Source organism: Manacus vitellinus, unplaced genomic scaffold (assembly GCF_001715985.3).
Source record: "Manacus vitellinus isolate BGI_N305 unplaced genomic scaffold, ASM171598v3 scaffold_2_pilon, whole genome shotgun sequence".
NCBI lineage: Eukaryota > Metazoa > Chordata > Aves > Passeriformes > Pipridae > Manacus > Manacus vitellinus.
This window is the reverse complement of record NW_021940208.1, coordinates 49583495-49654950: the sequence shown is the minus strand read 5'-3', so window position 1 is coordinate 49654950 and position 71456 is coordinate 49583495. Positions and strand designations below refer to the sequence as shown.

The following is a 71456-nucleotide window of genomic DNA, read 5'->3' as shown; positions in this document are numbered from 1 at the left end:
ACACTTAGAGAGAGAAGCAACCAGACCAAAAGCCAGAATTTGCAAAACTGTAATCTTTGGCCACCACTAAATTCTTCTCTCTCAATTTTTTTTGTCTGATGAACATCCCACTTGTCCTTTTTGTGTTTGCTTTTTGATACAGCTAAATATTTTCCTATATCATAAAAAAAATTCTTCAGATTTACCATTACTTATAGAACTAAGACATTCATATGAAACAATTCATTTTATGGTAACACACTAGGCTTTTAAAAGGAGATATGAGAGGTTTTCCATCTTATGAGGACCAGTGTTGTTGTACAACCAAGAGAAATTTCAGTCCCTTTTTCAAACCGTCTGAAGTCCCATGTATTGAAGAAAAATCATTCAGCACGTAGAGTTTCAATTCAAGTAGTAATTTATGATTCTATATGACTGCAATGATATTTATAATACTGGCGACCAAAGATTGCCAATGAGACTTTGCCAAGCAAAATGCAGCGGCCACCCATGTAATTGTTCAGGATAGGACAGGTTCTCTGTATGATTGAAAACTGTTCACTAGCTTTACAGTCAGTAGATAATGACGTAGAGTTGAACATTTTTAACCACTGAATAATTTCAAAGCATACAGTTAACAGCCCTATCCTGCTACAACATTACTCAGCTTACAGATTCTAAGGTGGTTTTCTGAGCTTGAAATCTAGGTTGTCTGCACAGACAAGCAGCATCTGACTTTTCCCTGGACTGACTATGCAGATTATAATTTGAGTGCCTATAGCAAATACCTCGAGTCAGGTCCTGAAATAATCCCTACTTTGTGTAATTCTGAGTCCAAGCAAGAGGTGGATAGAATGTTAATACTGACATATGTGTAGGAAATGGATGTAGGGCTACAACCAAGCAACAATAACAATAATTTAAAAATATATAGTATGTCAGTTAAGGATGTCAGATTATAAAAACCCAAGATGCAGAGATCTCTGCCAATATCCATCAAACCCTTTATCAAGACCAACCAAGACTGACACAGAAATAAGATGGACTGCAAAGATTTTCATTCATTTGCTTTTATGGAAAAGTGTTAGTCTTTTGGTCCTATATGTTTAGGAATACCAAAGCACCACTCGGGTATTATATTTAAAACAACTTCATTATTCACAAATGCTCCAGTGTGTTCGACTTGTTAGGACCCCTCTGTGTCTGATGAAGTTGAATGTGCTTTGATGACGAGGCGCATGGAAGATCATTTGTGCATGACATTGAACAAGTGAAAGGAAGATTGTTTGTGAATGACATCCACCAGGCACAATCTGTGGAACTGGCCAAAGAACAATGACTTATAGAGGTCTGGCCATTTCAACCTTTGTCTTAGGATAAGAGAAACAGCTGCATGCAAAATTGGTCTTAAACAACAGAGATGCTGCTGGTAGAACTAAGAGAGAGTGTCACCTTTGATAAGAATGAAGGACAGAGACACTGCTGAGAAGCTGAAGAAAGAGTAGCACTGTTGGAGGCCAAAGAAGAGGACATGATGAAAATCCTTGAAGGTGTCAGACTGTATAATGCGAAAAAAATGAAAGGTTTTGCAGGTATTCTTTGTATGGGCACTCACAAATCATTCAAACACGTTGGACACAAGCCCAGCTCCATGCCCCAGGACCTTGGCTGGCCTCCAAGAAGCACCACGGGCAACTGGATTAGGTTAACTGCAGAGGCTAAGAGAAAGCATAAGTATGAATGAATGTATAAGTATCTGCTTGAAATGAAGTTTCGGCCAACAAGAACATCGATACTCTTCCCCTTGCAACAGCCACACTTAAGATAAATCAAATATTTAATGTTACCTGCTGAAATGTATATATTTAAAATATAACTATGTAACATACTTTAGTTTTTTGCTGGAGCATTTGTGCCCCATGACATGAGACAACCTGAGTAGATTTAGCTTTGTCTTTGTAAATGCTTACGAAATTTTTCTAAAACTTGTTCCTCAGACAAACAAAAACTGAAGGGAAAAAAAGCAAGGTCAACCCAAAGCTAACATGAACACAGCAAAAAATCCTTTGAACAGACCTTGAAGCTGAATGATATGCCAGAGCTACTTACCAGAGAGATAGGCAGTGCATGCACTTGATGGCAATAATAATGTTGTTATCCACATGGAAACGCTGGGTTTAAACTTAATCTTTTCCCTGATAAACTCTCCCTTCATCCAGTCCAAGGATTTAAAGCCTAGACTGTTAAAAGTATTTCAGATTCAAATGCAGAACAAACTCTGTATCTGTCCCATTTCTGTAAGGAGTGGAAGACAGTGCATGTTAAATGCGAATGCTTAAAGTCCAGATGCCAGAAGCTGAGAAGTACCTGAGGAGGTCCCTGGGGAACCATATACTGAATATAAAGCTGTGCAGCCAACAGTGCTGAGAGCTGGCCCAGGGCTCAGCAGCACTCCACGCTTACAAAGCAAGAGCTCTGAAGTAGGGGGTGGCAGTATCCACCGGGCTGCAGCAAAACAGGCAAAACAAAAGCAATAAACAGATACTTAGTGGTCACACAGTGTCTAGAGTCTTGTAAAGAAAATAAAAGTCTTGTAGTAAAAAGGCCAAAAAGGATCCTTTAACTTTTTTTTCAGCAATATATGAAAAACCTTTTTGCTCTTCCCTAAGACATATATTTATTTTGAAAATCATAGATAATAAATATATTTATGTTTCGAATTTTTTCAGCATTGCAAAATTTTCTGTTAAAGTATCACTAATTATTGTAAACGGTCATGGAAATGTCATTTCATTTTTGCTGATAGAAGACACATTCAAAACAGCTGAAATCAGATCTGTTTCTTGTACATATACTTTTCAGTAGCTTATCCCTCATTTCACATTTTTCACCAACTTGCTGACATGACAGACTCCTGTGACCAAAGCTGGTGATTACCACAGTGTGACAAAAGTCTAAGTAAAAGGTGAGCCACAGCTACAGCTGTGGAAATGGAGGAGAAATGGAGGAACAGAGACAACTCTGCTTCCCACAAGCAGAGAGAGTCAGTCACAGAGGGATCAGTCAACGTCACACAATGGCCATTAACACCTGAATATATGCTTTGCACTGAAGTGCATAGGTACGTAGAGGTTTCTCGAATGTCCAGGAAAAGAAATGGCAGTGCCTTTCTGTTCTGCTACTTTTGACTAGCATGTGTTGAGGAGGAAAATTAGTACATAACAGTTAAAGAGTAAAATTCCTTTTCTGATTTGAAGAAGAGAATGTGCAAATCATCATGTGGGTTTTGATGTTGATTTGCCAGTAGTGACATTCAGGGTGTGACATGAAGCTTTATAATACAGTTTATTTCATATAAAATATTTTATTAAAAACTACCTCCCAAGCTGCTTTGCTAAACATTGGACCACTTAATCAATAAATATAGTTTCAAGAGAGGAGAGTTCTCAGAGTTGTAAGAAAGAAAAACAGTGTTTCTAGGTGGTTTGAGCACCAGGGATCACATCATCCTTCAGATGTTATAAGCAAGGTCTCCTTTCAGTACGTTCATGTCCACTAAGAAGCAATTAGGATGTGTTCATTGGAATGAAAAGAGTTTGATAAAGAAAATTCTGGTCTCTGTGACACTTAATCTGCTCTGCTTCAAAACAGAAGCTGTGTTGTCACCATCAACGTACTTGGCGCAGGACAGTCCTTGGGCACCAAGGAGGAGTTCAGACACCACAGCTGAGGAGAGCAAACCCTAGACTTCACATGTTGGCTGTCCAGAGTCCAACACTAACAGTGCAAGGGGCAAAAAAGCAGTGTATCACTGCATTTTGTATCACTGCCTGGCAGTTTGATCACTTCCCCTAGATGTGGGATATTTGGTCTCCAGGCCAAAGGGTTCAGGGACGTATCTTCCCTGCTCTTCTAGTTGGGTGTGGACAAAGCGAGACTTGTCCCATGTTAGTGCTTATGGAGAGAACTTCCTCCAAAATAGAGACAGCAGGAGTAATATCATATCTTTTTAAAAAGCAACCCAAAGTATACAGTATAAATCAATGCAAACATAAAAAAAAATCTCATGAAGCAGTTATGGAGTGGTCAACGGATGTAACAAGCCTTGTATAAATCAGAGACTTTCACTGTTAATCTCAAATTTGTCGTTATACAATACCTGCAGTCACGTGTAAAATTTTCAATATGCTTTTTCAAATTAAGGCAGAATTCCTGCTACATCCAGTGCCAGTCATCACAGTATTAATTACTGTTATACTGAAACAGAAAGTATCACATGCCTCTCTTCTTATTCACATAAAAGACCCACAACTACACAAGAAGAGATTCATTTGCACCAAAAGCTTACCATCAAGGTAGTGAAAGATAAATGAAGGCAGCAAGCAGGTGGGACCAAGAAGCGTAACAAAAGAAAGAAGTCCTCTTTTGATAAGTGTCGTGTTCTGCAACCAGAGCTTTAGACACAATTTTTGTTACAAAACCTTACTACGTGTATTTTTGCCCCTCTTTCTCCCTGGGTGAGGGACACCTTCTTCCCCATCTGCCTGGACTTCCTTCTGACCACATTTTGCCACTCAGCTATGCACATGTTTACAGAGTGTTTCAAAAGAGATTTGGCATCAAAAACTAACTTTTAAAAGTTACTCTTTGCAGACAAAACAGGCAGCATGAGAGAAAAAAAAAGTTGCTATATGTCGTGTCTTTCACGGAATAATACATTTTCAAATATCGGCAACAAGTATCAGCAACATCTTCATGCAAGTCTGTTCATTTTTAGGAGGTCATAACCCTCTGGGGTTTTTGGTTCTTTTTTTTTCTTTTCCAGGGGTCAGAGCAAAGACAAAATTTACTAGAGCATACTTAATTTTTATTTCAAGTGCATAGTTCTAACGAAAGTCCATAATAAGCACTGTTCATTCCAATTTCCCTTATAGTGATACCCTTGACACTCCCCATAGCAATGGATTAAAACCAAACTAGACCAACCCTGTACGTGATCAAGAGAGTGCTGTTTTTACATTGTAAAGGATCAAGGGATTCTTTACAACCAAGCTTGATATTTGAAACCATTTATAAGGGTTCCTCATTTTCCCCTTTTTATTAAAAAATAATATACCCTGATGCATACATTCAGACTACTAATAAGAATAAAATTAAGTATTTGTACAAACAGTCACAAAAGCAAGACCTCAGAGTGTGAATTCTTTGGACACATGCTCCTGCTGTCCCTGCTAAGGCCAGACTTTTTGTCTTGGCATGTTCTGATGCCAACCACAGCAGAACACGGAATAAGTGGCAAACACTGAAGGATGGATTAATAGCTCTGTAGCACTTTGAAGTTTACATCCAGGAGTGAAAATGAAGTACAGTTAAATGCTGAGTGTCATGGAAGTCAGTAAACATAATTTTTTCCCAGTTCACTTCAAAAGTGAATTTAAAAGTTGAAGTGGGGAATTAACTTCAGACAGGAGGTCTGTATTTAGACCTAGCAAGAAATCTTTGAAAAGAAAGAATGGCAACCCTGAGACACAAATGAAATGAGCTGCCAAGCAGATTTTTCACAGTCATGATAATTATTTTTGAAATCTCACAGCTTGCTTTTCTCCAAGTAGAAAGCAATTCTCCTCACTATTCTCTTTTATGATAACTTGGGTATCAGCTCTCTCAAAACTGATTTTCACTTGCAGTGGTATTGTTAATTATTGTAATGAGATATACAAGTATTTAAGGTTTAAAAAAATAATCCAGATATGGTACCTCATTGTCTATTTAATTAGAACACAATAAAGTGTAGAATTCATCCTTTTCAATGTTTTGCAGGCAATTTTCACACATGCGGTAAGTCTGTTAGAAATTTCATGCAAAGCCAGGTTTAAAGCTTCCCTGATGTTTGTCAGATACAGCTGAAGCAGTGATTTTGTGTTGTAGATATAATTAGGTGGCATATTGCCGTGAGTTTCCCTTTTTCCCCCCTTTTTTTTTTTAGCTCAGATGTCAAAGCAAATTATCAATCAGCTATGAGATGTAAGGAGGTTGGATATAGGGAAAAAAATTGAGCCTGAATTTTTATTAGTTTTTGAATTTTTAAGTTCCTGAAGCATATTCTCTTGCAAACAGACTGTGTTCCCCACTCTGTTCCTGTTGCTCTCTTATCCTGAGGGAACCTGTCATTGAAACATTCTCACCTGGGAAATAATTGCTTATTTCAGTCGGGGTCTTGGTGATTGTGTGTCCTTCTCACAAGAACTATCACCCTCTATGGCTTTTTTGATTCTTCCAACAACAGAAAAGCCAAGAATTGAAGGAAAGAGAAATATTCTGTTCAGTGTTTGAGAACTGGCCCACAGCCAGTTCTTGAGAACTTGCCACAGCAGGAGCTGAAGTCTGCATGGGCAGGAGAGGCCAGTGCTGCCCAGGTACAAGTGAAGGGCATCCCATGAGGAGAGCAGACCATGAGATTGACCCCCTCCACCCCAATGAGCTGCCTGCAAAGCTTTTGGGCACCAGTGGTCACCTCGTGCTGGCAGATGCTCTCACAGCTGTTTCTCAGAGATCACGTAGAGACCTAGTTAGAGACATTGACTCTCCTCCCTTTCAGCACAGCTTTTCTAAATCAAGGGCAGGAGATAGTGGTAGGATACTTGGAAAATGTTCTTCTGACATTTCCAACCATGTCTGCTCTCCAAGTACTCAGACAAGGGATGTGGTGGGCTTATCTGAACCTGCTGTGTCAGTTCCCTTCACCACCAGAAGCAAGGAACACATCTCATCCTTACGGAGACATTTAAAGTAGGAGAGGTGAACCGTATATTTTCAAGCAGCTATTTTAAGGCACTTGGGAAGTCTGCTATTCAGCAGAAAGTGTACAAAAGGACAATGTAAGTGTCTGAAACCATGCAAAATAAGTCTCAGTTCAGAGTCGAGAAATAGTGATCTAATCCTTTCCTGCACACACTGTGCAAATGTTTTGGGAAATATACATGTATCAGTATCGTTGATAATGACAGACACAAAGTAGAAGTGAAAAATAACTTTGCTTTCATTTTAAATCCCTTTGCCATGTTATTTGAAGCTTTGGTTCTTTCATGCAGAAGTTGAATTCTGGTGGTATATAACCAGTGTAATTCTTTACACTGCTCATTCAACAACAGAATTTTTAATTTCTTTTAATATGTAAGCATCAAAATCAAAATGGTTTTTAATAACAAAATTGCATTGTTCCTTTATTAAGGTAATTACATTGATAATGTCAAATAATAACAAGTGCTTTAGTAGTTTAGCAGTGCTAAATCAAACTCTCACAATCTCGAGATTTGTCTAAAACCCAAAAGTTGTTGCCTTTGTTCTTTTCTGCTTTTGAGCATATTGACTCCAATTTGAACTCTTTTAAGTTGCACTGGGTCAAATTAATGGCTTTCTGTCTCCTTTCTTTGCAGTACCCATTCCTCTGGTGTGACTCTGCTGACCAAATATCATCCCCATTTTGCAAGGTGAAGGGTAGTGGCAAAAAAATCCCGAGAAAAAAATCTTACCACAAAGTTATGTGATGTTTAAGCAGCTACAGTATGACAACACCACCTCCCTGAGCCGCAGCTGTTATTTCCTACTCCAAACATGAGCAGACTAATGATTTTCCTCCTTACCTATTTCTTCACACCTCTGCAGCTTGTCAGTGAATCCCATAGTATTTCTAACATTACAGTCGTCTTACTTTCAGTCTCCTGCTGAACAGCATGTCAGTAGGTGGCAGCCCATGGCTCATTAAGGCAGTTCTGTGGTGCTAAATTCATAGCATGGTCTGGATTTACAGCTTTTTCAGTGGACAATTTATTATTTTAATGCCTTTTTTCTCTGTCTGTTATACCGAGAATGATGGAGACTAGCAGTAATGTGTCTAAATCCAAATTTTACTGCAAATTACCCAATTTTATGTTCTCTAAACTGTGGCCCACAGTCAGACATTATTATTCACCGTGCACAATGTGTAGTGAAAGATAGGCTGGATATGTATGACCATGAGTTGCTGTAGTATCTCCCCTGGGGAACTGAGAAGAGCAGTTCAGGATACAACCCTCAGCAATCTTTTAACAAACATGGAAAGATCTCTGTTTGGTTTTGAGAAGGAATAAAAAATAAGAGGTGAAATTCCTTTGTGATCTTTTCATTCCAAGAGAGGACCTTTCAGAAGCATGTCCAAAATTGTGCATGTAGCAACCAAAATCCCAACAGCTAAAACAAGCCCTGCTAATTGCACACCCTCTGTGACTCAAGAACACAGCATTACAAGCAATCAGGGAAAATGCCTCCACTGCCCAAATAAGGTAAGTAAAGCAGGGATGTGCGCTTTCTCTGAAGCAATAGTACACGCAACATAAGCACATGAGTGCTTGCATGTATGTGTCCATGTGCACCCTCTTTCCAGATCTTTGTCACACCCCCTGCTACATGGTCAAACCTGGTCAAGCTGGGTTGGGAGGATGATGCATCTGAACTGGTGGATAACTCAGACACAATAAACTGTTCATTTATAGTGTTAAAAATAGGAATGTGCAAGTTGCTGCATAGGATAGCCACATCTTTGACCTCCCAGCAGAAACAAATTCCAGCAGGGCACTGTCTAAGCGTAATAAAGCGTTTGATGCCTGGGAAAAAGCCCAGACCCTCAGGGCAGCCCCAGAAGGAAGGGAGAAGGGGGAGAATGGGAAGGCTGGCAGTCTGTTGCAGCAGAAAGGGAACCCAAGCTTGGAGAGCAGAGGCAGTTTCCCCTTCCCTTGTGTCATGCAGAGCTGCTGTGATAGACAGTGAGGGTAATCCTTCCACCTCTGCGTGAGCATGAAGCACAGAAACAGGTTCATTTTTACCATGGAGATGCCCTGGCAAATACATTACAGCATTCCTGACTTTGTTGGCAAGATTTTGAGCATTGCAGCAGCCAGTAGATAAGGCTCACCTGTTCCAATAAGCAGAGGATTTCATGCAGCCCGTGTGACTGATATGTCCTGAAACTGAGCAGGCCTCTGACCATGACTTCTCCTGGATTAACAGTAACACCTGCACAACCCGCCTGCACATCAAAATCATCCCAGCAGAGAAAGCGTATCCGCAGAAAGTTTGGAGGAATAAAAGGGAAACAACACAAGAGGTTACCAAGACTGAGCCTAGTAAGGGAGAAGAGAAAGCGAGAGACTGAATTGTTCCTCCAAAGGCAACCTGTTATGAAGGAGCCAAGAAAGGACTTGGCGAAACTGTTGGCATGGATTGACACATGTAGTTATCACTACCACCCCCCTCTCTTATGTTTCATGACCCGTAATAGCACAAGCTTAGCACTGAACGAGGCTCACAAGCGTACACAAAGACTTGCTTTAATTTGCTCATCCCCACTAGCTAGAGACTGTGTAGATGATACAGTTATCATTTCATTAGGATTGGTATTGATAGAAAGAGCAGGAAGACCATGCACAGGTTGAAACCACAGACGCAGCAGGCTTTGGTTATTTTTCTCAGATATGCCTCTGTGGTGAACACGGATCCACATGAGATGGGAGGTGTCACACAGCCTTATAGGCTCCTTAGGGAGATCTAGGAGGTGAGGGCAGCTTATCCCATGGCTATTCGATATCCCTGTCAAATGTACAGTAACAGGTCAAGCAGCAGTCCTGGAAAAACAGGGAGGAACTGGTAAACAGACTGGAAACACTGGAGTGCCTGAGAGAAGGCAGGCTTCATAGCACTCAGCAGGAAAACCATATTTGACTGACAAGAAAACAGAGGCAGGAGCACAGAGGCTTGCCTAAAATCACTCAGGCAGTTATAGATAATTAGCAAAGTTGAGTTTCAAGTACATCACCCTGTGTTTGGTCTCGCTTCTCCCAAAGATGCCGCTGTATTAAGGAGAGACTGATAGATAATGTCTTTCAGATGCCAGGTCTCCTGTTTAAAGCTTGGCTGGTTTTTACAGAGTTGTCAGCCACACTTTCTAATCAGGAGCTAAAGAGTTGATTTTTCAAATTAGATAGGAGGTTAGGATCAAATGTAAACTTTTCTAAAATATTTCCTTTTGAGTACTCCTACGGTGAAATTCTTGCTGCAAATCCCTTGGAAACTGCCTTCTCCTCCTCTGAAATTTTTCTTCCTGTCTGATATTCAAATTGAATGGTAGAAAAAGGTTGTAAACACAAAATATTTTGAAAGCAGTAGAGTTGGTTGGTGAGGTATTAAATGCATGATCTGTTTTCTCTATGAAAGGAGGTTTCTCAATAGTGAACAGGAGCACCAGTGCCCACCTGCCCTTGAGACTTTCCCTTCTGTGCATGCCTCCAGACCCATGTACACACATGCTCCCCTCCTCCAGGGATAACTGCTGCACCTGGAGACTTCCTTGCCCCTTCTTCTCCAGATACAGTAACCATACTCAGCCCACACTATGCTTTCAGCCCCTTCTTCTGGCTGCCTTCATCAGGTCCATCAGAGCAAACCTGGTGCAACTGCTCTCTGCTTGTCTCTGATGTGATTCAAACATCGACTCACATACTGGAAGGAAAAATGTAGACTTCAAGTAAGGCCTCTTCCCACACTTAGCTTTCAAAGAAACAAACCCAGAAGGCTAGTAAATCAGATGAAAATTCAAAGTCAGCATTGTAAGCGTCTCAAATTTCTGCCAGCTGGAAGCAGCAGAGCATATACCTTGACCCTCACCTCATGTCCTTTGTACCAGCCTCTCCCTTCCATCTATAATCCTGTGGAGGCAAAGTTTGTGACAGGAAAGGATTTAAGTAACACCTTGGTGTCAGAGAAGCTGTACATCTTACAGTACCAATGTCCAGTAACAAGATCAGCCATGAACCTATTCCCCTCTTTTCTCATCTTCTCCAAATGTCTTCTTTGGCATTTTTACCCTAGACATCTTTTGTGCATGAGACACATGCAATGAGCTGTCCTGGTGTAGCATTTCTCTATACTCCTTCAAACTCTAGCTCAGGACTCAATTCTAATGATATATTGAACGTATTTATGCACATAGTGAAGTCAAATATATTGATATTAACATCCTAACAGCTCCTCACACAAGTGAGAGATGCTGTACAAGTCCATAAAGACATCGAACAACTAACAGATAACATCAGTCTTAAAAATATGTGACCTAAGTGGCAATACTCCTAAAGGAAGGGTTAATGGACACTCACAAAGGTCCTGTTCATAATCATTTTAAGCATTTCTAACAAAGAGGAAATAAAGAGGTTTTCTGGACTTTCTGTCACCAGAGAAAATGAGGCAACAGTGGTCTGAAATGGAAACATCAAAATCTCAAGCCCTTTCCAAATTTATTCCCCTTTTATTGAGATACAAACATAAAGCCAGCAGCTACAGCGCTACATACCACATACCTACCCCACACATCTTGCAAGGCTGCATGAGCCCATTGGAGACATGACATGCAGACTGCATGCAGTATAAGTATATATGCAGAAAAACGAAGCCAGAGGATTCCACTATATGATTTAGTCATCTTTTATCTCAATCCACTATGCACTTGTCTTGTAAGCCTATTAACCACACCTCCCATCACCAGTGTCCAGACGTGCATGAAGGTTGTTTGCACCAACTATCAGATGTCAATACATATAATAAACAACACTTAAGATATCAACACTTAACATACCAACACTTAAGCATGCATGAATTTTTTATTAAACTGGCTCATTACCATCTCCCTCAAAGAGAGAGATGGAAGTGACCACTTGTCTCTGAAATGCACCACATTTGTGGCCTTTTCTGCTATTCAGTTGCCAACTTGCCTCACAACAAACCTCTTCCTGCTGAAACAGGCAGATTGCTCCACGCCAGGTCTCTTGTGTTGCTGATAGCACAGCTTGTCTTACCACTGGGCATGACTGTCATCTAAGGGCAAGTACTTTCATACTGGGAAGGTGCCAACCCTCACTCACTCATGCTTTCTTCTGCACAGTGGAAAGGGTGCAGAGAGGGGGAATTCCCTCAGAACTAAATTATTAAAGGAGACCGAGACTTGTAATTTGCATAAGACGAACCTTAGCTTCAGTACTTTTAGTAGATGTCAATCTACTGGAGCAGATCCTTAGTCCCTCTATATTTTCCCTCACTTGTATTTTTCATATTAACTGCTGACTGATTGTCTTTAGCTGAAGGCTTTTTTGAGGCCAGATCCATGTCTTCCACTGAGAGATCTCCAGGGTGCAGCACAAGAGACAGGAAACTTTGTAACCATTCTGGTACAGGAACTTAACCAATTCTGAGTCTTCTAAAAAGTTTTTACACTCTTCAACTGTATTCTTATCCACCATTTGAAGTCAGGAACATAGCTGTGACTGAGCATATGCTAAAGAGTTCTGCTGCAGGAAACCATTTTGTGTATTACTGCCAAAATTTCATCCTTCCCAAGTTGGCTTTAAGCTGGCTGGCTTGACAGCTGATGGCAGGACTGCTGCAGCAGCATGGAGGTTGGGGCAGGATAAAAACCATAATGTCTAACCACCTTTTCACATTGATTTTGCAGCCTTTTTTGGTGTCACTGCTATACATGCAGCAGGTAACAAGTTTCAGTGAAGGCAGCTCAGTGCGTATTAAAGTGTTTGCTTATGCATCGGTAACCAGTAGTAATGAGAGCTGGTTTGGGGTCCTGGTGCATCAGGGCTTGCTGTGGCTGAGCGTGTCATCTGCCTGCTGGAAGGCAGATGTTGCACTTTTACTGTCTGGAGGGAACAGAGAAGGACAAAGGTGAAATTTCTAGAAATCACAAAAGAACAGTAATTATGTTTGCTGTATCTTCATGGTATAGATCTCCTAAAGAGGTGGCCAGCTAAGAGAAGCAAATGCATCAGATAACAGTCACATGAGGCTGAAAATACTTCTTTGTAGAGAAATTCCTTCCTATGTAAAGATGAGAGGACAGGCATTATCCTAGTGCCTTTTCTCTCACACTGAGCACTAGAAATCATCACAGCATGTAGAGAAGGAGCATGTGGGAAGTGGACTCCTACACTATTTGCTCAAAATACATCCTAAACATGTACCATTTGAATAAAAAAAACTGTGCAAAAATATGTCACATTTTGCATTAGAGTTTTATTGTTTTTATCCCAGAGTTTTCACACTGTAAACACAGAAAAGAAAGTCCCAGAATACTCAATCTTTAAATCTTTCCTGTTCAGTTGTTAATTAATGGGTCCTTTTTTTTTTTTTTTTTTTTTTTTTTTTTTTGGTGTGTGTGCTTGTGTGTAGAGCTGCAGTGACCTCCAGTGGCCAACAGCAGCCTTTCACGCTTTTAGACTTATTTTGGGAAAGGTAAAACTATCCCTGATTATTATCCATGTGTGACAGGTGGGTCTGGAAATGGAGACAGAAATTGGATCCCTGTACTTCTGGATCAAAGCTGAAGACTAACTAACACTGTTATCTCGAATTAAATAACAAGAGAGAAGCTTAAAGTATTCATTATCTAACCATTTCTTCAGCTGGTACATCTTTAATTAAACAGAACTTGTTTATCTATCTGTAAATCCTTCTAGCAGCATTTCTGGGTTTTGAGTTTAGTGGGATAAATTTCATTCCTCCTTATCAAATGTGAACACATCACAAGTGGTAAAAAAAATAAATATTGTAAAATACGGAAAAGCAACATCCAAGTTAAAAGAATAAATAGCTCATGTGTGACAGAAGAGTGCAGAAATGCATACACTAAACATTAATATTTTTTGATACTACAGTTCAACAACTTTATCTCTTTAATCTTCTGAAGTGTGCAACAGCTTTTTTCAGTCCCATGATGGAATGATGAACATTCATGGGAGAACAGATGTTATGGTGTCCCTTATATAGCCCACAGTATGCTAAATCTTATTCTGTCAGCAGCTCCTACTATTTACATGCAGACACTTTGCCAAACCAGCAAGCTCAGCCTCCTCAGACTTGGTTTGAGATGGGAGATACCGTCTCACCTAACACCCATTTTTGTAGGTGACACTCTTCATTATGGTTTCCAGGCTACTAAAATACTATCAGGGTAATGATTTCCAAGGATATATACTGATACAGTCAGTAGTCTGATTTTTGATAGGCATAAATGAAAGAAGTGGGGGTTTAAGATGTGATCAAGTAATGGAAAAGAAACTCTAACTGGTCCTTTTCAAAGTGGTGTTATGGAGCTCACATACATAGTCACCAGCAGTCCTAGCACAAATCTTTTTTTTCTTCTGTATCAGATTTCCAGGAAAGCCTTCTAGGCCATGTCAGGACAAGTGTCAAAGTACCTACAGAGATTACATCTTTAAAAGGCATAGATATTCCTTCTTTTTGTGTCAAGAAAACACCCGTTTTGTGGCTACGGGTTCGCTCACTGTGCAGGTGACTCACAACAACACACACCCGTGAATGATGGAGGGGGTTCTTGGATGAGAAAAAAGACTGAAGGACAATGCAACAGAGGAGAAATCAAACGGAGACATTCCATTAATATCATAAAACTTCAAGCAGCAGGCCATAAATTCCCAAATAGAGGCAGTAAAGTTCCTCAAACAGTGACAGAATCCACTTCTAAATCTCACAGTACCTTGACCCATCTTTGCCTCAAAAAGGCAAGTCCTCTAGATCTTTCATCTCTAGACAGGTACAGCCAGGGTCTTCCTGAACAGTCTTATTCTCCAGTTATTAAAAGTCCGCCTTTATATCCAATGCTTTCAAGATATTACCACAATCTTTCCATTGCTCACTCAGCTCAGTTACAACTATGCTCTTGGCTTTGGGAGAATACACTGGCAACACACTGCTCAATGTATTGGTCTCCTGTATGGACAGATCCCTGATTACCTGGAGGGAAGGCTCAGCCCATGGTGGTGCTTGCATCTCTATAGGCACAAAGTGGCCTTAAACATGCAAAAAGGTGGAAGGTTCTTACTTCCCAGAACTTCAGCACACTTGTTTGGTGATTGTATTTCACAGGAGAGAACAGGCTGTTAGCCCTTTGGAAAGAACTTTCTGGCCGAAGGAGGAGACAGACACCTGCCACTGTCAGCCTGGATGGCAAGGAACAGCAGAAGGGTGGTATAAACTCCAAATACTGAGACAAGATCAAGTGAAACTTCTTGCATACTAAGAGATGTATTGCCCTCCTGTTGCAATGAGCCCTCATTAACAAGAATCCCTGTAAAAAGAGACTGGAGAATAGGGTTTGGGTTTCAGCAGGGACACAAATAGCATTGTGCAGCCTTAGCATACTACACTAAGTGTAGCATTTCTCTGTGCTAATTCCCAGGTATAGGAAAACCTAGATGTTTGTGTTCTGAAAAAGTGTGTCACACAAGATTACAGTGCCAGAAAGGGGGAGGAGAGGAGAGGAGGGGAGAAGGAGAGAGAGAGGGAGAGGGAGAGGGAGAGGGAGAGGGAGAGGGAGAGGGAGAGGAGAGAAAATAGGTAATGAAAGGTGTTGACTGCATCCAACAGGACTTGAAGCACTGCATAGGATAGTAGTTAATCAGCAGTTGCCATATAGTCACAGCCTGTATGTAATGCAGTGGAAGTCTCACAAACATCCCTAGACAATAAGCAGACAGTAATGCCTCCAGAGATCTGCCTAGTCTTCAAATGCGCTTACCATCAGTGCCTCCATCTCTACATTTACATTACACAGAATTTAAACACCTTGGTAATGAGCCAGTTTGTTTAAATTATATAACTCCTTCTCCCACTGAGAGAAACAGCAGGTGTCTCTTGACCCAGACTGGGAAGTGGTGGTGCACAACAAATGGCCTTCAGTTAGGAAGACCCAGCAAGGAGGCTTCCAATCACTGTCTAAAATATATTTGATATCAAACTTCTATGAAAAAGAAAAAAATTAACAAGGCCACATGCATGAAAAAGAATCCCAGATCTATTCTTTCATCGTCTTGCTATACTCTGACATTCTTTTTTTTCCCCAACTATTAAAACTTGTAATAGTGTTGAGATTACCAGTGAGCATCCCTATGTACTAACCAAAAAGCAGATTCCTCTTCACAGGCTGTGTCAGACAATTTTTCTTATACAAATGTTTTCCTGCCTCTATTATTTAGCTACTTATGGCTACTACACAGACTATCTGCTAGGAGTTTACTGAAATATGGGCACTAGACTGCAAACAAGCATTGAATAAAGCTGGGCTATTTTACATAGCTCAGCAATAATTTCCATATGATTTCTTATCTCTGCAACCTTCTGCACAGCTTGTTTAATAGCTTTTTTTCCCCTGTTGTATTTGCCTAATTAGAAATTGTTAGGACTCTCCTGACAAAGTCAGTTTACAGTATAAAACACTGGTTTTACAGAATATATCAGTTCCAACAAACCCATTTTGACTGAAATTATTTGTTTGCCTACCGTGTTGCTAGGAAAACCAGATTTTAAATGTTGAAGAGTCTCTATCTGCCATGTAGGCAACACCAGAGTCTTTCAGGCACCTGTGTTAGAGCACTGGGTTTCTGGAGATGGGGTACTAGCAGAGGTCATCAGACATTCAGTGCCACTGCCCAGATGAGTCTGTGAAACTGTCAGGCTTGTCATCTTATTCAGACTAAAATACTCTCCAAAAGCTTCCTTCTTTGATGAAGGAGTGGAAAGAGGCAGACTGTGCTTATGGAGTGCACTTTAAGATATTTTAACAGTCACCTCTGCTTGAGCAGGGATGTTGGACCAGATGACCCACTGTGGTCCCTTCCAACCTTACCCATGCTGTGATTCTGTGATCTGAAATGGGCAAGAAAACGTTCTTTCCACTTGTAGTCTCTGAACCTCTAAATCAGACTCTAGTCTGACTCCATCTATCCTCCAGTCTATCTCCATCTGTGTATTCCCTTTGTAAAGCAAAGCAACACTGTTTGATTTAATAAATTGAAATGGAGCCAGATGTCTTTCTTACTGTTCACAGCAGCATGACAGCAGAATGTTCTAGGGTTTCACTGTTAGGTCACCTGGACCATGTGTTTTGGTTGTTCAGGCCACTTGGGGAACATTGCTAACAATTTTATTTTGAGAGAATAGCAGAAAAAATAATGAGAAATCATATGTTCTGAACAAAGATGGTCTCTGCTATCAAAAAATCTGTACAGTTACCCAGAGTGTTCATACATTTCTACCAATTAATTCAGAAGTGCTAATGCTACTATAAGCTGATTGACTTCTGATAGGAATACAGTCAATATCTAATGACCCTTCTACTCTGCTGCCAAGGCTGAGCACCTTGGAGTGCCAGTTATTGCTGCACACAGGAGTATAATAATCACAGGCATCATGAGAGCAACAACATTCCTATTTACATGAACTGTTTTCAAGCTCGAAAGAAAGTGAGTAGGGTCAATAACATAACATGGAGGACAGTATTTTGTAATAAGTTGTAATAATAATAGAATTTGTAATAATAATCATCTGATAATGCATAATGTGGGTAATCCAATAATACAGTAATCTCATACTAGACGTTAATAATCTCTAACAATCAATGAACTTCTATAGAACACTCATCTAATTATGGACTTCCTAGAACATAAGCACTCAGGATTTCAGTACATTTAGACTTTATGCCTGTATAACTCCTAAGAGTCAGTATCTTTTAAGTAATCCCGATTTACTTGTCTCTTGATTTCCAATTATCACTCTTTCTCAGAGATAGTAATAGTTACATGTATATTTTAGAGCCTTGTATTTCAGATAAATGGCACAACTGCAATGCTGTGATCCACAGGTCTTTAAGAAGAACAAGAAGAGAGGATAAAGACGGGAGTGGATTTGCATTCTGTGAGAAGAGGTTTAAATGCATGGCACCCTGCACATATTCCTGCAGATAATGCAAGTTAACTTCATTGTCAAGAGTGTAGCCAGCAGATCATTCAAAGTGATAATTATCCCAGTATGTGGCATAATGACACCCCATCTGCAGTCCACTTGTGGAACCATTAATGGTAGAAATCTTAACAAACTAAAGAGAATCCACAGAAGGACTAAAAGGGTTCAGAGGCTGAAGGAAGCAAATGTTGAGCGTACCGGGTTTGTTGAGAGGAAGATTAGAGGTGGATTTCATAGCTGTCTTCTGCTACATAACAAGAGAGTTATAGAGAAGATGAAGCCAAAGGTGCACTGCAAAATGACAAAAGACAGATGCCCAGTTGCAGCAAGAAAAATTCCATTTGGTTATGTGAGAGGGAAAAAAAAGAAATTAACAGGCTGCTCAGATATATTGTGACATGTCCTTTCTTCAAGATTTTCATGTACCAACTAGAGAAACTGAGTAACCTCTTCACACTTTGAATCTGGCTCAGATTTGGCCAGGAGGTAGGACTAGATAACCTTCAGAGGTGCCTTCCAACCTGAATGATTCTGAAATTCCAGAGTATCCAATACTGTTTGGATGGCATAACTATGCAAAAGGAAAAATTGATATTTTACTCTTGCTTATTGCTGCGTGCTTATACTTTTAGGGTGTTTATAATTTATTTAGAGTGGCATGGAAGTATTTGTTTTTATTCAATATGAAAATTAATTTTTTTCTTAATGTGAACAAATTCAAAGCACAGGAAATGTTATTTTTACTGTGAAAGAACTTTGGTACTGGCCTTACCACTAACTGACGTTAAGTCACTTGATAGTTAGCTTAGTCTCCCCTTTGTTTTACACCTGAGTAAAAATATTTCCCTTATGTCACAGAGTTATTATAAGAATGAACATGTCAATTTCTTAATTACATCCATGGAATAGTAATATTTTGATAGCATCTATATCTCTTTCTCATTCAACTGGTTACCAGTGCAGTAAGAGTGGTTATGAGTAGGGATAAGTCCTGCACCTTTCAGGTCTTCAGAATTCAAAGGCTGTTAGATGAATTGGAGTCTTCTAAATCCATTTAGGTTTCAGGACTTGGTCATCTGAAGAAATACTACATTTATCAAACACCCCAAGTTTCCTGTGCTGACATACTCAATGGTAATTGGCATTAAAGATCAATTAAGGAGGACACGTGTGGTATCCTTTTAATATTGTCTGCTCACCTAGTGCTTGTAGAATGGTTAATTTCATCATTCAACTGCCATTTGTGCCATGGGTAGTTATTTGGGTATTTTTGGTAATCGCATTTCTTAGGCTGGGGCTCCATTGCTGCTTCTAAACAAAAATGAGGTTTTGCACAATAGATCTGTACTGTCACTTGAATGCTTTTTTCTAATTTTTCAGCAGCTACAGCTTTTTCTTACAGTTTTTATAGGAGGCAAGAGGCCACATGGGTGGGTGTAATAATGCAAATGAAACCAAATCACTCAGAGTTGCAACACGGCAATTCAGCAAGACAGAGACAAAAGCACAATATTACCATATGGAAACTGTACAATGTTGAAAGTGTTTATTACTTTAATTCTAAGAAAGAAACAACAATGAATTGTAGAATACCTTGATGAAATTATTGTATAATAAGCAGCAAAGTAAATCACTGTAATGATTTTATATATATTTTATGCAGAAAGAACCCTTCCTGAAAACATTAGGGTTAGGGTTAGCACTTGAAAAACATTGTTTAGGGGAAATTTAGCAAATACCATCAAGTTACTTATTTATAGCGTTGCTCAATAAGTTATTCTTATATTGGAATACAGAAAATCAGAGGAATGGATTTAACTTATACCATACATCCCAATTTATCTTTTCAATTAGTATGATTACCATAACACTCTATAAGAGACTGCAAAAACCTACCAGCATAGGTAGATTCTCTGGCATTCCTCAAAGGTGAAGCTCTTTCACCCACAAATTTAATTGACCTTCTTTTCCTTCTGCCTTTCACAAACTACAGATACAAATGCCAGTGTATTAGCAACATAATGCACTGAATAACAATTTGATCCTTTATCTGAAATGTTAAAACAAAGAATAGGTGGCTAGTAAAATTATTACTGAATTTAGGGGTCAGTAATACTTGACATTCGTGTGAGACTTGTTCTCAAAGAGTAGAAATAAACTCCATAGGCAAATGTGATATACAACCTCACCCTCCACTGGTCATGGTTAATAACCTGCCCATCGCACCAGAGGACAGAAGTTGGCTGTACAATAGAGCAGCCAGTCACCAGAGATTTCCCAGGAAGTTTCACACAGCGGTGCTAGGTAGACTTGTGAGAAAGAGAACTGACGTTACATTCCAGTTGAACCTAAAGTGGGCAATCTCAAATCCATTCGACAAACACATCTCTTGTTGACTTCAGCAGGAGCTCAGCAGGGGTCAGTCTGTGGTCCAAACAGGAGGGCTAGTTAGCTGTTTAAAAGTGATCACACTTAACCACTTTACTGTAGTGTTCCTCTTTAGCTTCACAACTTTGGAATTCACCCAATAATTTCACTGTTATTGAGTACTTATAGTCCCAATCCATTTATCCGTGAAGCATTTGTAGACAGAGATGCCCTTTGGATACATGGATTACAGTGTCAATTGCAGTAGATTTGATGGTTGCAAACAAGTTATAAGGAAGCAGGGAAAGGAAATCAAGCAAAGGTAGAGATCCATCTTTGTTTCTTTATTCACTTACACTGAACTATTTCTATTAAACAGTCTGGAAAAATATTTCCATTTTGTAGTCATGTTTTTCTACATTTGTAATGATCTCAGGCCATGTGCATAATAACATCTGTAAGGAGGGGTAATACTTCCTGCCAGATGGCATAGAGTCTAATTTTCTAGCTATACTGATTGATCCAATAAAAGATGCTACCTGTATCTACAAACCTTGTCACAGGAAACTAACTCATGAGGATTAGAAGCTTTTTCTCCAATAACCTCCAAACCAAAATCTCACATGCGATCTCTCATCAGGAAAGCTAGAAAATAGACTTGACTCCCTTTCTTCTCATTTGTTGTCCTGGACTAAGACATACTACTGATTGCTTTAGTTTTATCCATGTCTCACCAAGAATGCCCTCACTACAGTCAGTAGCAAGAAAGGTAGTGCTATGGTTCTAAAAACTTTTTGAAGTCAGTCTCACTATTCTCTTTCTTTTTCTCTATCTGACCTTCTCCCTACAGCTACCTTTCCTCTGCAACCCTCCCTCCAAAAACAAATCCCTCCTGCCACATCCTCATCTGCTCTCCCCCAAAATTCTCTTCAGTACCTCCTTTCACACATAGGATACCCAGCTCCCACTGGAAAAGCTTGGCAGCTCAGCCTCTCCTCTCTGCAACACTTCATCTCTAACACCAAGCAACTTAGTCCCAAGAAAACCCAATGTTCAGCTGGAAGAAAAAGTACATCCCAGTTGTACCAGCTATTTACCATAATTCTGCCTTGTACTTGTGCCAGGCAGCAGAGTACATAAGTAGCATGCATCTGTCCCAATCAGAGGTATAAACACTAGTATGCTCTGGAAGTCAACAATAAAAAAATGCTCAAATCTACAATAGATAAAATACACTTTGAGGAAGTACAGATAGTGGCTAAAAAGTTAAAGACTGGCAGTCCCCAGAGTCTTCATATTGCTAGGGCAATTGCCTGCTATAGTAGAGGTGATAAAGCTCTCTTCTCTAGCCCGCAAGGGACTTGAAGGTCTCAAAATCAAGCAGAATCAGAAAATATGGTATGTGGAAAGAATAATTTTATTAATCTCCCCATAAGAAAACTATTGGATAGGTCACTGTAAACAGAAGCACACAGTCCTGAGGACTAGGAGGAAAGTATTTTGTTTGTCCATATCACAAAACAAATATCTAAGCCTGTCCATGCCTCAGGCACACTATGACAGGCTGGTTTAGTTTTCTACCTCCAGCCACCAGCAGCCGGCAGTGCAAGGCTCCTCTCTTCATGGTCACCGTCATTTTTCCATTGTTGTTCCCTGATGTCCAGATAACTGTCTATTTTTGGAGGAGCAGACATCCAAGAATCTAAGGTCTTTGCAAAGGGCAGCTGGTGATATGCTGTACTCTTCTTATACAACTTACATATTGAGCACTTGTTCAAGCAACAAAACATTTAACTCCCTCTTGCCTCATGTGTGCAGCTGATGAAGAATCTCCAAATCTAAATAAAAAGTGAAAGCATAATTATTAAATCAAAGGGTAACTAATATATTCTATCCCTGTATTATGACAATATAGGTAGCAAGGGTTTTTTTCGGCTAATTTAACATCCTATTAAGGGTGTTCTAAGGAAGGATTAACATGATAGTGAGAATGGGAAAAGATCATATTTAACACCTCAACTTTTAAATGCAAAGATTCATGACAGTCTTGAGTTTTAAATGATTGGTTGATCATATAAGACACCACTCAAAGCTGTAACTGAAAGCTTTTGGAAATATTCATTACATGACCCATAACAATAGTGTTAAGACCAGTGAAACTTATTAGAGTTGTCATCTTAGCACATAAAAGTCAAGAAAATGTCAAAAGTACATCTCTTCTGTGTATAAAACTATCAGCAAATTGAATTTAGCAATTTATTAGGGAGGCACTAGGAATCAGATGCTTTGTTTTAGCTACTTCTAAAACTGTGATTCACATAGATGTTAGCAGCTACTAATATGGAAATTATTAAAAAGAGAGCAAGCTACAGAACAGCTGAAACTGTCACCTTCCTATATCTCACTTTCAGACCATCAGTTTGGAAGGCTGGCTTTCATGCTGCCTTTCCTCATTGCTTTATACAAGGCTATGTTCAAACTGGGGAAATAAGAAATCATCTCTAAGTCAAACAGGGTCTGAAATCTGTCCACAAATTTGTTCTCTTTCTCCAACCTAAATTTCATAGCCCACAGAATAACAGTATCATTCTTGCACAAGTGATCAAAAGTTAGGAGGAGTTCATCCAGGAACGGATGGTGGTAAACTACATCAGCAGCCATAATGTAGTCAAAATGACAGGAAGACCTAGGAAAGTTCTTTTCCAGATCAATTCCCCAAGACAATTCCTTAACACAAGGCTGGTGTTTGCTTTTCAGCTTTGTATTACGGAGAACGTTGTGCTGAAGGTTTCCCAGTAATTCTGGCAAATCTGTGGCAGTCACAAGGGCACCTGTGACATGGAGAAAACAAATGTAACATTTTAATATACTTCAAGACTTGAGTAAAAGTCCATTCACAAAAGTCACTGCACAAGGAACTCGTTTTATCAAATAGCTCTCACTGAGGCTAACAGAACAATGTAAATGCTCCCAATAACTCTTAGACATTGTGCTTGAAATAAATACTTGGTTTCTGATAGTTCTATTCTACAGATTGCCATCTAAATGCAGCTGGTGGGGAGAAATTAGATACTTACCATGTCTTAATATCACACTGGTTAAAAGTACAGTGACCAGCTAAGGATAGAGGAATACCAGTTACTGACTCCAAGAAGTCAGCATGAGATTTAAGCATTGCCTCAGGTTTCTTCCTTTTCACAGAGAAAGAAGCTTTCTCAGACTACAGAAAGCTAAAGTTCTGTTAAAATGCAGACACCACTGACTTGGAATACTCTTGAGGAAGAATAGGTTACCATGAGAGAAAACACAACAGTGCCTGTAGCAGAAAAATCAAGTTGCTGAAGGAAAATACTGAAACACAAATGGATAGAAAGTGACCTGGCATCTAAGAGCTTCTTTGGTAAATGGAAGGGGGTGCATTAGTCATACTTACATCTGGCTCCAACTGACATCCTGTGAAGCCACTAATTTCTTATTTTGGTCCTCTGTTTAACACAGTTAATGACAATATATTTATTCCTTTCTTGCATCAATACACTCAGAGAAAAAAAAAAGTGACAAAGCATGTTTCCAATTAGAATTTACTGTTTCTCAGTCTGGGAAGCTCTCAAACAACAGCTTTTTAGAAGAACTAAGACACTTCCTTTGTCCTCCACTATTCAACTGAGAGCTATTTCTAAGACCATAACAGCAATGGCACATACTCACCCAGTAAGCTGGCTACTATGGAGACCAACCCAGTTCCAGCTCCAATTTCAATCACATTTTTGTCAACCAAATTGTATTGTTTAGAATTAGTTTCCAAAAAATAACACAGAACAAGAGCCTGTAGTGGAGGAAATCCGTGAACATACTGAATAAATTAATTAAATAAACCCCTTCACTAAATATGCATTGTCATTCAAAAGCATGCAAAAAACCTGTTGTCTGTTCAAATGAGCAATATCCATTTAAACACTATCCCTAAAGGATCACAGCTCACTATGATCTTTGAGCTCTATAGGTCACAAAATAAATGCCACAACATGCCTCCATGTAGGTTAATAAATTATTACAGCCAGAAGGAACAACTACAATTAGATAATCTGTCATTATGCATAACATGAGCTGTAAAATTACAGTCAGCAATTCCTGCTTATAACTGGAATTTCTGATGGATTTAAAAGGTGTCCTTTACAAAGACATCTTGACATAAGGACTGCTTGTGAGAGAAAATCCACAATGACCCTTGTTAAGTTTTCCAATGGTAAATTATTTCTACAAATAAGTAATTATCATAATGATTCAAAAGGGACAAATAGATTTACACCCTTTTCTTCCAGTTCAGTTTGTTTTCAGTTTCTGTGTGCTTACCTCGTTAAGTTTAGCAAACTTTCATAGCAAATATAGCCACAAAGAGCCCTCTACAACAGACTCCTTACACAAGTATTTATAAACTGTGATTAAGAAGCCCCTTCAGCCTATCTGCCCTGTCTCACACTAATCAATGAATTTTAGTTCACTGTTGAAATAGAAATTGTTAACTTTATTTCTCTGGCAAAGATAGTTTCGAGCTTGTCTCCCATATTTTTCCCCAGATGATGACAATTACATAGTCTCCACTGACAAATATATATGATGGTTGCCACATCCTCTTGCCACTTGGAAAGGTAATTATTTGTGGCTTGGTCTGGCACAATAAAATTACACTCTTAGTTTTGCTTTTAACTAATTAAGAAGTAGAAGGAAAGGAACAGGAGTGTTGACCCAGTGTTAACATTCTAGAAATTCGAACAAAGTTTTTGTTTTCTACCTCTTAATTCAGACCATGAAAGAGTAGGTAATGTGAACTTTGGTAAAGAAATAAGTCTGTGAGAACTAGGACTAATTAAAGTCAGGTTCCTATAGATTGGGTCTGATATTCGACTAATATTTGGCACATTATATTAGGATTTCCTGTTATTCCATAAATTCCTATAATTCCTTCCCTCAGAGTTCACCCTATTCTGCTGTAGAAACCAGCTAGCAAAATCAAAGTTCCTGAGAGTTCTGCCTTCCCATGAAACATACAGAAACTTTATTTTCATTAAAGTTTCTCCCCTCTTGACAAATTTGGCTGACATTTTTCATGAGTTCAAGCAAAGCTAGATCAAGAGGAAGGGAGAACATCAAGAAACATAGATTGAAAGGTTGTCTTCCTTACGCAGCAAAACTGGCTAAGCCCTTCTAGGAAAAAAAAAAAAAAGGTGCTTTTCAATGAAGCCCATGATTCTGTGAGAATAATCAGCAGTCAGCCAAACTTTCCATGAGGACATGCACTGACATCACTAAAACATATAGTATAGATTATTTGTCCAGATCTCCTAAAACAAGGAATATCGCAGCTGAACTATGGCCATACTTCTTAAAAACAGTATGAACCTGGGACGCTGATACAGCTGGGACAGAAATGGAGCCTCCTGGGTCTCTCCTACAGGGACTGTTCCCTGAAAGCCACAAGTGTCAATGGTTTATCGTGGCACCTCTTGGTGGATTCTTTCAGTCTTAATTATTTCCAAACAGTCAGTCAGCTACATTGTGCAGATTCAAAACCTCGAAGAAAGCTTCTTGTATGGTGGATGTGCTCACGGTTCTTATATCAAGAGCCAAGGACAACTGTTCTCTCCCACTAGATTTCTGGCTGCTTAAGAAACTGAAAGCTCCTTTTCCCTTGTCTACATATTTATAAGGTAAATTTGTTTCTTACATGAGTAGCCTGTGTAGCTTCTGTGAGTGCTAATATCTTGTGAGCTTGTAGCATAGTGGTTTCCACAACCTGGATCTGCCTGATACACAGCCATCTGTATTTACAAAACGTACAGAAATGCAATAATCATAAAACTGCCATATTTCCTTCAAAATATGCATGTAATTGCCTAATAGAATCAAAAGTTACTGGTAAATGAGGAGGCAACACAAGATCATACACCTTGTATGACTGGGGCACAAAGAAGAAATACCATCTAAGCTTTCAGAACCACAAATTCAAACAAAACCAGGCTAAATTCAGGTTTGGGATTTTCAGAACAGAGACAGAGAAGCACAGAATTATTTCCTTGGGTTTACAACATATAATAAAACATATTTGTCCTACCAAACAAATTAAAAAGTGCTAGAAGACTCCAAAAATAAAAAATAACAATACTGCAAAAATATTGTACCGATGGCCAGACGACTGCCCCATAACAATCAGTGGCTTCTGTAATTCTTATCTCATGGCCAGCAAAGTGAAAGCCTTCCCAGGTCTCATGAGTTATAAGAGCAGGAAAAAACCGCCTCCTCATGATTTCTGCAACTATCTGTTCATCCTCTTTTTCCCCTGGAAGAAAAAGTATAAAAAGTCAAACAGGCTGAGTGGACTGATAATGAAACTACCAATTCATGTTGAAAAGTTTATTTGGAAGCAAGAACATGAATTACATCTGTAAATAAAAATACATTTCACCATTAGCAGTTTGCATGATATATGACAATTCTCCTGAATTCTAATTGAAGTTTTAAGTTTTATGACTAAATAATTTCTTTCCTATTTTGCTGAAGCAGCTAAGTTCATAAAAAGTAAAGAAGGGGAATGTCACCATACGTTGTTTTTCCTTTCAGCAATCCAAAGGAAATTTTTAAACTTCTTTTTCCCTTCAAGAACAGCTGCCCTAGTATAGGTACTCATGGTCTTATGTGCCCAGATTTTTCATTATTTTCCATATCCTTTTGCTAATCACTTTCCCCACATTATGGTTCTTTTTGACAGTAAACAAAAGGAGGCAGAGTATCATTTATAAGTCTGTCACAAAACTTGTGAAACAGATCCTAGCAACACAAATTATAACAGACAGGAGTGAAAGCACTAGTGTTATCAGGAAAGCTTATCCACCCACACCAACAGAGCCCTGTCAGAGGTATTTTTTCCAGTTGGCTTGATATCCTGAATGCCATTCCTGTTGCTAAGCAAAGGATATTTATGATAGCTAACATAATCTTGGATAACTCTTCTAACAGGAGAGGATTCATTCTTTTTTAGTTGCATACCAAGCTAGTTTCAGTTTTGCCATCATCACACAAAGCAGCACCACAATGTTAGGAAAAGAAATATGTAAGTGAAGTTGTCTAGAGCATTTTCTTAGCAAAGTCTAGATTGATTCCAAGTTTTCACAAGAATTTTGCTTTCAGTGCCAACTACGATCTGTTGGCAAATCAGCTAAAACAAAACATGTTTACAAGCTACACCTTCTAGAAAGCATGCTAGAGATTTAGATAACTGGGTTACCACCTTGTCCAAAGCAGAGTTTCTGTATCAAGCCTGCAGCCTCCAACAAAATCACAGATATCAATATCAGGATCTGCATGGAAATTGCAGGCCCAAATGCTGTTAAAAATGGAAACATTTATGCTTTCGACAGCATAAAACACATTGGTCTACCAAAGATTCTTCATATTTTCTTCTCCCTCAAATCATTGCAGTCACAGGACATGACAGCCACAAGTGTCATCACTTGTTTTGCCATATGCCTCAGTAATTTTATTGCTAACATATTGACAAAGTCTCTCTCCCTTCCTTGTGATACAAGGCCCAAGGAACAAAAGCAGGAGTGAACTAAGAAAAAGATGATACCAAACAAAATTACATGAGGAAGATGTTCAGGCTCATTAGCCAGTGCTTTAAGCTTGTAACTCAACTTTAAGTATCAGAGGAGACTAGAGAACAGCAACAAATGAAGAAGAAAAAGCAAAAATATTCAATCATAGTATGTTGACCCTAAGACACAAAAACCCAACAAAAACCAACTAACCAACCACAGTACTCCATGAATTTACTGTGAGGGGAGAACCCTAATCATGGGATACAGCAAAATTAAAAATAATGCAGTGTATATACTACTGGAAAAAAATGCAAACAGGTTTTTATAAATTTTATAAAGATAACTAAAATAAAATGCTCAACACTGAAACTTTGGTATTCTAAGATGTTAGGAAACAAGTAGTATGTGTCAGCCCATTATATCTTCTTCAAGCCTCTAATGTTAAGCTGAGAGAAAACACATGAGTCATTGTGCCTGTAATCAGGGAGCTCTTGGCAAACATGAATTAAATGTCAGAGAAATGCTGCTTCAGGGCAAAATTAATCTTTTTTTTAATTAAAAAAATAATATAAAGCTGTCTTATTACTCATATCATAAGTGTATTTAATATATCGTCCTGTTTCCAAGCATACCAGATACAGACTGCTTTTAATCTTCTCCTATTGCTTAGAGCAGTCTGATCTTGTTCTGTGATCATTACTAGCTGGGAAGTAAAAGCTATTCTTTCTATTACTTCTCAATTACAGTCATTTTTCTTGATTCTTTCTCCCCTGACATCAGTTTTGGATCCAATTTTGTTGAGAAGCTGGTAACTTATTAAGTCTTAACTTACAAAGCTTCTGCCAGAAGATCTATAAAACTTTAGCAGTATTACAGCTGCCCCTCTAGCGCTTAATAAACATTTCCCATCTATTCCCTACGTGATCAGCAAACTTTCTATTTCAGCCTTGTGCAGCACCTACACTAACAGAGTTTGTAGGCCACTGCTTCCTTCCTGAGCTAAACCGTCGGCACTCCTAAAAGAAGAATGCCCAATCTGCTGATTAATAACACCATTTAAATTTTTGCCCATCTTATCCCTTTGGTAATCCTCCAGGTGAGTTCCCTGGAGAAGCTTACAAAATTTTTTATTTTTTTTTATTTCCCCTTAAAATGCTACTAGTATAGTGAAGAATCAAGAAGAGTATCTGTTTCATCAGAGTTACCATATGGTAGGCAGGCTTTAAAACCTGAGAAACTTTATCAGGACTGGGATTCTAATGATACTGATGAAGAGTGCTGACAAAATAAGGAGTGTAGACTTTTAGTCAGATTCACTTTCCTTCATACAAGTTTACATACTGCAAAAGACACTCCTCTGTTTGCTGCTTTATATCTTTCAAACTAACTTCTTATGGGATTATGCAAAGGGAAAGAAGTTAATTTTTCTGTAACTGCCTTCAGAGTAGTCAGAACAGAAAAATAAAGAACTAGTGGAAAATCTGTCAAGTGACACAAAAATTACTATAAGAGTAAGTAAAATCCAAATGAGATGAAGTCTTCTAATACCTGAAAACACTAAGAAAATTCTGCTGGTACTTTGATCAAGCTAGTTTCTTGATAACAGATGTAAAAAGCCAAAAGGAAGTTATGCTCCTGGAAGTGTTTATCTCTATGTTCATATTCTCTTGTTAAAAAAAAAAACAAACTGAAATTATGACTCAATGAATGATTTTAACGACGTTTTAAGACAAAAAGAAATGACTCATCAGTAGAACAGGATCAGACAAGAGAGGAGGTGGCTTGAATGACTTGGTTGTCAATTCTTCTAAGTATGGAAGTGCATAATGAGCATTTCCAGCAATACTACTCGAGCACCCATACTGAACTGTCAGAACTTAAAGGTCTGCTAGGACTGGATCCTCCCCTCTTCATTTGCCTGTGCTTGACCAGGTAGGTTTGCCCTCACTCCTCTTCTGTGATGTGGAGAGGCATGAAAGTGGTATGTATGTATATATATAGAATGATTTTCTTCAGCCTATTTATCTATTTGCATGAGCATGTATACAAAGAAACCACTGGAGTTTCAAGTCTAAAACCTTATTTATAGTAAAATGAGGCAATCTGATCCTGTTCAGGTAACACAGAAATTGAGATAGTTTTTCTTAGTGAAACAGATAGCACTCCTTTGGTCTTGAACTTGTGTTCACAAAGAAGTTCCCATCTATAGCTGCTGAAATTCTTTAAGAAATAGAATTTTAATGTCTTTAAGTTGCTTAAGACTTTATGCCTAATAGGCTAATTTCTTAAGTGTTCTTTGGAATACTTCAGATAAAGTATTGTTTATTATAGAAGTCTAACCTTGGAGTCAAAAATCTTTGGAGTGTGTTGTTTGAACTCCCTGCATTTTATGTCAATATCAGGGCTGAGGGAAAAAAACTCAGGTACTGCTGACACATCTGGCACTGTATCAACCACATCAAAAGAACGAAAGCATCATTCTCAAAGGCAAAGCAATCATCATTATTACAACTGAAATGCAAACACAGTTTTCCAAAGAGACATACTAAATCAGGTGGAAGACCGGAGTTGTGAAGTTAGTGGCAGGTTAGTTAGAGAAACTTGTGTCAAGCTGCAAAATCTTGTGTAGGGAGCCAGAGGATTTTGCTGACACATTCACAAGTCAAATGTTAAAATGTGACTTTAGTTGTCTTGTTACAGCAAAACTTAAAGAAAGAAAAGGATGTGAGTTCTGCTGAGACAGACCTGGAGAAGTCCTTCAAGTGGGAAGGAAAGGCAGAAAAAAATAACAGGAGATAGACCAGGTTAGAATGAAAAAAGTTGCAAACTGCAGCATTTTTTTCTTTAACAATGCAGAAAGCTGTCTTTATATTCACACTTTTTGATTAGAATGAGTAGAAATAGTACTTGTTTAGAAACCAGCTACATTATCAGCTGTTCCCTTTACACGACTTGTCACATAAAAACATGCCTGGAAGTATATAGCTCCACTAGGAAATGGTAACCTTAAAATTCAGTTAAGTATCCATCAATTAATAGCATATGTTAAATCTCTCTTTGCATAACTAATGATATTGCTTACATTATTGCATTCTCCACAGAATGAAAAGCAAGCAGAGATAGGCACCATAAAACAGCACTTAAAATGCAGGGAAAACAGCAAAGACAAGGGGGGTAAATCAAAATTACATTAAAAAAAAAAAGTTACCATTGTCTAAATACCTGAATTAAAATGTGGCTAAAAAAGTAAAATGACCCTCATACACGAAAGCTATTAAGAAGATACTAGCAGTTAACATCCATTTTCAGACTCACTCACAAATAGCACACAGAGTAACAAAACATATTCCGAATACTTTGTCAGTGGATTAGAACAGCATTAATTCAGAAACCATAGTTTCAACCACTGATTCATCAAAACAGCCTACAGAAAAAAAATACATGTTAGCCTCTTTCAAGTGCTGCTCTGACCCTACTTAAACTCCTGAGGTCAAATGGTGTCACAGCCCAAGGTCACAAGGAAATAAGATCCAATCATTTTCTGCTTCTCTCCTGCTTTGATGGATCTTCTCCAACTGGCAAAAGGAATGAAATTCAAGACTTAAGCATGAACTTGACCTGACAAAGTTCAGCCCTACAACAACATACTCTCCCTTCTTCAGAAGCAGTATAATCTCACCTATGGAGTTTAGATTTAAAATGTACCATATATATTTGTACTTACAAATATTTTAATACCATGTATCAACAGCTGTGAAGACATATGTGGAGAAGTCCTCCATGACTTCTCAGCAATTATGTCAGGGTCTGATGAACATAAGAGGACTACCTGTGCTGATATTACTGATCGAATAATGCAAAAAAGTAATTTGTAATATCCAGGACTCTTTAGATCCCCCCACTCTGGACACATGGGACTGGAGTCATACAAACTAAGTATTTAAGATGTATTTTATATATATCATATGGACATGATATATATAATACACATAGTATATATATATATATATATATACATATATATGTATAAAATAGCTATCTATATATCCCAAAGTCAAGAGGATACCTGCAGAAAGATTGGTGAGGGAACAAATCTGCCACCAGTTCTGTAACTGTAAGAGATGACCGGAGAAGAGTTACATTAGTCCACTGATAGAAATCATCAGAAGGTATTCCTGTGAATCCATATGGGTATTTCCAATGGCTCAGACCAAGTTTACCCCCAAAAAAACCAGAAAGGTCTCAATACTAAGGGACTCTGGCATCTCAGAATTTTTACTGAGCTACTGATATCTCCAGATCAGAGCTCTGCTCCTGCAAGCATTACAGATGGCTCCATGGAAACATACAAAATCCTGAATCACAAAATAGTCCCTAAATTCCAGGTGGTATCCCTTTAGTATCTTTATGTCATTCCACCTATTTCTATTTCATTCTATTCCAGCCTGAGGACCTTTAAAGGAAGGGGATAGGAGGAAAATCTAATCATGCTCTTGACTTCACAGAAGTCAGATGTAACCTATACCTTTCTAAGAATATAAAGCAAAGTACCATGGAAATACTTGTCTAAATGACAGTTAATTTTTCCTTATTTCATCCCTACCTACAAAAAGGGAGATCATCATGTAAGTGTTAGCAGTACATTCATTACAAGTTCAACCTGCTGAAACGATGGCAATGAAGAGGTATATTATATTGATTAATCTGAGATACTATGTCAGGGTAATATAATACTTGATATTTTATACTTTGAAATGCAGAAATACACAACTGCCACCACAGGCAGCCTCTTCTCAGTCAAAAGACAAAATGCACTTAGCTCAGAGCATGAGGACACAAGAACTGAAGAGCGGTACACTCACAGTATCCAGTCTATGTATTTGCCCAGGCTTGAGAGGCACTTGTAAATTTGGAATTTACACCACTGATATCCTAGTCCTATCCAAGTCACAGGTCATTTAAAATCCATTAAAAGGCTGAAAATAGAAGTACCATAGTGTCCATCTCAGGGACACATAATGAATTCTAATTTGTGAAGTACTTCCCCTGTTACTTCATCGTGTTTGTCTGTCATTGGAAACACCTTCAGGTCAAAGCTCTGCAGCTAAAAATAACTAAATTATTTGACTTTGACAACAAAAGACTGCAACTTTAAATTAGATTGTTTAATGTATATTAGAAAAGGCAACCAACTTCCTGATGGATAGAAAGAGACTCAAGAAAATGCCATCAGTTTTCACCTACCAATAATTCTAGGTTTCTAAAATACATCTTTGAATAAAGGACCTGAAATAAACTAAAAACACCAATCCATGCAACCCTACTACCTTTTCCATGTGGCAGTTGAAAAATATTATTTAGTGTCAAACTGCAGCTAGTGAAAAGATTAGAGAAGTGAAAATAGGAAAGACGGGCACATGGTTGAGAGGGTAGAATAAGTTGCAGAGTTCTCTACAGAGTTGATGTATACTTTGGTTATTTGTTGAGTGTTGCCTCCAACTTCTGCTCTATCCATACCCAAGAAGTTTCCACTTGAGCTTAGCAATGTCTTCAATGAAAGTGGGTCTACTTCTTGTGGGGAGAGAAAAGGAACACAGAAGTGTTAAATTAATGAATTTTTACTGATATTTAGTAGAGTACTTGAATGCTGCCACTTTCAAACAAAAGAGCTCAGAGGTAACTTACTGCAAGACATTCAAGAGATAAATAAAGAGAAGAGTTATTTCTAGACTATTCTGTTTTGCTGTGAAGGTGCCATTTATTTTTAGTCACTCCTTAATCGAGTTACGCTGAGGTCTTATTCTAAACTACCTCTTTTAGACTTTTTTTGGTTTAGAGACAGCTTGTTGCCTAAGAGGAGTAGAATTTTAATTCTGCTATTTCTCAATCTTGCAATGAAGAAAAAAATGTAGGTAACTAATGGTGTGACTTCCATGAGTTGGGGTGTGTGTGTGTGTGTAGGCACTAATGCTTTTAGGATGAGCATTAATGCTTTTAGGGTGAGCGTTAATGTAAGAGGTTATATGTTTGTTTGTGGGTTTGGTGTTTGGTTGGTTGGTTTTTAATCTTAATAGAAGCATAATTCAAAGCAAAAAGACAAGAATAAAAATGAAAAAAAAAATGGAAGGTGAAAGAAGGGAAGTCAGGCGGTGTGGGAAGATATTGCAAAAGTGTTATTTCTATATAGTATAAATAAGCTCTTTATTTAACCAGCACTATAAATTGAGAAGTCCACTATATAAAGAATGGTTCAGTGAATGAGGAACTCAAAATGGAGGAACTGAGTGCTGGATCTTCCTCAGAAGAATTCAAATTCAGAACTCACTCACACAAGGGGTGTGTTCCAGCCATCCTACAGAACCAGGTGCTTCCCCTCCATCACCACCAGAGGTGGGCCATCAGAAAACCAGGATTGCAAGAATCATGCTAGAAGGACAATAAGCAAGGAAAAGCCCAACTACAAGTTGGGCACTCAGTTGTGAAAAGGCAAACTTGGACTCCATGCTCAGGTGCCAGGATATTTTTCACAGTTTACAGCTAAGTCTGTGAAGTCAGTGGGAAAGTGTCAGCAGGGAAGGGAATGAGAAAGAGAAGTAGTATCTTTAGAAGTAACCCAGGAAATAGGTCACTCCTCTTCCCAGCTGAATATCTTAATTTCTAAATTACAGGGTTAGACTGATTCTCATTTTGCTCCATTCCAAGTATGTCCTGTTTAAGGCACCTTTCTGGACTTCACAAAAAGGTACTTGACATGATGGCAGGAATTGCCATCAATTAGGACATCTGTCAAGCAGCGTGACACTCCTTCTAAAGTGTCAGGAGTTATTAGAAGGTTACTAGGTCAGCATTTTCTCAGATATTTATGGATTAAAAACTAAGGCCTGGCCAAGTGAACTGCAACGATGGACTGTCAAGGACAAGTATGCCTTGCAAACTTGTCCTCCTCCTTCTGTCTCAGACGTAAAGTTATTCTGGGTTAAATTTACACGATGCAACTGGGGTAAAGTAATCTAGTATCCCAAGAAATTAGGATGGGAGTGGTAGAATCAGATCTTAGAAACATTTAGCCAAGGAAACTTAAAGCTAATGATCGGGAGAAATTATGTGAGGAAAGAAAGGAGACATCTAATAATGCAGATGTGGAGAACTGATTGGATAAAGACACACGAGGAAGGATCAGACTGGGTGAGAACCTACCTGTAAGTTGAGAACCAGTAGTAATGGGAATCGTGAACTAAAATAAGGAGTTTTAAACTGAAGAACTTATGATGAGTTAATTAAGAAGCAAAGGGGAAGGCACCAAAGATAAAGAGCTCAGACTGTGAGAGTGGTGCAACACTGGAACAGGTTGCCCAGAGAAGCTGTGGATGCCCCATCCATGGAAGTGTTCAAGGCCAGGATGGATGGGGCTTTGAGTAATCTGGTCTAGTGGAAGGTGTCTCTGGTAGAGAGGTTGGAACTGCATGGTCTTTAAGGTCTCTTCCAACCCAAAACATTTTGTGATTCTATGATCCCATGACTGGAACTTGCAGAGAAACTGAACTAGAATAAGAACCCTGAGAAACAGATATTGAGACTAGGTAGGTGAAATAATGAAATAGGGATGGTGAAGGGAGTAAAGAAAAAGGATAAGAACAGGGAAGGCACAGGCTCAGTGATTGAGCAGGTAAATCTCCATGCAGCAGGTTCAGCACCCTTTACTTCCAGAACCTGGCATGGAATTTAAGATGCCAAAATATGGTGTCAGATGAAACTTTGAAGATATTCCATTTTCCATTCATGTCTCCTCATTCTCTTAAACTAGTGTTTCTAGACATGGAAGAGAACCACCTGTTATTGCTATCGACACAGTTCCTCTGTTAGCTAAGTGGAATGTATTTCTGCATTTGATCTAAATATTCTACTGACTAATTTGCTTACATTGACCTAATGTCCTAGAATTCAATTTATTTTCATAATTCAAAACCTAAAGAAATTATATGCAGCCTCACTCCTCCCTGCCCTGAATCCTGCATGAAGAGAATATCTGTATTGGACACTCAAGCTTTCAGAAGCATAGAAATGACTGTGGAACTTCATTTCAGCCCTCGTGTACTATGGAACACACAATGACAGTCATCAATATTTCAGTCTTTAGTAGATCTATCTTTAACATTTATTCTTCTAGATAATTCTTCTCCTAATAATCATGCTTCATTGCATAGGATCAACTTGAGCTCTTTGTTCAAATCAGAATTAGACAAAAGGAAAGAGAATTGCATTAAAGAAAATCTCCAAATTAAGACACTTGAACAGTGCTTTGTAGAACAGTAACCTATACCAATTGCTATCAGACATCCTCTTGTGCAACATCAGCTTTCCAGAGAAGGTCATCAGTTTGGGGTACTCCAAAAAAAGTATTTGAAAGTGAAACAACAAACATTAGTTTTAATGAGAAAATAATTCATTTTAAGTATTGCAGTCATGCCCAAAGCTCCATGTTGCCTCACTGAACAGGTAGCAAAGCAAAACTGCATGCTGATCTCTCTTGAGAAAACAGAAACCCAAAAGCTTGGCTGTACATGGACCACAACTCAGCTGAGATTTTAGACAAAAATATTATGAAAAATAAAATAATTTTAAACCCCTCTTCCTTTCACACATGTTATGTAGAACATAACTAGACCCCACTGCAAAACACATGCACTTGGCTTAAAACCTTGTCTACTCCTGGTGACTGCTAAAAAGGGGACTACTTACAATACTTTAGGATCTTGAAAGATGTGCAGCCATGAAAGTGCTGAAGAAGAAAAGCTGTCAGTAGCCCCTGAGGGATTTGAAAGATTAGGTCTGAGGCTGTCTGGACAGAAACCAAGCTTGTAATAAACAATTCTCCCTAACTGACAGCCCGTAAACAAACCTCTCTGAATAGCTTGATCATAGTCACAGCTTCATTTCCTGGAACCAGTCACAGGCAAGTAGCTGGAGGACAGATGCCAGGCACTGGTAGGAAACTGCCAGGACAAGAGTACGCAGGTGTAACATACTTAAGATACCCACTGCATAGCTAGAATACAACAGCGCTATCTGTTGTATTTTCTGCACAAGTGGCATAAGCACAGCTCTTCAGAAAAAATGAATGAGAAGATAGCTCACTGTCAGCCAGACACTTTGTTCCTTATACTTAACAATATTCTTAAGTGCAACAAGGAAAAATAATGAAATAAGAAACATTTTACCTTCTTGTCTTTCCAACTCTCTTACCAGTTCATTTTGTAGATAATTATGTTGTGATGATGTCAAATCCATACTGTCACAAACTCTGGGACAGAGAAACACAAGCCTGCCTGAATAATGTAAGAAATAAGTACCTTATTTCTTTTTCCCCACAAAAAATAATTAAAAAAGAAAATTCTTTTTACATGTACTATGCTATAATTTACTTATATAGATGATAAAAACATGTAGACACATAAGTATCAATATTCAAGGCATAAAAGAACCAGAACCAAATTAGTTCAACTCTTACACTCTCAAAGAGGCAAAAGAGTAGATTTTTTTAAAAATGAGAGAGATAAAGAGCTTTGATAAATGTTTAAAACTATTATATGAAATCTTAAAATTAGAACAAACTAAAATCAGGGTTCGTAGGCTTATAAAGGATTGAAAGGAAAGGTAGCAACAAGTGTCTGAAAGACATGAAAAACTGCACCTTAAGGATCTAATCTTATTTGAATAAATTTGCATATGAGAATAAGTAAGAAGCAGGATCTACAAATAACATGCTAAACAGAAAGCATATGTGCCTATATAAACAGTCACAGAACACACAGACTCCAGAGAAAAAATAATAGGAAAAGTATGACAGAGGACAGTACAATTTTTGCTGTCTGTAGAAAAGTAGACAGAAGCAATCATCTCCAATTCTTGATATTTTACAATTAGGAAGAACACTGAGTTCATAGGAAGAAAAAAAAAAAAATCAGTGCTTTAATAATTTTTGAAGTTTTAATTTAATTTTTAAATTTCCACTGTTATGTGCAGATTTAACTGATTTTTGCTGGAATAGTTACAGGCAGTATACAGTTAATAACCTACACATGTTTAAAGACCCAATAGGAATGCAATTAAATAAGGCAATAGGTGAAGGAATATCTCTATACAGTGAAAAGAAAAAAAAAGGACAATCAAAGTAAAAAAATATGCTGAATACCAAGAATCTTCCTCACAGTGCAAAGTCCTAGGTAGGTTTTTGTCTCAAAACTTCAAGTGAAAAAGGACAGTATGGAATAGCCCTTTCCTTTTAGAGAGGATGCACCATGCCCTTTTGACTTCACCCTACCAAAGACACATGTTTCATGTTTAACTTTACTACTACAATACCAGCAGTCATTAACCTGTTCGAAGGTGAAAAATATCTTTGGAGGTTTCTACATGTTACCGTAACACCTAGAAGAAAATTATTGACATTATTTTTGTGTCTACACATGAACTTAGCTATAGCAACATCATTAGATGAGGAACAAAAAAGAGATTCAATGGGATTTGAAGTCTTTGTATGCATCTGCAGAATAACAAGTAGCATAAGAAACTACTGGGACATTAAGCAGAAAATGCTACACACATCCATCAGCTTGTCATCCACCTCAAAAGAATAAAAAAGACAAATTTTGGTTAATAATGAGTCCTTTTGCATTCTAAAGGATAAGCAACATTGCACTGTAAAATCATCCTACAAGGGAAAGCCTTTTTATTTTGTGATCCTCTACACTTTTTATGTCATTCTAAAAATATCCTTTGAAGTACACTGAACAACACAGCAATCTGTCTGAGTTTAACATACACATTCAAGGGTGCTACAAGCAATTAAACAGTGCAGAACAGCTCAGTTTTGCTGTTTAAAGCAAAGTATACAAAATAATTTAGAGTATAAGACACAGACAAGTGAAATATCACTGGCATCCACCGCATTTCAGTCAATGTTACCTGAATCTCTTGCAGCTTTCCGAAGATGGTGCTCAAACAGCAATGTCCTTATCTGCCTGGTCTCTTCCCTCCAGGGCAGCCACAGGCAGGAGCGTGTCCCGAAGCCTGTGTCAGGAGCGTGTCCCGAAGCCTGTGTCACACATTGCCAACATCCCCACAGTGGGAGCAATAATAAATCCTGACAGCTGCAGGACGAGCACAAAGAGGGCACCGCACACCATGTCCCTTACATAAGGGAGTGGATTTCGTAACAACACCAGTCACCCACTCAAGGGAGCTCCAACCAACAAAGTAACCAACTTGGGAGTATTTTTTTACAAAATAAATAGTGGCAGGATGTAACACTCAGTGTTACTAAAAAGTAACCACAGAGCATAATATCATTCCTCAGTCAAAAGGGTCTCCCAAAGCACAGATTAAAATTTACTAAGGGGCAGGGGGTGCATTTGCAGCAGGGGCGGTCACGTTAGAATGCAAAACTGTGACAACACAGCTCCCAAAATCCTACTCTGCTTTACTCCATGACCCAGCTGTCAATTTGCATAAATATCCACACACTACTAGATTAATTTCAACAAAGATTTTAGCAAGGTGAAAAACACCTTATCTGTAGAAATGTACTCAAAATGAGACATAACAGGGTCAGACCACTTGATATAACCAGATAAAACTACTTAGAAGCCTTGAAGCTGTTCCAAGGAGGACATAGAGGACAAGGAAGATGAAGGTGGAGAGGAAGGGGTTGTCATTTTGAGACCACCAACTCAGATTTGGGAGGTGTGGCAAGGGTGGGATGATGGGAGGGATGGTTTTGGGGATGGGTGTAACCAATGAAGTAATGTCCAGATATTGTAATTAGATGGTATTATAAAATTGTAAAGGTCTATGCCATGGTCGGTACAATATTTTTTGTGCACCTACAACGCCTCAATTAAAGAATAGCTTTTTGCCTTTCTATACTAAAAAGTGTCAGAAAATTATTTCTTTGATTATTTTCTTTGAAATTCTTGACAGAAAGAGTTAAACAGCATTTTAGGAATCTAATACAAAGGTGCTTAGCAAACTAAAAGTACTAGTCAGTTATACTATATATAGTTATACTACGATTTAATATAATATAGATTTTAAGGCATCACACTCCTCTATATTCCAAATGTCTATTCACTCAACAGATTACAAATACTTACTGCCATAAGAACAACTACAGCTATCTAAGATATCTCTGTTTTAGTGTGTAATCAATTCAGGACAAGAACCATCTCTTACTTTACACATTTTTTAGAAAAAATAGACTTCAACCTCAACTGTGGTTTCTAGGTGTTACAGAAAAATGATAAATTATTGTACAAAAATACTAAACAAGCCCTACAGAGAGGTGAGGGTGTGTGTACTTTACCATACTCAGCAGAAGAAATTAACAGGAGCTCTTCTAGACCTATAAACTATTAAACAATTCGCTGAGACCTGATACACACTTTTAAAGTAAAATTCAGTAATAGTAATGAGTGATTTACAAACTAGTGCTGTAAACTGGTTGTACAGGCTGAGAATTTGCTTAAAATGTTATAATCTTTTAGAAAAGAGGTTTAAAGAGGATCATTTTTGACCAATATAAACTGTACATGAAGTATTAGAGTCTCTGCAACTGTGAGGATCAAATCACACCCAGTTCACGTCAGCCCTTCATCCTTTTAGGGGAGGATAATATCTAATACAAAACTTAAATATATGGACTTGGATTTCAAACAATGAAACAATGAGAAACACAGTAGAAATATCAAATGAGAAGACAAAAAAAAGGGCAAGAAGGACTAAAATGTAATGTGAGAATAAAAGTAAGACTGTACTTTTCCTCCTTAATCCACAGGAGGTAGAAATAAATTCTACAATCATTCAAAGAGGTGAGATGTGTGAGAAGTCTGAGCCCAACACATTGTCTCTCAAAAATTAATCTGATGTGAGTTGCTGCACCACTTTTTCAAACAAACACTGTCTTTCGATATGGTCATGGAAATCCAAATCTAGAAACATGACATTTACGTTCAGAACATAAACAACTACTGCTCATCAGATTATGTAAGGACTGATTATACTGTGTGTTTTTCCTTGAGATTTTACGAGAGTTTGCTTCATCTCTCGTCAATAAACGACATTACTTTCAAGACAGGCTTAGTGAAGGGAAAAGAAAAACAAAACTAATTGAACTTATTTTCCTTCTTGCAACACCTAGAAATCACCCAGGTAGTTTTCAAAATTTCATTTAAGTTCTAAGTTAAGAAAGCAACAGATTGCAGGTGATTTTAACAATTAACTCAGAATGTAAATGAATGGACATCACATATTGGCTCAATTTTAAAATCTGAATCCAGAAAACTTATATCAAGTTCAATCTAGATCTTTATGAGTAAATGTCCTAAAATTAGTTTTTTCATTGCTTAGAATCCCTTCTATTTAAGGTCTGGACAGAAAATGAATGACAAATACATAACAAATAGAAATAATTTATTATATTTTATCAAAAATTCACTAGAATAATTACAAAGCTTAAATCATAAATGCCACAAGAGTCTGCCCTTTTTATTACTTTTCTTCTTTAAGACTTTTTCTTTCTTATTCCTCTCTTGCCCCGTGATCTGTTTTTTCTGCCCTCAAACACAGGTTTGGCAGTCACCATGACTACATTTCCCAGGTCTTCCTCCTCATCACTTGAGCTACTGCACCCCTTTTTCTCTTTATGGTCTGCAGTCTCTGTCGTAGAGGTGTTTTTCCTCCTTTTGCTCTTGCCTAAATCTCTACTACCTGATTCCTCTGAGGAGTCACTAGAGGTTTCTGAAAGATGCAAATTTCCAATAAAACCACCTCCATATAAACATTCTTTTCTGGAATCTGAGTGTTTTCTTCTCTTTCCCCTCTGGGCTTTTGTTGCCACAGTTAGATTTGCGCAGCCTGTGGTACCTTCCCCTTTTGTTTTCTCATGCTGTTCAAGTTCCATCTCTGTAACAGCAGTGGTCTCCTGAATTTCATCGTCTGCTTCTTTTTCCTTTCTCTTCAGGCAAGTCACAGCTCTGCGCAGTCTCTGACTTTTAATAGCTAGTTTTTCATGCTGCTCTAGTCTGAAGAATGAATCAATTCGAAGCTGAGTCTATCAAAAATAAAACAGAAAAACACCTTTAAATAGGATAGGAATTCAGTTGTTATCTCAGCTATGCTATAAGCCACCCAAAACTAAAGCAGGACAAAGGACTAATGAAATTAATACATGTGCACATAGATGTGAACAATAAGATGCATTATTAAGTAATACCTATATCTTATTATAAATTATACAACAAGAACCTTTACAGAAACCAAATAAGTAGCAACCTCCAGTGAAATTCATAAACATTGTACTGTTGATGATTAGACATATGTTGCTATTTTCAACCCTAATACAGAGAACCTCTGTAGTGCTCTTAAGGATGTCCTTACAAACACATCCTTAGCTTCAAGCTGTTAAAACAGCAGAATGTTTACTAAGTAAATGTTGTAAGTGCACTTCACATTTGTGCCTGCAAGTGCAACACACAGTCATTTGACTCAAGTTCGTTGTACCACATGCTGCTACAGTATAATTCCGAAGAGCAGAACTAGAAGTAGTCATACAGGATGGATCTGTGCTATTCAACCACAGCCAGGCTTATTGTAGAGACTAAGCTAGCCCTCTATATTTTCCCTAAAATTGTCTAAGAGAAACAGACGCTTCCAAAGGATGCTCAAGTCAACCTGAAAGTATAACTATTTAACCATGGGGTTTGGTACCTTTCAATCCTTTGAGTGATACAGAGAACTTAGAACACTGGTTTAGACAACATATCTACCTCGTATATGACAAAAGGAGAAAACAGCCTGAGATTGGGTGATCAATTTCACAACTGACTTCGACAGTTTTCACAGTATGCATCACTATTCCCTTTCAGCTTTTATTAAAGTTGACAGAACATTTGTTTGGAAATTAGAACAATATTATTAATGGGCACTTGCTCAACAGTTCAGCCTGCACTCCTCCTCAAAGGATATGTATGGCATCAAATGGGCAGTATCACTTCACCAAAACCTTAGGGGCATTTTTATAAATACTTTTTAGAGACAGCATATTGTCTTTTAAAATTACTAAAGTTGCTTGAGGTACCTGTAGCGTCAACTACATCCAGAAGAAACAGCAGCCTCGATTTGAGATAGGTGCTTGATAGATAATAAAATTTGAGACCAACAATTGAAATTATGTAGAGTCCCTCACAGCACATTCAAATCATACAGAAATGAAGTCTGGAGAAGTACATTTAATGATTTAAATATATATACATAAAGATTATAAAACATATGACCAAAGCCCGGTTTTTGAGAAACATATTTTAGTTTAAATCCTTGCTCTTAATTTTAAAATGCTTCTCACAATTTTCCAGTTGCCCTTAAACTATAGGTTTTATACTTTACCTGCTGCACATTCAGCTGTTTCATCACAGGCAAAAGGATTCCATCTATCTTTGCTGTAGTCCAGCCAAAGTGATCCTTACAGAATGTGCAGAAAGTCAAAGAACTTTACAAAATGGCTATTAACTACTATTGTGTAAACACATAAAATGAAAATTCCTCAAGTAAACAATGTCTGTCGGAAAGTTGCTCCAGTTCAAAAGTTCTTCTAGTACAAAACTAGAGAAAAGACTCTAAGTTATAATAGCTGGTTTATGTGGACTGTTCCAGTATTACACTATGCATCACGAATCACACTGTTACATCTCCAATAGTTGCAGAACCTTTTCTCTAATATCAACAATTCCAAAGGCATGTTTCAGTGAAGACAGAACTCACTTTGGCTATACAGTATTGTCATAAGACAAAATACCTATAAATAAACCTTACTTTTACACTTGCACACACTGGAAATTCCATTTACTGTTTAAAACACTATCAGCTCTGCATGCATTGCCATCTACTTTTCAACAATCCACTGTAGCTCAGACTGCAACAGATTCAAAAAACAGACATTATTGGAAGAAATGCAGGGAATAACGAGGGACAAAGTGCAGATTGAAACACCATTTCTGATTAGGCTTTGAGACTTATTCATGGAAAAATGGCAAACATACACCAAGAGTGTGCAAACAATCCCACTCACTCTAAGTCTAGAAACAGGCACAGGACAGTTACAGAAGCAGGAGGATCGAAACTAATTAGTTAGGTCAGCTACAAGATTCTCTTTCCACACAAAGCAAAGCAGCCCACTCTCTAGGAGGGCACAGCAGCCTTGAGTACCACACAAGCATGGCTGCATTCCCTTCCATTCCAGAGCTGGTGTCATTTTAGGAAAGCGCATGCAGATAGGGCTGGAGGCCCCTCACACCCAAGAGATGTTAAGAACTTGCCACTCCATTACTGACTCACTAACACACTTTATGAACTTTGAGTACTTTTACCTAACAAGTCCTACCATACAGTAAAAGGATATTCTCTGATCTGCTCTAAGTCAGGCTTCCCCCAGGTGAACGAACTCCTTGTCTCATCCACCACAGGCTTCAGGTATGCTTCTGCCACTGCTGGATTTGGGAAACCTGAAGAAAGCTGCAGCTCCCGTAGTTTCTTCTTGACCTTGGTATCATGTGGATTAGGTCTCAATTTCTTATTCTTCTGAGCCTCATTCCACCACTCACTGAAAAACAGAGATTATTAATTTGCCTCCATAACATATAATTTGAAGTATCAAGAGCCACCATGCTTATTTCAATAGCCTTAGTCTCTCTACTTCAGTTGCTACAAGGTATGAGGTAGAAAATTTCTAAATAAAGGACGGTCAAAGTGATAAATAATCTGAAAGCAGAAAAGACAAAACACACACATTAAATGCAGCCATTGTAAGCCACAGTAGTAAACATCACCTGTATTCCCCATAAATTGCTAAACAGAAGACCCTAACTTCAGCCTCACTTCCACACACAAGGATCATTTTTGGAGATTTTTTTGGTATGAAAGGGGAAAAAAAAGAAAACAAAAAGAAAACCCAAACCAAACCAACCCCAACAAAACCAACCAACCAAACAAAAAACCCAAACAAAAAACCAAACCTTCTAACCATCCTTGCCTTTGCCAATACAACTGCCTTGGCCCTCTTCAAATCTTGCTCTTCCCCACAGCCTACCTGTCTGTCTCTTTCCAGGTCATCCATCCTCTTTCCTCTATGAACAAGCTATAGCAACTTCTCACAAACTCAGGCAGAATAAACCTCTGCTCCATTATGGATCCAGCTCTGCAATGAACTCTGAGGCAGTCACACAGTTTTACAGCTATTCTATTTCGCTGTAATTGCTCACTTATTGTAATCACTGTATCAATATGTCACCTTATTTACCTATCATTTCAAATAGCGATATAATGGAGACACATGTTTTGCAGCTTAGTCTCCTTAATGATGGTCAAAGATGGTCATATGTCTTGGTGCATGCTTAAGCAGCAGCAAAGCATATTCATTTTCATAACACGGAGAGACAAAAGAGCAAAATAGAATGAAGCATACGCAAATTTTAAGAGTGGTTCTAAGCCATGCCCAGGAAATTCATTTAAAATCTCCATCGCTGTTACGAAGCCAACATTTGGGATGCCCTCAGTGTAGTCACTTCCAAGCAAGTACGCCAAATTAATTAGCTTGCTTCTATCCAGCCCTGTAAAAGAAAGTGCATAAACCAAATAAAACCAGTGGATTCAGCATTTATTCTCTTACAAATTAAAAAATATTATCTGAAAGGTAAAAATCAAAAGGAAAGCAAAGACATTTACTCTGTAAAATTATATTTAGTTCAACATCAGAATTTGCTCAATTATATTCTAGAGCACTACAAATATGCTTCTGCTAGGTCAAGCACCAATAGTTGTGCTAACTGGGCAAATACATCTTGCCAAAATTAAACTGTTACAATGGACATCAAGAGGAATTTTTTCACAAAAAGGGTTGTTAAACATTGGAATAGGCTGCCTGGGGAGGTGGTGGATTCACCACTCCTGGAGGTGTTCAAGAAACAACTGGACATGGCACACAGTGCCACAGTATAGTTGGTAAGGTGGTGATCAGTCAAAGGCTGGACTCGATGACCTCAGAGGTCTTTTCCAACCTAAATGATTGTCTAATGTCAAAACCTTTGGGAAATTCAGGGTTGCTAAGAGATTTTACATTTATTTTATCCAATTACTGTCCTATTCCCATCTAATGCGGACTCAAATTTAATAATGCTTTAATAAAAAATGTTTAAATAAAAACATTCTGTTTGAATTCTAGCCCATAATATCAATGCCTCTGCTTCTTAAGCGTTCCCCAACTGGGAGCCTTTTGTTCTGTGCTGGTGCAGTTACTAAGTAGGCCAGAAGAGCCTGTGGAACAGCCAGAAAGAAGGAAAAACTCAGCCGACCACTTCTACTTGATATAAGGTATGAGGCAACCAGATTGATTTTTAGTGACCAGCTTCAATAATTTAGATTTAAATAAAAAATAACTTTAAAAAAATTCAATGCAGAAAAGGAGGAATGTGATTCTAAACACACAAAGCAAGATCATCATCATGCTAGTCAGGATATCTATCAAGAATGGAGTTAAGAAAGAATAATTGTGCAATGCATAGGAAAGAAGTAGCAGTACAAGGCTGCAGAGGAATGTGACATGAAGACTGATGGTGACTATTTTTCCCCAATAAATAAATAAAAGCTCTGGTTTATTACATTAATAACAGTTAAAAATCACACACATGCTTTTACAGCAATTCTTTCCAAGTAAGCTACAGTAGCATACTTCAGTAGGGGAAAAAATATTCCATTCAATTTGCTGGAAAAGAAACCAAAGATATATTTTTCATCACATAAAAATGGTATGAAATGTTACATGCTGAAGACATTAAAATATTACTTCAAAGTCTACAGCCTCTCAAATTTGAAAGTGTCAAAACTGATTTTAAGAATTCTGCTAGAAAAAGACATAATAACAAGTTTAACTCGGCTCATATTTTCCCTAATACACTATGTGACACTGAAGTTTAGTAGTTCAACAAAATTAGCAACAATTTGATTAGACTGAAGAGCAATCTGAAAGAAGGAAAAAATCTGTCAGTGTTAACTAAATGAAAAATGTTTTACATAGCATACACATATTTCTGATCCTCTTTTAACACATGTGTCAGTATGCCCAAAACTAACTTCCATTTCCAGAAGACTATAAATTTGATGACATCAGAATATAATTTTCCTACAACATCAGGAAAGTCATGCTAACATTTACCCAGGAACTGATATCATAGTTCATATCTCCAGCCTTGATGATCATCACATTAACTCAGTATATGAAACGCAGGAGTTTGTATATTCAGGGTGGTCAGTTGGCAGTAAAAACAGCAACCTAACTGAATGGCTTTAGAGACTACCCAAAGAACAGGCATTGTAATAACAGACACACAAAATTCTGTAGAAAACACAGTTTCAAAGAGACAGATGGCAGCGCTGTCTTATTTAAGACTGTGTTTAACAAACGAATACCTGAGGCTTACCTAGCTCATTTTGCAAATCAATATACTGATAATATTCTACGTATTTGTTCTGGCTGAAGAAATTTTTATAAACATGTCGTGCGCCAAATAACCAAACATCGCTGTCATCGGTGATTGTCCCAGAGGTCTGATCGGTAAGGTCCAGTATGGCACACTGTGCCTCTGCTTCCATCGGAGCTTCAATATATGGAATGCCAAACAGACGCAGAAGCTCCTGCAGGATGGAGGGAAAGTAACAATTCATCTAAAGAATTAACTTCTATTATACTTCTGCTTGACTTGGAACTGCTAGATTCACACTTGGGATGTATTTAATATTTGGCAGCAAATCTGAATTTCCCCTAAAAAGTGCCAAGCGCAGTTAAGTCAAGGGGGAAATTACACTTATCTCAGGCAGATAGTTCCACATAAGTCAAGCACTACTTGAGCACCCTATTAGCACAGAGTTTGAGAACCTGCTATCTTAATTGCACAAGCATACTTAACTACTGTGTTTTCCACAGCAAGGAGAAAATTCCATGCATTACAGTTACGTGGGCTCCATGAAAGAAAGACGCAGGTTAAATGAAAAAAAAAAAATCAATCATATTTTAAAAAATTGGTCATCACTTTAGCTAAGAAAATAGTTGAAAGCACCTGAGAAACATTCATATCAAGCAGGAAACAGTGGGCAGACTAATCATTCTTTGGATAGTGTTTTGATATACATGTATTTTGATGCGTTTTTGCTTTTATGGAATACATTAGTTAACTTCAGTTAAATATCCAACACGCACTAGGTTTACAGACTTGTGCTATTTACACAATTCTGGATTATGTTCCCCACCCAGCTAGAGGAAGAAAGGAGACCTATAATTAACAAAAATTACTAACAGCTTTTGAGTAAATTACCGGGATGGAGAAGTGAACGAAATCAAAATGACTCAGCAAATACTACCTGGCTTTCCAAGAACATCTGTCCTGTTACAGAAGCAGCAACACGCTCCTGCTGCTGTTTTTGAGACTGAAGCATATTCTGCTCAGTAGAAAGGTCCCTTTCTAATTCTTCTAGTTCTTCCTGAAAATATAAACCAAGACTTTCATTATTTCAACAATTCAGGTATACTTAGTTAAGTACAGCACTAAGTCTCTGGTTATAATTATTCTAGTAGTATATGATCCATTAATTCACACTCAGAAGTCGTTACAGCTTCTCTAATGCAGTACCAGGGATAGGTTGTCATCACCGTGCTAAACCCTTAAAGTTTCCCTCTGATTTCAGGGTGATTATGATTAACTATCTTTAAACAAAAATCAGTTCCTGTACAATTAGACACATATATGAGAAAATAATGAAACAATACAAAGCTGTCCAATAGTTTTCCTTAACAACTACTTGGAGACAAAGCACTCCATTAATAGCTCAAAACAAGTAACAAGGAGAATAAGTTACCAAACTGATGTCTTGCCACTCATCCACTGCATCTTTATTATCAGCTTCTCTTTCAACATTCTGAGCATTTCCCAGCTGCATTTCATCAGACTCCTTCAGCAGCTCCTGTGTGACAACATCAGGTCTGCCTGTCTCTACTTCTGAAAGCACTGTTTCATCACCCAGTTTTTCATCATATTTAGTAGGAAACTCAGCCTCATTACTGATTTCAGTATCCACTTCAATAAAGCTTGCTATTAAGAGAAAACAGATACTTGAACATATGCAGATTTAGATATAAGGATTGTGAAATTACACAAACCAAGTGGCTGACCATTAATACACCAGTTAAATTCAGTGTACACAACAACATGCTTTCCTGACTTTTTGTATTTTATACCCAGGTTTCAATGATAAAATGTGACACCAAGGGGAAAAACACAGCTCAGATTTTCTTCCCACCTCCTGTATGTGTAGGGACAGGTGTATTTAAAGCATTTCACACTGAGAGAAAAGGTTAACTTCAAATGACTACAAATATGCTAAGTTCCTATTTTTTATCTTTTTACACAATTAAAAAGCACATACCATCGGAATCACTGTCTTCAGACTGTGAAATCCCTTCTCTGTCCTCCTCAGGACCTCTTGCTTCTGGAAAAACTCTAATATGCTTCTGTACCTCAGATACATTCTCTTCTGTTTGTGAAATTACTTCCTCTATATTTTCAGAAATTTTCAAGTTTTTCTCATTTTTAGAAAGGTCTGTTGTTGCAGCATGAACCAAAGCCCCTATACTAGTTTGTACAGAGGAACAACTTGGTTTCTGCACACACAAATTCATATCCTTATCTTCCAAAGACTTTAAGTCCATTTTGGAACCATTTTCTTCTTTTTCTAAGTCTTCTTTGCCTTTCCTAGTATTTTCAATACAAGAATAATTTTCAGCTCTGGATATACCGATATCTTTGGGTGAAATATGATTTTTGGAACCATTTTCTTCTTTGTCTAAATCTTCTGTGTCTTTTCTAGTATTGTCAATAAATGAATAATTTTCCGCTCTGGATATATTGGTATCCCTGGGTGCAATACAGTTTTTTGAACCATTTTCTTCTTTGCTTAAATCTTCTTTGCCTTTTTTAGTATTGTCAGTAGAAGAGTAATTTTCAGCTGTGGATATACCAGTGTCTTTGGGTGTAATATGATTTTCTTCCAGCTTCTGACTTTTCTGTTCAAATTCAGCACCATGCATAGTCACTTGGATTGACGAACAAATTGTAGCTGTAAGTATGTTTTTTCCCTCCTTAACTTCAGGAATCTGCTCTTCCTCATCTGAGCTACTAAGCAGAAAATCTTTCACTTTTGATCTTTCTGGTAGCACTCCATCAGTTCTAATAATAACAACTTCCTCCCTTTTATCCTCATCACTCAGAGCTTGCTGAATTGCCCGTAGTGTTCTTGGAGACACACTGCCTTCCTCTGTTACATTCAATTGTCCTGTATCCAGTTCTTCTTCTGAGCTGCTTTCTACCATAGCAGCCTGGATAGCATGCAAAGTCCGAGGAGAGGGTGGTGCTGTCACCACATTATTATCTTTCTCTGTTTGCATCTTGTCAGATGCAACTGGCTTTGCATTAGCAGGAGATTCGTTGATTTTATTCAATTTAGTCAATTCAAGCATTTTTGATGAGGGTCCTGCAGTAGTTTCCAAGTCTCTATTTATAGCTTCTTTTGCTTGAATACCTGAAAGAAAGTTTTTTGTTGATTTTTTTGTTTTAGTAAAAAACTGCTTTATAATAACATTCCATTTTACATAATGAACATCATTATATAAAGATTAATAAACCACTTTTCTACAGGTTTACAGATCACAGTTAATTATGTACAATAGTAATGCACATTTCATACAAAGTATTGGCTACATGCGTCCATAAACAATATTCAGGGTTTTTTTTAAAAACTGCCAGTTGCAGAGTGTACACTCCAAACAAGAGGTTTTACAAAATTAAGACCTGACATACCCTTTATCAGAATATAGTGAGAAGTCTCTTCAGAGACCACCCTCCTTGATTCCACTTCTTTCACAAAACCACCTTCATTTTCATATTGTGTTTGGATTTCACCCGACTGCTGTTGATTCATTTCTTTTTGCACATTCTCTATGCACCGATTGAGGTTGCTTTTTTTAAGCAAGCCCCTAAGCTGGTACTGGGAAAACTCATTGGAGTCCTCAAAACAAAACAAAACAAAATGAAACAAAACAAAACAAACAAGTCAATTGAAATAAAATGCCCCTTTTAAGTAAGTTCATTTCCCACACTCTGGAGAGTGTGGAAACTCTTTTAAGAGTTCCTTTAAACACGTAACATTTGTGTTTTACTGACTGCTACACTCCCAAGTGACAGCAATACTATCCTGGTAACATGCAACAATTCTAAAAGGCACCAGTAGTTCTGACTGCTGGTTAAACATGAAATCTCAATTATGTGACCAACAAAACTTAGTTGGCTTGCAGAGGTCATTTCCATCTTAAAAAAGAAAGCAATTAAAACAGAATCCACACGTGGACCATTTTAAAATTATGATTCTTAGCCATCATTTGATCTGTACTTTCAAATCTAACTGCAGAAGCAGCACTGTAGGATTCTCCATTTGTCTCTGAGCAGCTTCAGCAACACATCTGCCTAAGTTACAAAAGCCTTTTCCCAGCTGCTAGCTCCCCTAACAACCTCAGGGTTTGGAATCCTAGCTGTGTTCATTCTGCCTGGTTTATCCACACCACTAGCTTGTTTTTGCAATTGAAATCTTGGGCATAATGCTGATGAGGCATGAGACAGAGCATGCTTTTTCTCGTTCTTGCCAAACTGAATTAGCTCTGCTAATTTTAGTGGAAATCAAGAGATAAGGCTGTTAAGAGTCATTATCTCATTGGATTTTTTTCCCCCTCAATATAACATCTCTTATTAAGTAGTCCAGGGAGTAAAGCTTTCTAGATGTGATCTGCTTACATAGTCCTCATCTGCATTAATGGCAATAGCTCCATTCTGTTGGCTTGAAAACTATTTTAAATATTACCTCTGGCATTGCTTCAAATAACGTTCTTCTTCGCTTTGTAAGTTCTTTAATATCAGTCAAGATCTCATGTTTTACTTCTGGAGGTAGCTTGTTGAAATCTTCTGATTCAATATCTACAGAATAAGGATTTTCACATAACTGTTCCTATAAAAATGGAAAATAACATAAAATATATATTTTTATATTACAGCACAGCAAAAATAGTAAAATATTTAGAGCATCATTCCAAACAACAAGACCAAAAAAAAGTCTTAAGAATTTTGTTGCTACTTCCTATATGGTAAAGAAAACAAGGAAAAAAAAGGTAACTGCTACATAATAAAACAATGTAAAGTACATAATTATTGATGTACATTATACAGAGAAACTTGGTTTTATTCTTTTTACAAAAAGATATTTAGTATAAATCACAGAAGTAGGTTCTATAGCCTCAGCTAGTCTGATTTTATCTTTCTAAAGAGGTTCTCCTGAATGAGAACTACTTCAAAGATAAACAGTATTTTCAAGAGTTTTTCTTTTTTTTTTTCTATTGATGAAAGCAGAGATAATTTTATTACTCATTATGTCTTCTCCTTAGGTTATATATTTCTCTTCTCCTCTTCCTGTGAGCACAACAGAAGCAAATACAGAATTTATCTGTGAAAACTCAAGGAATGAAATGCTTCAGCATCAGTTCATATGTGGAGAAGCACAGGAATTTTGTTAAATGCTGGTTTTTATATGCATACACATGTGCATAAATGCATACATGTCACGTAAATCATCAGAAAAACCAATTTTTTCTCAATATGTTCAGAGAAAGTAGTAAAAAGAAAAAAAAGAATACCATAAAAAATTTCTCTTCCGTTGTATCCTAGTGGAGAAATTACATTTATATTTCCTCATTATCAGGAAGTCTTAGAGTACCAAAAATTAACGTGTTTGCTTGAGAAGCAATGCTATAGTAAGACTTATATCTCCAAACAATTGGGTTTTTTTAAGCTTTTTGTTTATCTTTTAAGCATAGCACATGAATGAGAAGACTGTTCACAGTAACAGGGCAATTAGGTTGCACTTACTTGCAACATCTTTTTTTGGCTCACTCTCATTTGCCATTCTTTTTCTTCCTCCTCTTCTGAGCTAAAAATCACAAAGAGAAAACAAAAGGTGTAGATATTTACCCAGGAAAATAAAGTTCCTATTTAAAGCAAAAGGACATTAGTCATTGCTTTGGTAGTAAGTACAAAAATACATACGCACACACATATATATATATACATATACATACAAACACACATTATAAATACATACACAGGTCAAAAAGATCTGAGCAGAAAGCAAGAAGGCAGACTTATGTCAGCTAAAACTAGATTGAGACAACTGATGCTGCTTAAATCCTTATCTGATGGTCAGTGTTTAAAGTACATGAAAGGACAGATACACATAGAGCAATCTAACGCATAGCTTCATGTTCTCAGTTTTGTTGTCATATTTGACAGCACAAACAAAGTCTGCTTCTGCTGAACACGTCAGTGCTCTGAACAAGGGGACACAAAACAGAGTCATATAGGTAGCAGTCACCCAAGTTTGAGCAATCAGTCCCATTTAGTTGTACAGATATGGTCATAGAGACTGAGGTAGACCTTTCATCCTTAAACATGAATCCAGTGTAGAAATTTAATCTGTGGGCTGAAGGCTTCTTCTGTTACTTTCTCATAAGTAACTAGAAGGGTTCTGTGTACAGTTATAAACAAACCCTCCAAAAAGAAACTGAAATAAAATATAAATGAAAAATATACTTCATATATTATAGAATCTCATAGATCAAAGGCCTTTCAGCAGCATCAAAAAATGTGTTTAATGCTTTTATCCTAGTTTAAGTTATTTTTTTTAATTTTACCTACCTATTCTTCTCTTCATCTTCTAAAGCAGGCAATACATACATATCATCAATTTCTCCTCTTCGAACTTGTGTAATACTGGGCAAAACTTCATTGCTTAGGGAAAAGGAAAAAAAAACCCACAGTGAGTAACAGCTATATAAGGAATTATCTGACATTTATAAATGAGGGAAAAATAATTTTTATTCTTGCCTTTTTCCCGCAAGAGCAGTTTTGATAACATGTCTCTTCAAAAGCGTCTTCAAGAGTTTCTCTGTAGTTTCCCTGGAATCACTGATGGCAACTTCCTTTCTTTGTCTTCGCTTAGCCTGTGAAAGTAAGATTAACACCAACAAGATTTTGCCAGATGCTGAAGATGCACATCCAACATGTCACTGTTAAAATTCAGTGTGCTGAGCCTACGAGCTACTCCTAAATCATCCTACACTACTGGGGTCACAGTCTTCAAATCCTCTAAATCTACATCTGTTTCCTCTGTGGGACTTGGGAACAGCTTTCAGCTTCCGGGTACAAATGCCACAAGAGTTCATTCAGGTCCATTCTGGAGCATGATCCAGGCTTATGCCATCCTCTACTTCTCCACAACCTGGTTTCTATGGAAATCAAACCTGCCTCTATCAAAAGAGAGCTGCCGCATGCTCCAAGAGCTAACCCAGGTTGGGACTGCAGAGGACACTGCACAGCAGTGGCTTCAAGCCCTCCATCCTCACAGATCAGAAGCATAGGCAGAACACTAGGAAGAAAATTGAACATGGCTACTTAGTTTCAGCGGACGCACACCCTATTTTGCATTGCAATGACTCAGCAAAGGCACTTACCAAGGTTTGTCTCTTCAGAAGAGGCGCCTCTCCGTCAAAAACAAAGACAGGTCGAATTCGGAAAAACAGTAACTTGCAGAGCCGATGGAACAGAGTGAGGAGGTGAGCATTCCGTACGGAAACACCACCACGATCTCTGGCTCCCTTTATTGCTTGGTTCAACCAAATACTGATATCTTAAAGAACCACTGAGAGGAAAAACTGTGCTCTCTTACACATATACTACATTAAGTTTCTATAAAGTGCACATATTTGACTGAGTGGCTTTTGCCCACTGCTTCAGGCTTGGCTTATGGAAACCAAAATTATCCAAATAGCTGTGAACTTTGGAGAAGAATAAATTCTTGCCCTTATTGCCCTGCACAAAAAGTAGAGTGGAAGGAACTGTGGAGCAAGTACCTCCCCAATTATTTTTACACATAAATGAAGGCTAATTTCCCTCCACATCTTTCCAGTATTTGACCAAGCATACAGGATAGGAAAGTTAATTCTTAAGTATTTAATTTTTTTTATCTTACAGTCCTACAGAGTTTATTTATAAAGCACGTTTATTTATAAAGTATGTTTATTTATAAAGCACAAAATCCTAGAGTCCAACACTTTTGTAAGGAACCTATTCAGAAAAGCCTATTCTTCAAACGATAAAAACAGAAAGAGCTTACTATTCCACATATTATAAAGTATAAAATCCACCTACCAAAATGTTGTCAATTTAAAATTAATAACAACAATAATCATCATAATCACAACAAGAAAACATGATCACTTATAAGTAAGGGAAATAGTTAAGATAATCTCCTTCACAGTTTTGGTTCCCCGGCTTTACTTTTAAAGGATACCCACAGCAAGAATTTTCCCTTCTAGCGTTTCTGGGCTTATGGTTCTCCCGGTGCATTCGAGCAGCTTCCAAAGTCCTTGAACTCCCATGGTCCCTTCTTACCTGCTTTGAGAGAAAATCTATGAGGCAAAAAGAAGGGATAACCCAAAGACGATACGGCCCACGTCTGCTTCATTAAGGCGAACAGAAATAACGAGGCAGCCGTTCGGCCCGGGACCAGCTGGGGCAGGCGGGGGTCGTGGTGCTGGACCTGCGGCGGGAGCTCACCTGCGGCGGGGCAGGGAGCGGAGCCTGGCGGGGGACCCGGAAAGGCCGGACAGGCCCAGCGGCCTCTCCAGCCAGCGAGCGACAGGACACGCCCCGGCACCGCCCGGTACCGCCCGGCACCGCCCCGGCTCTTGCCCCGCGGCCCGCCGGGAAGCGCCGTGCGCGGGGCGGAGCCGGCGCCCCTTCCCGGCCTGCGAGGAGCCGCTCATTCCCGCCCCTCACTGGGAGGCCAGGCGGCTCCCACCGGCTTTTCTCCGCCCGCCGGGAGCGCCAGCATTCCTGAGAAGGGGGACTCTCTGCCTGCCCGGAGGAGAGCCGAGTACCGAACACCAGAGACTCACAGAATCGATTAGATTGGAAAGGACCTCTGAGATGATCGAGTCTAACCTATGAGCGAACACCACCGTGTCAACGAGACCAAGGCACTACGTCCCGTCTTCCCTTAAACAGCGCCAGGGTCGGTGACTCCACCGCCTCCCTGGGAAATCTATTCTAATATCACCCTGTGAAGAAATTCCTCCTTATGTCCAGCTTAAACCTTCCCTGTTGCAGCTCTTGTCCTCTTGTCCTCTTGTCCTGTCGCTGGTTGCCTGTGAAAAGAGACCGACGCCCATCAACCTCCTCTTTTTTTTCTTCCCGAACGTGATTTTCCTTGCAGCATGTGCTCTTGCCCACTCCGCTCCCACTGCAGCCACAGTGCCCCTCGCTGGACACACCCACCCCTGGGTGAATCCCTAGGGAAAGCTTCCTGAAGCATAACGCCGAGGACGTGGACTTTCCTCCTGCCAATGCTGGACGAATCCCATATACGGAGTACTCCGGATGAAATGTGACAGTCTCCATGTCCAGAGCAAAATAACTCTAAAACCAGTTAAGCATAGCAGCCGGCTACCATCAGAGGAGAGTCCCTGTTCCTCAGTGTAACTATTATTAAGCAAAACTTATGAGACATACATATAACACCGCATATATGTCTTAAATCCCTTAAAGAACACAGTGCAAGTATTCCAGAGAAACCTGAGCCCTCAGCCCAAATTCAGCTTGCAAAAACAGCTCATCTGGAAAATAAATTTTCAAAACCTATGGGTTCTGTTCAGTTGTGAGGCTACAGGCTTTGGGAAATTAAATATCAGAAGTTAAGTCACATTGGCTGCACAGAGCAGCCACTTTTTATGAGCAAAGAGATCCTACCTCCAGGATAACTTTGCTAAGCAGTATTTGCAACTCTGATCCATTGCTTACCTACTCTGCTGAAGACCTTTTCTAAATGTAGGGTCACCGTTCCCATGACAAATGAAAAGCAAACAAGATAGAAAACAAATTTTATTGAGTGAACAAAAGTCTAAAAGTCTCCCATTTTTGGTTAACAAAAGCAGCAACCTACAAAACCCCTGCATTCCACGACAAATCTTTTTATGTCAAAAAATTAATCCTTGAGCAGGTATGAACATTTGTACACAGAACATTGCAACTGTTGGGATGTGTTCGGGCAAACAACTAGATAAATTTCAAATCAGGGAAAACAAGAAAAGAAAAAAATAGACTGCACGTGGACACCTGAAAAAGCTTGAATTGTTTGCTGGCTGAGAGGTATATCATCGGGGCTGTCAGCAGTTTTCGGCACTTGCACCCCCTTCATACAAAATAAAAAGAGCAGCAGAAAAAGGACAGAGATTTTAAGACAGAACAAGAAAAAGAACTGCCAACAGAACATAGTGTTCAGCTAGCTCATTTGGCTAGTGGTAAATGCAGCTTTTTAATACTGAATTTCACAAGCTTGTGTTAAGTGAGTCCGTGTTCTGAAGAGGCTCCAGGATAAGAATTCAGCCACTATACCCACAGAGCAAAAGCAACAGAGAAGTTCCATCCTCAAAAAGGCAATTCCCCACAGTCTAAAACAGGCAACTAGATAAGGGAAAAGAAAGTGAGACCTGCTTCTCAAGATATGATTATCTGACCAACAGAAGTCTAATGAGAACTAAATGGAGAATGTACATTCCCTTCGTAAATCCAAAAGGTTTTCTAACCCATGTGATTTTTTTTTTCCTTTGCACTGGATATGGGCAGCCTTAATAAAATTAAGTGTTAAAAAGGAAGGCAATGATTACTTTTATCTTTACACCATTTGCAGAATAACCCTTTTTTATAAAATCATACCACAGTTTTTCATGCTTTTGAACACTAAGTATTTTCAATGAAGTCTGTTTATTACATTGGCTAATTTCAATCTGTTCTTTTGTTTTCACAAATCAGGACATAGTACAATTACTTCAAAAGAAATTATTGATTTTGCTGTCACATTTACCTTTGATTGCAAAAGTACAATAATCTGTGCTTATCTGTCACTTTACACATCAGATCTTGTCCACTGCAACCATATCATCAGATTGATTTAATAATTATGAGGCTGTATCTTATACCATAATTTCTATTCATATGTATTCTAGGACTAATAGATCCCTAATATGTTTTGATTAAAACTAACTTTGATATATCAACTCTTATCATCTAAAGTTAATTTTAATCATTTTCATCATAATCATTATAACTCTGATACCCACTGTTCCTCCTCTCCCGAAGATTAGATTTCTTCCACGTAGATTCTTGATGAAAACTAGCACTGAAAGATCGACCCAGTCGTCCATGTTGTTTCTTAGAAATATTGTCTTCACTCTCAGATTTGGAAATTCCTTGTCCTTGTGTTTGGGATTGTTTATTCTGTCTAACATTTCCAAATGGAAAATTCCAAGGACCAAACCTTTGCCAGTTAAGTCTCTGAAAGGCAATGATGCAATGAAGATTTCCTCCAACCTAATCAAAGTAAAAAGGCTCTTTGTTAAATGCACATGGGTGCTTTTCTAAAACACATTGATATTTGACATCGACATCTTGGCAAGTAACACAATCATTTCAAAAAGAAAATACACAAAAAAAGGCAATAAGTACAAACCAGAAAAAAAACAACAAACAAACAAAACCAAAAACCAACAAAAAAAACCCCAACACAAAACTATATACACAAACAAACAACTCGCATCAATCAGTTTTTAATTGTATCCCAGATTCAATTACTGCCTTCTTTCTCATCTTTTTAAGTTATCCATTTTATCTTTCATGGGCCAGTGTTGCTTATCTTCTGCTAGTCTTTTTTACTTTCTGGCTACCTTTTCAGAAATTATGTGTTCTGGTCCATTCTGATCTTGCTGACACAGTCTTCCATACAGTCTTCACATTTGAAATTATCTCTTCAGTCTATTATTTCTCATAGACTTGCAATTGGCAAATCACAAATACATCTTCCACCCATGAGATACAGCCCTATCTATAGGAAAGAAAGCCACATGCATTGACACTAAGTCTGCACAAGGGATAGACATGCATTCTTTTATGCCTGATCCTACTTGATTTTGCCTTGTTTCCTACTTAGAGGAAGCTAGAAGGGTCATCCCCCAAAGGGTTTGTAATTTGGCTGCAGAGTATTACTATACTTGCTGCAGCTACATTTTAAACCAGCACAGGTAAATATTGTGACCAAATACATTGTATACACACATATCCTGGTTCATCCTGGCATATGCCAAACTACTGCTGTTCTTGTCCTACAAATAAATATAAAAGATGCTGGTATGCAAGTACCCACGTTTTACTTTTTTTCTTCAGCAACACTTCACAACAAACTTCTTTAGTGAAGTTATCTTACACTGCTGAAGTAGCAGTAAGTTTGCAAAAATCTACCATGAATTTCCTCCCATCTTAGTAAGTTTACCTTACCTTCTTTGTTTTTCGATGCTGCAATCCTCTCTCTAGGTGTCGAATATCTAGATATTCTGGATTTTGAGTGTTTAAGTCAGTGACAATATCTGCCCACCTACAGAATAAAATTATTACTACTCAACTGACATTTAAGAAATCTCAGCAGGATTAAGACTCAGGTGTATGTGCACGCAAATACAGATCTGTAGCTTTAAATGGTCTTAGCAGTGATTTAAAGATAAATGAATGTGTAAAGATATAAAAGCCTCAATATCAGAGACATCAACATAGATATAAAAGCGTCACGTTTAATCAAAGCATTCACAGTGATTATTCCTGCTCTTGGAAAACGCCTTCCAAAATGAGTGAGAGCACCATGAGTCATTAGTTACATTCCTTACACTTACCAATTCATCAGTTTGTGACAGGAAGAAGCAAAGTGTGGTTTAGGCAAGTGGAAACATTAGCTTTTCCTTTCCTTAAACCCCTCTTACTCTTTTGTATTATTTTGTTTAAACCCTTGGTTTTTTCCACACATTAAACCTGCTTTTACCAGACAGCTCTTGTTGTAACTCACTCCTCCATTTTATTTAAATCTAAACTATTGGTTGAATCCTTCTCTACTCACTCAGCTCTTCAAAGATTCATAATTCCTTCTAGCACAACTGAAACAAATATCTACATATTCCAGACCTCTTTAAACCTACACATCACCTTTTCATTTCTACCAATGCCTAATTACCTGTTTCTCTCTAACGCCATCCTCCAAGTTCAGCAAATGCATTTATACCTTTGCCTTCCTACCTTAAGCACAGAACTTTCTGCTAGCTCTCATTGGGAGTGTAGCAAAAGACAGAATGTCTCCACAATCAAAATTAATATTACAAAGGTTTTTATTCTGGATTCAGAAACCTTTTCCTGTGCCATTTGTAGTTTATATACCACAGGACAAAGTTCTGTCATGGAGATCTATAACACGACATTTCTCAGCACAATAACCACGTGCATAATGTGATTTTAATTTTGTTGCACTTAATCTCATTAGTCCAAAATGCACAATTATTTGCAATTATTAACATAGTCACATCACTGAAAAAAAACCAAAAATAAAAGAAGTATTATCATTATAATTTGTTTTCACTGTTCTTCTCCTAATGTATCAAGAAAAATCACTCCATAATTAATGTGGGGATAACAGAGATGCTATTTGCTAAAACTTGTATTTTGGCCATGGAACTAGTTTCTTGAGAAATACTACTATTTTGCACTGTTCCCCAATTTCAGAAATAATATTAAGCATAAGTTAAGCTGATAAACTGTACTGTCAATTTATCTTGACAAATATAACTAATCGATGAAATTTCTACAGAGCACCCTCTAGTTCTCCTAGTCTGTATGTCTAGTTTAGACACCAACTTTGTAGGAGCCAAACCTCATCATAAACGTACTGTTTTAATGCACAGATAAGCTAATAACGCAACAGAGTACAGGCTGTAACTGCACCTTAGCTAGGAGACCTTGGTAGCAGCAGAATATCCTGTGCACAGCCCAGACACAGCCTGTGGATGTCCTCAGCTGCGGGGTAAACTCCTCCAAGGGCCGTACAGCCTGTAACTGGCACCATCGCAGACAGCTGAGGTGTCTTTTCTTCCTGACTAATGTGAGATGTCACATCTAAACAAGAGAAATGGGCTTTGGCTTGCAGCAGCCCACAGGTGTCTGGACAGGTGATATAAAACTGCAGAGCCAACCCTAACGTCAAAACACAAAGTTTCTCACTAAAGCACCACCTGTTTCTGTTTGATAGATATATCTATATATATATTCATTCAAAAGAACTAAAAAGTCATTTGTTGACCCTGCGTAGAGAAGTACAAAGTGTTTTGAAAGAAAACATTGTTTTATATTCTTACCAAGTAACATACCTTTTGCAGTGTATTGTTGGATGCTTTCTGCTCGGCTCTCCAATTAAGATCCAATATTCTACTTCTTGCTGCAAGACACGACCTCTGTTCAACAGAAGATACAATCCTAGTAAAATTTATTGTGTATACTAAAAAGAAAAAGAGATATTCACATTCTGCTGTTCTTTTTAGGATTTTCTAATGTTTAAAAGTGTTTCCTCAGCTCCTGTGCTACATATAGTTCGCAATTCCATCCAGGGAACCTTTCGTTTCACAAAGCCTGGAAGCAAGCCTTGTGAAAGCTACTGCATATTATTTGGGAAGAAGACGGATATTCATTAAAAATAGTGTTACTTGGATGAAAGGCAGTCTGGTATATGATCTAAATATAAATATATAGGTAAAACAGAAATAAGAGCTGTGGAAAGCCACATGAATGTGGAACAAACATCCTCCTCCCTATTTCTGACTCCCTAACAGTCATGAAAGAGTCCTTTCCACCATTTTTAAACTATACCTCCACTGACAGTTGTTACTAACAGCTGTAGGGTAACCTCTAGAACACAACTGGTAACTTCAAATGCTTCCTCCTAAGCATCCAATACCACATATTAAAAATCCAAACCCTTCAACAGATCAATTTCAAGTTTGTGATCAACTTCCAAGAAACTCAAAGCCTGCAGTAACCTTATCAGGGAAAATTTGTGACAGGCACCAGGACAGACTGATGAGATGCACAGGACAGTTCTGTGACTTCCTGTAGATAATTACCTCATGAAAAACTACTTCAGTTTCAATTGTGACAAAACCTGAGATTTTTCTGCCTAGGGTATTAGACAGGCCTTAGTGCTTACAATAATCTATTTACTTATAAAAAATTCCCTGTAAAAAACTAATGTATGCCATCATTGCACAGATGGGAAACCAAGACACAGGATAGATTAATAGACTTACCTAAAGTCACACTGGAAGTCTGTGGTTGAACTGGGAACCGAACCCAGGTCTCCCGAGTCCAAATCCAGCAACCTAAGATCATACAGGAAGTCTGTGGGTGACCTAAGAACTGTCTCTAAGCTCAGCCTAGCAACCTGTCTACCCACTGCTTTTGGAACTGAAAATGTTTCTTAGCTTCATTTTTAAAGAAAAGCTTAAAACAGATAAACAAGAACTGCTCCAGAATCTATATAGTGCTTCTGGAACTGAAACACTTTTTTTTCCCAGTAAGATCAGAAAATACAAAGAAAACGAGATGCTCTTCTGGTCTGACCTCCAGCCTAAAGTAAGGCTATGAAAGCTCTTTGAACTTATTATTTCCCATTACATTGTTAGAAGATAACTCCTGTTAGGAAAAAAATGTAATACTGACTTAAAAATAACATCACTAGTGAATAAGAATCTGTTTCAGCCATGGGTAAAGGACCGAAAGTGTTGTTCTCACTTATTACTAAACAATGTAAATTCAGATTAGTTATAAGGCATGTTATGCTTCCACACACTGGATCATATTACTTGGCAAACTGCATTTTTCATCTAGTAAACTTTTTTTTTTTACTTTGTTTTTCTAGTGCAGATTCTTAGTAACTGATTGAGTAAGTAAGCCACTAATGTTTTGGTAAATTTAAGCAGACTGATGTATTGGATTTCTACTTGGGGCATATTTTCTACACACTTCTTACAAACATGGCACATCAGTGAATGCAGTCTTAATAAAAAAAACTGTAGTCTTTTGTTCACATACTAAAAGCTTTCATTAACCTTATGGTGAGACTCACTGGGAACAAATTAGATTCATAAGATTATGCTTTATCACCTCAAAAGAATTACCATTTTGAACTCCAAAAGCAGAGCTATCATTCTCCATTCCTTGACATGACCCCACCTCTTAACAGCTAAAGTCAGACTGCTTAGCAAGCAAACAGCAAGACTGAGACTCACCTTATACTAGTGATCTATTCTTTTAATTGGTTAATATTCCCCACTATTGGTATCTGCTAATTGTGTCAGGAATTGTCTTCTTATGCTCTATGATAATTCTAATAAATACTGACCAATGGTTGAACCTCGAGAAAGTCCAACAGAAACCTCCAGTACATACTGTGTTTGTAACTACTCTGAGAGAGGAAAAACAGTTTAATATGATTCTGTGAATGAGGTAAAACAAAGTACTCTCCACAAGAGTACTCTACTACATAAAGCAGCAAGGTAAATGTCTTACAAAACATAAATAGTGTCAGCATTAATATTTTCAAACTTAAAATCTGTGGGTTTAATACAAGACTTCCCCTAAACTCAGTATGAGTATCAATGCTATTATCCTCTTTTAAAACCTAAATTTAATTGAAATCTCTATCAACTATTGCATTATATTATCCTGAGCAACACCGCCCTGAGAAATCTGAAATTATTCAGGTACCTGTAACTGGATTTTTATTCTAAAACAACTGGCATATTAAGCTTCTCCTGGTATTTTAAAAGTGCTCCAGCATTCCAAGCATTGCTTAAAAAAGCCAAACGTACTGTGATAGTCCAAAGATCTCTTCTAGCTTCCCTCCCCCCACCCCCTGCCAATTCCTAGTAACAAATTATTCAGATATCTTTACTTTTCTATGCCTTACACTCCAGTAGTTGCAGTTTATCATCATTATTAGCCAACCCTGCAAAAAATGTATGCAACCACCATCCTACAATACCTACATATTCCCTGTTCTTGCTATATACAAGTGTAAATTTTGTGTAAATTTTATCACATCAACCCCAGGATGGACTGATATCACTGTACGCTTTTTGATTCTAGTTTATAAAGAAAAATTGCAACATACACACACTTCTGTTTTCCCCTCCAAAGTATCTGGGAACAGACTGTCTCCATAATTATCTGGCTTTTTATTCTTTTGCCTTAAAATAAAGCACCTGGCTTTTTTTCAGCCCATATGTTTTTATTTTTCAGACTAGTTACCTTCACTTGTCCTTCAAGTAAATAACTACCCTTTCTATATCTGGCTAAAATGTCTTTAAACAATTTCCAGATACCACTCATAGTTTTCTGTTTTAAATTCTCTCAACCTAGTCTGCTTAGTTATGCTTAATTTTAAGTCAGTCCTTTCAAATTACACTGTAGTGTTTTGCTAGCTCAGACATAAATGTCTTTTTGACATACAATGAAATGTTACTTAGGGAAGAAAAATGGTATCAACTTGCAGAAAATTTTCCTGCATGTTTCTTCACCTAAAATAAGCATAAACACAGTATCTTACCTATAGGCTTTACTAGCTTTTACTGGGGTTGCTTCAAATCCAATTGGGCAAAAATAATGGTTTTGGCAATGGTAGATGTAGGCCATTGATTCATCTTTCAGTCCACGTGTGAGCTTTGCAAGGGCTCCTGCAGCTACAAAGAAAGATCAGGTTACACGACAGAGTGTGTAACACCCTGTGCAACATATTCAGCAAAAAAAAAAAGACCTGTTCAATAACAGAGAGTACTTATACTGCTTTTTTAAATGAGAGGACATGACCTGACAGGCATGCACAAAATACAGTTTTGATCTCAAACTTCTTGTTATTTTTGAGGAAATTAAGTACTATCTGCCACACAGTGTGTAATAAGAAAGTGTAATGTAAAGTATGCTTAGTTGCTTAGTATTTGGATAAAAATGGTATTCAAATTTATCATTCTGGGGAAAAAAGAAAAAAAAAAGAACCAAAAGTATCTCTCAGTCTTGGAAATACACACTGTAACACAATGCAGTCCTGCTGCCCCAAGTCACTGGTGGCACATATCAATGATACTACTGAAACCACTGAAAGCTTTCAAATGTTTTGGTATCCCTAGCTTCTTGGAGATTCCTAGTCTTAGAAACACATTTGGGCATACTCTGCTTTGTAATGTGACCACAACACTCAGTTTCAGGAACAGACTAGAAGAGGCACTAAAACATGACAGAATTTTCAAATGGGATACCAAAAAAAAAAGTTATTTCTACTTTAATAATCTCCCCCAAAACTTTTCAGAGGGGTCTTATGCTTTTAAATAATGTTTTAATTAGAAGATAATTACCCAGACTATACCAAAGGCTAGTAAACTGGGTATGAAAATAGTTTTTTTGTTTTTAGGTAGCACACTTAAAAGTAGACATAAAAATGCAGCTTCATAAGCTAATTGAGAATAATCACCTAACTTTTAGAGACAGATGTTAGCCAAAGTCATGACTTCATTAACTTAAAAACTGGGTTTTTCAAAAGTATAAAACATTTATTAAGAACTAATACTTTTGTGCTGGACATTCTGAATTTTTATACAATATAGATTTCTAAAAAGCTGAAACAAAAATGTGTTGTTCTCCCAGTGTATGACAACAAATAAATCTTCCCAAACACAGAACCAGAAATGCAGTGTTCTCCTGGATACTTTAAAATTTCAGTTCTGTGATAGCAGAATATGTAGTGCAGAATGTATAGCACAGAATATATATTATCATAATAAAACTAAAAATGAAAATTTTAGCAAAATAGAAAAAGTAAAAACAGAAAAATCAGGCTACTTGGAGCTTCTTGATATCTTATCTCAAACTGGAAGTACTACTTACAGACTTTGTCCTGTCACATGCTACACACTGCAGGATTTTTCAGTTTATATACTGTAAGATGAATGCTTTAGGATTAGCTACGTACCAGTTTCTCCAGCTGTCTTGTTCTTCCCATGAGGTTTATACAGAACATATGAGCATCCCTTGATATGGAAGTGATCATTTATTTGCCTAAACCATCTGAAACAATAAGCTTAAAGATTGTAGTAACTCAAGAGTGATTAAATGCAATTTTATTTTCTCCCGCTCTTCATGTCTTGACAGTTTAGGAAAAAAGGTTTTTGTGTGCTACTAAATACCTACCACATCAGTATATAGATAGTAGATAGTACCCAATACAAACCAAACTTAACATATCCTAGAGAGAGAAATAAATATGCAAAGACTTTTCCTTCACTGTGCTTTTCCAGACCTGACATAGATCTATAATAACCAAAGATCTGGATGTGAAATGTTGGTCCTATTGTATTCAGTCCAGACACCTTTAATTTTCAGTTGCTCAGTCTTTAGAAAGACACCAAATTCTGAAGTGCCAAACTTCAACCATGATTTGTAAGCTACACAAATGAAATCTAAGATACCAGAAGGAACCCTTCAAGAGAGAGACTGCACATCATTTTTGGTTTCTGTCACATAAGCTTCACAAAGCCTGAGTGCCACAGGAGTCCCATACTGCAACTCCTCCTAGGAGCAGTAAATGAGGACAGGCCTGCAATTTTTCCATATTAGAAGATTCAAATTCACATGTCTGAAGATAACACCTCATTCATACAGCTATGTTGGGTGATGGGGTTGGCTCCCAGTCCTCCTGTTTCCCATTCTGCCAAGTACTTTAAAATTATTTGACCAGGCAGAAAATAAAAAAAAAAAAAAAGAGTAACTTCCCTGAAGTACACAGGATACTCACAGGGGAAATCAAGGAATTACAAGTTTAACTTTTGTCTGTACAGACTGTTGACTTAAAGAGACAGAGCATTTTATCAGCTTGGTCTGCAAGAGTCACTATAACCTGACATATTCCTGAAGAGATACAAATCCTGTATCTGTATCTGAGTCTCCTAAGGCAGATGAGGAAATTTTCATGACACTTTTCAATGATCTAGCCAGTATGCTGGCTGGAGAACAGACTGCTGACATATTTTCAAATCCAGCACCAAACTGCTGAGTCAAACACTATACATTGCCTTCAACACTATATAGTGCCAAAAAAAAAATTAATTAAACCAAATGCAACTCATGAAGCAAGCAAGAACACTGTAAATTTTTTTTAATTTCACACCAAAGCCCTGTCAGATATTCAACACTCAAGTATAATATGCTTCTTAGCTCTGTTTAATGCTAAAATTCCTTTAATATAAAAGAAACAAAAAAAAGTATAAAGATTTTAGGTCTAACTTATAAATAACAGAGCAGAAGTGATAAAAAATTTCAAAGTTGAAGTGTTCTGTGACTTCAGCCCCATGTTTCTGTTTTGGTTTTTTTTCCTCTTCCTCCTCCTGAATAGCTCCATTGCAGCAAAGCTGCAGCACTATCTCATTTTCAATTCTTAAATTATATTTTACATAAAACTACCAGTGTATCAATTGCCTTTTCAGGCTGTTTCAGTGATATTAGCAAGCATTTAACATGCCTTTTCAAAAACAGGAAAATGAGTATAAAGAAAAAATTTCCTAACCAGGAGACTGGACTCACTAGAGTACTATACAACCACTAAACAAACTGAACGAAAAATCAAATAGAATTCCACATTCACCTGACCTGTGTAGCAACACCACACTATATAAAATGGCCAGTGCAAACCACTCTTTGAAAAGTGTCTTTGGGCGCTGTCAGAGTACCCAGGTATGCTTCATTATTCTAAAGCTTAAGAGGACTAACTTGTGTTAGCCACTTTTTTTTAAATAAATGAACTGGTGTATTTTTAAAGGTTCTATCTCTTAGCTTTATGTTATTTTTGCATAAATTAACAATTTAGCTACATCAAAAGAACCAAACGTACCTCATTAGAGTTGTATTTCCAGTGAAGGGACCAAACCTAATCTCCTCAAATGGGGGCTGAAAGCCCAGTATATGCAAAGCTTCTTCTTGAGTGATGGGTGGTAAACTGAAAACGAAAAAAAAGAAAAGAAGTAAATAAAGTAATTAGTAACATATTTTAGACACTCAAGAGGCAAAGCAGTCTATGTCTGACTTACCTTCCAGCTCCCAGTGTACTATATAAGAAATTCCAGCAAGACACTAACGATGAAATGCCACAAGAAGTCTTGTATTGAGGTCGGCTAACACAATACCTTAAACAAAAAAACCCCAAACACATTAATAAGCATTCTTGATTTAGTTATAGGACCAACCTGAACTACTTTTCTGTGTGCCACGTCACTGAAGTGTCATGTTATAGTGGATGTTTTTATGTCACCTGTATTAAAAAATACAAACAAAAAACCAAAATAACTGCATTCTTTGAAAAATAAATTGAGTAAATATGTTAACCAATTTCTTTCTCAGATGCTAGTACGCTATTTTATATTAGTCAGCCAAATTTCCAACAGCTCCACGGGAGTTCTGTACAAATGATCCCACAGGAAAAAACAGTAATGCACTAATAGTGTACAGTCTCTTCTAACATGTCAACTTGCAGTAAACTGCATCTCTACCAATTTACTAATGAAGGTCATTCCAGATCGCAGATTCCCTAAGCTAAGCCTAATTTTCTATGTCACAGACATACAGATTCATTAAACTAAGTGAATTTAGTGAACTATATTCATATGATAATAGGTTGTATAGACACTGTATGTATGCGTAGCATATCCCCATTTCTCCTAAAAAATTTATGAAGACATTATTAAGAAGTTTTAAATCAGGTAACTAGCAACAGTGTTTAGTGATAAACTGTATGGGAATAATTCTAAACACAATTCAAAAATACTACCATCTCCGAAGGTCCAACACTTTTCTCTCCTTCACATCTTCAAGAGCTGAACGCTGAGGACACTCTCTGTATTGTTTGCTTTTTTTGTCCACAGACTTTTTCTTCATCCCTTGTTTCTTCATGTTGCCTACAAAACAGATTTCAGAAACAAATGAATGTCTAGTTTACCCTCCATAGCCTTCTTCTTAAATACTTCTACTAATAGCATACAGCTCAAATAGAGACACTGGTTGTGTTAGTAAGTGCCAACTGGGACTTTAAGTGAAAGGAAAAAGCTCAAATATATAATCAAGATTGTCAACAGGTTTATAAAGCTGCCATTAGCTCTGTAAACAACATGGTGTTTAGATCATGAACAGAATTAATGATGTCCTGCCCAACTGTTTAGAGAGATAAGTCAATCTGATTATTCTAATGCGTTAAATCAGCCATCCCAGAAATAGACTCTCACACCAACATGGACTTCCCATCTCCTAACATTAAATGCATGTGTAACATAATCAAATGCTTGTTTTTCACTGCCAGCCTTGTAACCAGCTTCTGACGAAAGCTTATATGCAAATTCAGTAAGAATAATATACACCAGAGGTCTCTTCCTTCTCATAAGCCACGGAGACAGGGAAAAACAGAGAGTTGAGCCACATTGTACAGCAGAAATATTTTTGTCCCATTTTGAAGCCATCACATCCAGATAAAATATACCACATATTTTAGAAATTATGACCATCCTCTAAGACATAATTTACTTCTTACTTTTATTTAAGGACACTTCATGTATACATGAAAAGGCAATGGCAACTTGCCAAACATGTTTTTAAGTTTTGCTGAACAGGTTTCATACTAATGTAGAGAAAACAGCAGTTTGACTAGCTAGTCAAACCATTAAGGAAAAAAAAATCCACAGCACGCTCTAGATAAACAGAGGGATTGTAGGACAAAGAAAACCAACTGGGTATGCAAGGGTTTGATTTGTAGTTGCAATCAGTGACTAGGCAGAGAAAGAACACAGGAGGTAGCAAAGGAGCCAGTTTTAAAGGATCCCTAACACTGTGTACATGTAGCAAATTGAAATAAATAAAATTCTGTTACAGAAACCTACTGTTTTCCTAGGCAACTGTCATGATTCCATTGTCATAAACAAACCACATCTTCAACTTCAAAATACATCTCTGAAGTATCTTGAAACATTTCTGCAAGTGACAAACCTGTACTTAACAGGCAAAAGTAATCATTGCAAGATGCACTAGGTCCTACTAAAATTAAAAAAAGAAAAAAACACTCCAAAAGCACAGTGGGGAAAAAATACCAGAAACCATCCCAAAAAAATAAAGAAATACACAGTTAAGTAGAAGTCAGCCTGTTTTAGAGCCACTTCCCCAGGCAGCTACATCTGACTTTCACTCCTCCTATCTCACCCTCTTCTTTTCCGATGAGCAGGTTCCTTGAAATGAAGTAGAGGCTCTTCTGTAGCACTTCCTCAAGGGATACATGACCAGCCCCCTCCACAAACAAGCTGTAAACATGAAGCCTTTTCCTTTCACATCAAAACTCCACCACCTCACCTGCTTTGTTCTTCAGATTTGTGTTCACACCATTGAACTCCGATTTGTCTATTTCCCATGCCAGTGGAAGCTTTCCAAGACTGCCAGGCAGGCTTTCCAAGTCAGCATCTTCCCTGTAGATTATCTCTGAAGCACCAGTTTGAACGCTGAGTAAGTTAGGTGTGTTATTTCCAGCATTTAAGGCAGCACTGCCTGACAGGCAGGCACTAACTGAAGCACTTGGGCTTTTACAAATAGATGTTACTCTGTTTAAAAAAGCATAGTCTGAGCAGATGGTATAAAATTTCTCTCTTGTATGAGTCACAGGACATCCCCATGGATAATGCCCATCTCCCCTGGATACCAACGATGCAGTGGAGCTGTCTGACATGCAGTATGGCTTCACAGGATCATGAAGAGAAGCTTCTGGGGATTCTTTCCCAGCTCTGTTTTCAGTGTTTCCATTATTTCCAGAACCATTTTCCTTTTCATCTTCTGAAATGGTAGGCATTGAATGATACTAAAAGAGTATTGCGCAGCTAAGAATATGTTTTCTTTTTGTTTAACTACACCAGGGTTTTCATCATTGCCTCCATTGCCTCTGCAAGGTATTGACGAGGTACCTGAAAGAAAATGTGTGTCAATCAACATAAAATAGACACAAAGCTTATCTTTGAACTCATAGCCAATCAGATCTGAAATACCCTTCAAGATATACCACAGCATACATGGTGTCGTTCCCCAAGCATCTCTAGAGCTCTACAAACAGCACTTTTTATTATTTGAGAGTTGCCAAAAGCATACACCATAGTGATACTATGATGAAGACATGAGTAATTACATTTATAAATGAGCATACAAATAAGAAAAAAATAAATTAAAAAATTAAAAGCTTCCTGCATTTACATAGTTGCGGTTGACACTTCTATCCCTTACAGTAATAGTACACTGTTAATGTTGAGTGCAAAATAATTTATACAAATTAATATATCACAGAACAGCAATTTAAGATCACTTAATTCTGCCAAATCCTGCATACTTTTTCTCCAAGTGGAATGTAGGTGTACAGTTACCGTAACTATAACCTCCATTGATTGTAAATTGACAACACTTCCCTCAATCTGTTCCACTGCTTTCCTCC

General features: G+C 37.9%; 3 protein-coding genes across 17 annotated transcripts; all 3 read right to left on the bottom strand.

The window, feature by feature from the left end:
* Positions 1 to 22040: 22040 nt before the first annotated feature.
* LOC103756598 (protein-lysine methyltransferase METTL21E) lies at positions 22041 to 38974 on the bottom strand. 10 transcript variants are annotated; one of them, XM_018071005.2, is made up of 6 exons: positions 38757 to 38974; positions 37035 to 37117; positions 36531 to 36597; positions 26376 to 26533; positions 23905 to 24022; positions 22041 to 23027 (listed from the first exon to the last, which is right to left on the bottom strand). In XM_018071005.2, exons 2-6 carry the CDS (start codon positions 37077 to 37079, stop codon positions 22612 to 22614), a joined length of 804 nt encoding a protein of 267 aa, XP_017926494.2. In that variant the 5' UTR covers positions 37080 to 37117; positions 38757 to 38974; the 3' UTR covers positions 22041 to 22611. The 10 variants fall into 10 exon arrangements, with proteins under 10 accessions (XP_017926494.2, XP_017926495.2, XP_029816774.1 ...); XM_018071006.2 differs by having other exon boundaries at positions 37035 to 37113; XM_029960914.1 differs by having other exon boundaries at positions 37035 to 37091.
* Positions 38975 to 41237: 2263 nt separating this feature from the next.
* LOC103756605 (DNA repair protein complementing XP-G cells) lies at positions 41238 to 55960 on the bottom strand. 2 transcript variants are annotated; one of them, XM_018070998.2, is made up of 16 exons: positions 55942 to 55960; positions 55335 to 55435; positions 54496 to 54671; positions 53870 to 53985; positions 53681 to 53773; positions 52856 to 52916; positions 51798 to 51941; positions 50744 to 50951; positions 49314 to 50465; positions 48747 to 48979; positions 48252 to 48371; positions 47315 to 47528; positions 45304 to 45448; positions 44242 to 44442; positions 43230 to 43314; positions 41238 to 41898 (listed from the first exon to the last, which is right to left on the bottom strand). In XM_018070998.2, exons 2-16 carry the CDS (start codon positions 55420 to 55422, stop codon positions 41350 to 41352), a joined length of 3585 nt encoding a protein of 1194 aa, XP_017926487.1. In that variant the 5' UTR covers positions 55423 to 55435; positions 55942 to 55960; the 3' UTR covers positions 41238 to 41349. The 2 variants fall into 2 exon arrangements, with proteins under 2 accessions (XP_017926487.1, XP_017926486.1); XM_018070997.2 differs by lacking the exon at positions 55942 to 55960 and adding an exon at positions 55601 to 55697.
* Positions 55961 to 56905: 945 nt separating this feature from the next.
* Positions 56906 to 70936, bottom strand: BIVM (basic, immunoglobulin-like variable motif containing). 5 transcript variants are annotated; one of them, XR_001920426.1, is made up of 11 exons: positions 70337 to 70936; positions 68775 to 68901; positions 68038 to 68133; positions 67842 to 67946; positions 65928 to 66022; positions 64512 to 64644; positions 62212 to 62283; positions 61279 to 61362; positions 59372 to 59468; positions 58765 to 58922; positions 58301 to 58411 (listed from the first exon to the last, which is right to left on the bottom strand). XR_001920426.1 is itself a non-coding variant. In XM_008922654.3 (10 exons), exons 1-10 carry the CDS (start codon positions 70824 to 70826, stop codon positions 58121 to 58123), a joined length of 1590 nt encoding a protein of 529 aa, XP_008920902.1. In that variant the 5' UTR covers positions 70827 to 70936; the 3' UTR covers positions 56906 to 58120. The 5 variants fall into 5 exon arrangements, 4 of the variants coding, with proteins under 4 accessions (XP_008920902.1, XP_017926490.1, XP_008920903.1 ...); XM_008922654.3 differs by lacking the exon at positions 58765 to 58922 and having other exon boundaries at positions 56906 to 58411; XM_018071001.2 differs by lacking the exon at positions 58765 to 58922 and having other exon boundaries at positions 56906 to 58375.
* Positions 70937 to 71456: the final 520 nt, after the last annotated feature.

What these genes read in the sequence shown, in the direction of transcription:
- BIVM (XM_008922654.3), bottom strand. Translation starts at nt 70,826, where the DNA reads ATGCCTACCATTTCAGAAGATGAAAAGGAAAATGGTTCTGGAAATAAT. An exon ending in GTGTTGGACCTTCGGAGATG is followed by an intron (nt 68,134 to 68,774) that starts GTAGTATTTTTG and finishes TTTTTGTTTAAG; the next exon opens with GTATTGTGTTAGCCGACCTC. An exon ending in CAAGACAGCTGGAGAAACTG is followed by an intron (nt 64,645 to 65,927) that starts GTACGTAGCTAA and finishes CTTTCTTTGTAG; the next exon opens with CTGCAGGAGCCCTTGCAAAG.
- LOC103756605 (XM_018070998.2), bottom strand. Translation starts at nt 55,422, where the DNA reads ATGGGAGTTCAAGGACTTTGGAAGCTGCTCGAATGCACCGGGAGAACC. An exon ending in AGGGAAAATTCTTGCTGTGG is followed by an intron (nt 54,672 to 55,334) that starts GTATCCTTTAAA and finishes TGGTTCTTTAAG; the next exon opens with ATATCAGTATTTGGTTGAAC. An exon ending in TCACTATATTCTGATAAAGG is followed by an intron (nt 50,466 to 50,743) that starts GTATGTCAGGTC and finishes ACTTTCTTTCAG; the next exon opens with GTATTCAAGCAAAAGAAGCT.
- LOC103756598 (XM_018071004.2), bottom strand. Translation starts at nt 27,596, where the DNA reads ATGTTTCCATTTTTAACAGCATTTGGGCCTGCAATTTCCATGCAGATC. An exon ending in GGGCAGTCGTCTGGCCATCG is followed by an intron (nt 24,023 to 26,375) that starts GTACAATATTTT and finishes CCTCCACTACAG; the next exon opens with GCTCTTGTTCTGTGTTATTT. An exon ending in CATAGTAGCCAGCTTACTGG is followed by an intron (nt 23,028 to 23,904) that starts GTGAGTATGTGC and finishes TCCATGTCACAG; the next exon opens with GTGCCCTTGTGACTGCCACA.